This window comes from Oenanthe melanoleuca, chromosome 2 (assembly GCF_029582105.1).
Source record: "Oenanthe melanoleuca isolate GR-GAL-2019-014 chromosome 2, OMel1.0, whole genome shotgun sequence".
Taxonomy (NCBI): domain Eukaryota; kingdom Metazoa; phylum Chordata; class Aves; order Passeriformes; family Muscicapidae; genus Oenanthe; species Oenanthe melanoleuca.
In genome coordinates this window covers 107,111,426-107,182,658 of record NC_079335.1, presented here as the reverse complement: position 1 = coordinate 107,182,658, position 71,233 = coordinate 107,111,426, and the positions used below count along the sequence as shown (strand labels likewise).

Here is a 71,233-nt window from a genome sequence, read left to right as displayed (position 1 = left end):
AAATACACAAAACAAAATTTCAAGGGCCCCAATCAAAATGTCAGGTTGGCAATGGCTTTAAAACACACATGTATATTTAGAAAAAATCAACATATTGCTGCTGGTGGTGGCAGCCACCTCTTCTGATCTTAGAAGCTGCCTTCTGCATGGTTCACCTTCACAAAATACATTCCTGGTACCTGAGAACTGTGGGAAAGGTGGAGGTGCCAGGAGCCGCTTGGGACAATGGCAGGGAGGGAGGGGCTGGTCACACACTCATAGGGACTGGCTGGCTCGAGCAGGCTGTGGTTACTTACCCGGGTGTGAAAAAGGCACATAAGCAGCTCATCAGCAGGCCACCTTTGATAGAGTGCATCTGAGGGGGGTGCAAAGCATGGCCAAAAGGAGTTTAGAAGTGCTGCAGTTGTGTGAAAATATATTAATCTGATTATCAACAGAGATGGGGGGAAAAAAAATCTGTCATGGAGGAATGAGCAAGGAAACATGGCCTAGAGTACAAAAACAAGGCAGAAGTCGATTATCTGAATGAAGCTTTCCCAACTGCTGATCTAATCAGCAATTAAAGCATCGATTCAAATCAACATAGCCAGGTGCTATCCTACCCTCCAAATCTTCGTATCTTTTATTTACACATAACCAATAAACTTCCTATGACATGTCCTGGATTTTAGAGTATATGAGAAGACAGTGGATGGTAAGCAATGAAAATGCTGCACTCTGCTGCTTTTTCTTTTGGGTGCAAACAATAACAGAACTCAGGCTCCATTAATGGGGAAATGGCATCAGAAAAATGTCTCGTTGCTTATTCAGATCTTTAGCTGGGGGAGACTCAGGAGTAGCATTAACATTTGCCAGACTGCAAACCATATCATGCAGATCTCCTGTACCAGGGTGTGAAATCCCAAATTGGTACAAGCTTGTGAAAACAGACCACTTTTACTGTTAGAGAATGAACAGGGAAAAAGAAAGAGAAAAGGAAAAGAAAAAAAAAGGAGAGCAATTGTGGTTTTTCATCAAGTATATTTCATAATTGTCCATTAAAATACATACCTACATCACAAAACACTTTAAAAAAACCAAGTATATTTGAATGTATGTACAATAATGCAAAAATATGCCTAAATATGTATCTAAAGCAAAAAAATAAACCATTTAATAAAATCTCCCTTCAAATGTCCCCTTGATCTTCAACATGTTAAAAAAAAGGACAGAACTCAGTAAACAAACAGGAGTTAAAACACAAACTAACAGATGAGAGCAGTGCAAAGCCGACACCTGAGAATGGAGAGGCATCTGATTGAGCTTCCCATTCCCCAGGATTACACCACAACTATGGTGCAACTTGTCCTGTCAGCAAAATTTCCATTTTAAAAAGTCACCCTGGTGTTCAAGCTCTAAGAGGCTGCCTATGGCACTCATTTTCCATGTGAGCAAAAAAGTTAATGATAATCCAGCTAAGCACCCTTTAAACCCCCTTTAAACAGGGGTGAGTTTTATGCTAGGCAAGTACTTCATGTTCTGTGTACTCTTGCCAAGCACAAAGAGGTCTCATCCAATGAACAATATGGACTAAAGTCTACCTTGACAACTGTGGTGGGAGAGAGACTTCTGTTTCATGGCTACTTGTTTAGTCACTTTTTCTCTTTGTATTCTCTAGGAAACTGCAAAGAGGGCTCTAGCCTTAGAATTTCATTAAGTCAAATATTTTGCATTTGTGGCATTGTAATGTCACTAGTAGTTGGGCTTGTAAACATTTCTGAAGACTAGGTCTGAATGTCTGAATTAAATGAGACCCTTCAGTTTCTAAAGAGAATGCTGGTCTGACTCTTACTTGGATGAGTTTAGGTGATTGATGTGTATCCTTATCTTGCTAGAGTCACTGCCCTCAGAGCACAGCAGGCTGTGTGTGACACACAGCTCATGTTTGCAGAAGCAATCTGAAGAGGTTTCAATATTGCTCCCTACAGGGAAGGTGGCAGGAATTGAAGCACTATTTAAAAAACCTGCTTATAAGGCACTGATGCAGCAAGGTTTGTGATGAACATGGTTTAATCATTCCTATTTTCCAACTGCTTAAAAGTCAGTCTATTAAATCAACAATAATTAGCAATAAAAAGGCATTAGAAAAGTCCCAAAGCAAAGAAATCAATTTAGTATTGAAACCTAATTTATGGCAGTCCCACTTCAGTGCACACACTAGCTCCTGCATGTTTTTTTAAACTCATGGTAGGCACATGCTCACCCTATATACAAAAGTCCCCTGACAAATTCATGATGCATGGAACATCTCCTACAAACAAGGAATTTTTATATGACCTCATATAGTTACATGTTAAACTTACAGATGGTGGACAGGAACATACATTGGCTCACCCACTGTACATATCCATTCAAAGCTTTAACAGAATAAGAATATACACAATATATACACATAATTCACACAGTAAAACAGTCCTTAACATCTGCTATTTTGTAGGGCTATTAAAATTCCACACATGGAACTATCTCTGTGCAGCTCCTCTTCATAAGCAATAGGATCACTTCAAGGTAAATTAGTTCTTCATGTATATGTAACAGAAAGCTCAGCCTCTAGTCATCACTGTCACTCCCAGACTCACTCAACTGCAAGTCATTTCCTACAGAAAACAAAAACCAACAAAACACAACAAGTGAGTAGGTGTTAATTCACATTTCATGGCAATCAAATCAAAGAACAGTCACATTTACACTGGAAGATTTAAGTAAGAATAGCACATTAAATGAATGCAAACATCATCTGTGATTTAATGAAACTGCCCAGGAACATTAAGAGCTGCATGGGGTTAATACACTGCTGGATCCAGGCCAAACCAAGCATCCTTGTCTCCAAAGCCACCAAAGGTGCTCCCTGATGGGACAACAGCCCTCTCCATGCTAGCATCTGCAGAAAGCATTCCACAGCCTCCACCCACCCAAGCTCCCATATATGGCTTTAGGACAAGGCATTGGGGAATTCCTTGGCTTTCTTTACCCTTTAAAAACAATTTTTTTTTGGTTTAAGGCCGTTTGGTTAGCCAAGGCAAGGCCTCCACATGTTAATAAACCAAAAAGACTGTTAAAGCCATCACAACTTAAGGTAGAACTAAGCTGACACATGCTGTGGTGGTGAAGGCTTCCCTCCAAAGTGCAGAGATCAGATGAAAGGCCAGGATATGGATCAAACCTACTGGCTCTGATCCTGTTTTGCAGAACACTTGTGATTTGGTGAGATAGAAGGGAAAAAAAGGGCAAGAATCATGCTTGTTCTGATAACTGAACCTAACTCTTCCAGCATTCTCTCACGGCCTCCCCCTCAAAACAGTTGCAGGGCATCTACGCAACAGCTATGCCCTGGATTTCTTCATCTCCTCTTCCCTTTTACTAGACAAGAACTTGGGTTAGGGGTGATTCTCCCCACAGCAAAAGTATTTTAAACCCAAAGGCAAAAAGCATTGCATGAAGAGAGGAGCTACCCTAGTAGTTCCCAGATTCTCCTGCAGTCAGGTCATTAAACTCATGCAGTATTGTTGTTGTGGGGAAGCAGGGAGGAGGCTGCTCACAACCAGAAACAGGGAAATGGACACAGTCCTAATGCCTTTGTTGAACTCTGGATTTCACTTAGTCCTTCATTACTTGCAGAAAGACTGACAGGCCTCTAAGTTTTCCAGCAGGGCTTTTTGGTGTGGTCTGTACAATATACTTATTTTCTCAAAGCTGGAAACTCTACACATATCTGTATTCAGACTCCACCAGCTCCTATGAATGGGTGCCAAGAGATGTGTGCAAACATCCCTCAGGAGGAATTAAGAACAACTTGTGTAATTGCAAATGCAGTATTTTAACTCCACCAAGTTAGAATACACCTGATGTAGTGTAAGGAAAAGCAACACAGATGTGCATCATGTCCCCAGAGCGAGTCTCGTGGGACAGAACCTTGCTTTAAAAAGGTTTCTGACACTTTTTAAAGGGTGAAGTGAGCTTGTACTGATTCAATGCTTGCAACACCATAGCTGTAATATTTTAACATAATTTAAATTTAAATTTCCCTTCAAAATGTGGTATTTCTGAAAATACAGCTGAGACCAACACAATAAATATGCTGACAAAGCAATACTGAAAACCACAGAGACTGCACTTAGAAACCCAGGACAGCCTTGTGCCATTCACAGTTCTTTACAGACCTTGAACTGACACGTGTGTCAACCCCACTATTTCCATTTAATCTGTGTATCCACATGAAAACAATTCCCATCCTCCTGTGCACCAGATCCTCCCACACCAGTGGCTACTTGGAGGCCTGAATCAAGAGACAAGAGGGCCAATGGGGGCCATTGCACTGATGCCCACAGGCTCTCCACACTTTCAGACAAGTCTCAGCCCTCTGCTCATAAAACCTGCCCATGTATTTCAGCCAGTGCAACTCCCTGGAACTACTACTTGGCAAAAGGCATTTCATGAAGCTAGTCTAACATGCTAAGTAAATGAGTGGTCATAATCAGCTTTCACCAGAGGTAAGACACAAGCATTTACTTACGGAGCGTGTTCATGAGCTGATTGCTTCCTTGTGGCCTGCTGGTGCCATTAGCAACAGCATTCCTGTTGTTATACTGCTGGTGTGGTGGTTGGGAAGGGGAAACATGTGCTGGCTCTTCCCCCTCGCTGCTGGAGCTTTCATCCTCACTCCCAGATGAGCTTTCTGAATCTGATGAGCTGCTTCCACTGCTGCTGCTCATCTGCTCGATAATTTCAACCTCTGCTCTCAGCTCTGAAATAAAAAGGAATTCATCCACTTGATACCATAAACAGGGCCCCATGGAATTTTGGAAAGAAATGTGCAAATGCAATAGTTTTATCTAGTATAGTTTATCACAACAAAATATCTCACATGAAAGAGCAAGGCAGGAAGGGAAACCAAAATATTCTGAAAATTTTTTACTTATTGCTGTAGCTAAATTTAAAGAAACAACAGCATAGGTTAGTATCACAAAACCTTCACTTCCACAATTATTCTTCATATACTTCACACTCCTAAAAGCACTTTCAGGTTCATTATTTTTGACAGGCTATATGGTCTGCATACAAACTAAGCACATTAGCTGATTGAAGAAATCTAAATCTGAATTGTTAGATGCCAGTGACATTTAGGCTTTTGGAAAACATGGTGTGTGGGGGGGTACATGCATGGGCAAATGATCACAACAGAAACTGCCTTGACTTCAGATAATGTATTAAACTGATCAACACAGCTACACAGCCCATTGTAAACAAACTTCAGGAGCAGATGGATGACATCAAATAACTTTGCAGTAGGCCAGATGAGGATAGCTGGGTAGTGGCAAAAATACCATAACCTGCTTACATAGAGCTTACAAGTAGCCAGGAAATAACGAAACCACTCTGAAACTAGGAAGTTATACAACTCAAGATACTGCCCACTTAGGGTTTCCAGTGCAAAGAAACACTGGAACACCATGACAGCACCACAACAGCCTCAACAGCAACAGCTAGTGCTGGCTGAATGACTGGTTACTAAAGAGCTATTAAGGTGTGTCACCTCAAATTATACAATATTGTTAAATTTGTCATAATTATAAGTGGCCTAAACACTACTAGAAGACAACTCTTTTGTATCCACCCACAAGGCTGAGTATCTAATGACTCAGTTCATCTTGGCAGGTTTCCATGGGAGAACAACATCCACACATATATTAAGAACGGGATGTGAATCCCTCAAAATTTAGGCTTTTGTTGTACTAGCAGTTCTATACCCACATGGTTAGAATTCAGTTCTTGCCCTGGAAATTCACAGACTAAAGGGACAAGAATAAAAGAAGGGAGAGATGAGGTATTATCCCTACCTAACAAATGCAGAACTGATGCTGGGACTAATTCATGTTAGGTCAGATGTGTGTCAAGAGTCCCTTTTGTAATAAGATTCATTTTCCTTAGGCTGCCTAAAATAAAGTGTAACAGCTAAGTTTTCAGCCTCCACAATATTTGCTGCAGAGAATTCCTCTAGCTCAGCATGTATTAGTTTGAGAAACTGTGTTTTCTTTTGCCAGATTTAAAATCACTAGTTTTCACTTTCAAGGTTTAGAGCTCAATTTCAAGTGCTATAGTTATACTCCAGCTGGGTATTTGAGGACAGCAGTGTTGCTTCTCCAATTTATTTCCTAAATCTAAATCTCTGCCTATACCATCTGTGCTCTCTGTAGCTTACCAGTATGCCAGGTAAAACCTACTCTTTCAGCTTGAAGACTTCGCATAAGAGACCATTGGAAGAGAAAGAAAATATGATTTAACAGAATCATATATTGATTCAACAGGCCAACAGAAGTTACTACTTTGTACTGTAATATCTTTCTCCCTTATTGCCTCTCAACACAGTCTTGCAGGCTTTAAAAATACATTTCAGGTCTGGAGTCTGATATAAATGAGCACCAGTGAATCACTGTTCTCAGCCTACCCATATCACGGATTTCAAATTATAAATGTTCTCTGTCTTTAAGCCTAAGAAATTAATAGGGGAAAGGTAAAGGAAAGGTAACCAGGAATAAGGATACTTTCTCTTTAAAATGCTCAAGTTTAAACTGTTTTTCACCCCATTTTCACGTAAAATTTCTACATTCTTCTAGCGATCAAGTTGTTAGTTGCAAATTATAGTAATGGTAATACATTGTTAGAATATCCTGGATTGCAGCAAGCATGATCACCTGCCACAGTCCACACTGCAAAAAGATACAGCAGACAAGTCTAATACAGGACAAGTGCCTGAGAATTACACATGTATACCTACAGAGCTGGAGTCTGTGGCTGAAATGGAGGAATATTGGCAGAGGGACTGAGAACATAGAGCCCACGTGTAAAACAGAGTGAAGAAGGTGATGTGATCTTAGGCATTGGTGGTGAGAGGGAAAAGTTAAAACAAAAACACACTGCAGAAAACTAGGAAAACTAAGCAAGAAGTGTGAACTTGATACAGTAGGTGAGGAGATAACTGAAGAAAGTGATGCTGTCTGACCAATGGGAAAGGAAGATTAGCCTGGCCAATTTGAAACAGAATTGGAGATTAGTGTGACAATGAAGAATGGGAAGTTTCTGCTGTGGAAGCAGAAAACTAAGAGCCCATAAAAGAGGTCTGGTTATGAGAAAGGAACAAGAAAATGACCTGGAAGTAGTGCTAAAGCCCACTATGCTGAACAGAGGCAAGAAAAAGCAAAACAGAACCAGTATCACAAGCTTCAAGAACTGTGACGTTAAGGCTGTTATCAATGACAGTGGTCACAGGTAGAAACTTGGTCAAACATCTTCTAGTCAACTTTTCCTCACAGGCTGACAGCTTCCCCTCATATCTCTGTTGTCTCTTGTTCCTTGAGCCCAGAATTCTAAACATCTTAACTGAGCAGATGGGAGAAAAGCAATTATTTTCAGTAATGTTCTGGTGGCTGCTGCACCACTAGAAATCTGCTAAGAGAATTTCAGCAGGACCACTAAGAAATTCTGTTCAAAACACTCTTGTCTCACACTGTCAGTGACTAAGCCAATGATGACAACAAAGCCTTATAGGAAAACACTTTACAATGGTTTGATTTTGTGTTTTCCCATTTGACTGCTTAGTACAGTTACAGGTACTGAAGACGTGGGTTAAACATTTCCTTATGGTGCTTCCAATTAAAACAGTTGTGTGTGTATGTGTACATATATTCTAAGTTGAACAAGGAAAGAATTTGACCTTTCCTAGATCCTTCTGTGCCATAAGATCAAACATCTCATGTTGACGTGCCTTTGCAGTTTAAAAGATGACAAGAGCCAGGATGTGCAGCAGTTACTTTTAAAAAAGCTTTCCATGCAGTACAGTTTTGAACACTTGCCTTAATTGAGTCTACATCATTTGAAAAGGCTGACACTGCTTTGGGAACTTTAACTTCTCTACATTTCGTGTTACAGCTGTAAAATTTCTTTCAAGAAGACAAAATGATTGTTTGACACGGGTAGGCAATGCAGGTTTTAGAGTTAAAGAAAAATAAATTTAAGGTCAGAAATCATTATCCAAACAGAACAGCCTTTCTCAACAGGGCTGTCTTCTATATATATTCAATATCAAACACTATAACAGTGTTTAACTATTCCTACTTCTCTCAATTTCAATAGGTTATGCAGATTTTTTAACTAAAGCCTTAACCTTACACTGCAAGAATACCAAGGACTTCCAGAAAAAAAAGTCATTCAGCTTTAGGGAGGGTGAAGTTTCAATGCCTATAGCAGAGCACTTAGTAACAGAACCCGAGGTGGAGAAATCAATTTGATACTGGCACCCTGAGCATGTGGGGATGGCAGCTAGAAGAGGCAGTATTTTATACTGATGTGCAGAAAATTTGATTGAGGTGTTCCTGGAAGACAAACACAGTGCTATAGCATAATCCTCACACACCACAGCTATATTCCAGGTAAATAAAATCTGCTCAGATTTTTAAGCACGAGTCTTCAAACCTGAAATATGTTTCTGTGGGGTTTTTTCTCAAATGCTGTAATTATGTCAATATTACTGACATATATCAATATGCTGCATGCTGTAATTTTTCAATATTATTGACATATACCAATATGTTGCATGCTGTAATTATGTCAATGCTGTTGAAAACATTTCTGCTGTGGTCAAATATGTCTGATAAATGTCAATTATTTTGTGCAAATAAATGGCTGTGTTGTGATATATGTGTGTAAATATCCATAGCTTAATGAGACATTATCAGATGTAGCTGAGTGTTCAAAAGAACACGCTCCTACCCTCTCCTTTGCTCCCTTCAGGCATGAGGACAATATAGAAGCTTGAAGAGGAAAGGACTCCACTTGTGCAAAACCCTTGACACAGTCACCCAAAAACCTCTGCTCATGAAGGGAGGGACTGGTTCAATTCCCAGATGCTCTGACCCTGTCCTCAGACACTGTTGTTTGGAGAGCTGACCTACCTGAAAGTTCATTTCCAGCTCGTCTGTAAGGGAGCAGTGGAAATGCACAGCTGAGGGTACCAGGGAAAGCAGAAACCTGCACTGAGGTTACCTTAAAACTACAGTGAAAATCATGAGGGCTGTGTGTCTTACCACATCTTAACTAGGGCATACTGGAAGCAAGAGAGTGTCAAAGTGCCAGAGATTCTTTCAAGCACCTCCTCTGGGAATTTTAAGCTCTGTGCTGTGTTCATTAAACAAAACCCACAGAATTTCAGCTTTCTGTTTATCTTTCTTTCATACAGAGGAAGAACTTCAACCAAAAACGAAAGCTCATACTTGAATGGAAAGAACATAGCCTCTTCAGAACTTACAAGTCTGTGATCATAAAAACACACATTAAGGGAAGATAACAGGATTGCAGACTACCTTATAGCTTTTACAGGTCATTGTCTACATTTCATTGTGGAATGATGCCATTTTAATTCTACCTTTTGAAAGAAGGTTTTTATGATATAAATGGTTTAGCAATGCTGACATTCTAGATCATCAATGCTGGAAAAAGTTACAGACTGTAAGCAAAAAGCACCCCTGCCCAGGCTTTTGGCTCATCTGGGGCCTTGTGCAACTCTCCCTATAAAGCACCACATTAAAATCCTATTTTTAGTACAAGTCAGGTGCTCTAATCCTTGATTTTGGAAACAAAACTCCACAGGTTATTTATTTGGAGGTACTTTCATATAAAAGATTATCAGGTGGCAAAAAAAGTATTAGGACAGCTCTGAACAATGTGACATACTTTAGACCACCGGAAAATGATTGTTTAGAATAGATGTCACCACAGACAAATGTAACTATTTTACTGTAATACAACCTTTAAAAATTGCTGTATGTACACAAAATGTGCTCCAACGTTTAGGTAACTTATTGCACTCTACAGAAAAAAGACATTTAAAATCCACAACTGATTTGATTAAAAAATTGATATATCACCTATTATCTTTTTCCTTACCTATTACACAGAAAATAAAAACAACAGCTAAACAGCAGCTAAGGGAACTGTAGTGAACAGAATCTCTCAGACATTGATTCTAGCTGCTGACCAGCATCCAAGTATTGAAAACACTACTGCTGCAGAAAAGTAAGACCAGTCAGCACCTATGCAAACACACAGCTTAGCAGAAAAAATGTCACCTAGTGATTACCATGAACTGAAAAAATACCCTGCTGAGTAATTAATTTCATCAGGGCAATTAATATAGGCTAAGTCTGCAGACAAAAATAGTTATATGGGACAGAGAAAAAAAGAGAAAGAAACCCAGAAAAAAAAAAGCCCAGACAGAAAGAACAAGCTTAAAATAAAATAATTGTGTCTGGTGCTGGTGCCAGAGAACAACCAAAGAAAAAATTAAAGTCTTCCTTATCCTGATGGCATTATCCAGAGCAAAAACAGGTTATCACACCAGTAGGAAAAGAAGGGCATGGGCAAAGAAAGTGCATCCTACCTACAGCAGAACACTAAGACAAAGCTGCTTGAGCAGAAGAGTGAGTTGAGCCAATCATTCCTTTAAGGTACTTTTTAAATAGAAGTTTAGCAGCCATAAGGCAGGTGTGTCAAAGGTGTAAATGAGTGGCTGTGGAAAAGGGTAAGCTGCAGGTTTGTTCACTCTCTCATTCCTCCCTACTAGCACTGCTTGGCATGGTGCAAGCTTGTCTAGTGCTCGGAAGACAGCTGGCTAGCCTTTCCATCTCAGCAACCTTACTCAGTGCAGGGTAACTTTCTCCAAGTGACCTGACTGCATAATGAGACCATGGACCATTAGGCTTTGTTATTGCTGTTGTGGTGGCCTAAGACACACATGCAATTTGGTTCAGCAGTGAGCTACAGGTTTCTGAATTCACATTAATTTTTTTTTTCCTTCTTTTCACAGCAGAGAAATAGTTTGGAAGAGAGAAAATTATCCAGAAAGAGGAAGTTCTCTTGTGCCGGAGAAGACAACAGTGTAAGTATCTATTCCAGTAGAAGAGAATAAATAATCATTTTACTGAGATGAATAAAGAAACAAGATATAAAGAAGACAACACAGCTGTCAAGTACCATCTTTTAATCCCTGAATATTTTTAGAAATTGCACAGCCATAGTTTTCATTATAAAGAAGAAAGAGAAAAATCAACCAAAACTTAGCAAACTACAAACCCTTCTTTACCTCTCTTAATATCATCCAGCTGAGGCTCTGGTGAAGGATTATCTTTCAAAGGAGAAGTTTTAGGTCCAACTGCTGGCTTGGTTGGGGCTCTGAATTGTGAAGGAGGCTGAGATGCTCTGGCAGACTGCTGCTCTATTCGGGCCTGGATCTTACTGCTGCCCTCTGCTCTGAAGAAACAACCAGACACATTCAGTGGTACTGTGCAACTATGTCCAGCTTTTTCAATATCCTTGTGCTAATGCATTATTTGTGACTTCCTTTTGTACAGATCTCTGCTTTGTTTTACAAAGATGAAGAGCGAATTGCAGCTTTCTGTATGCAACACTTACTTCAATAACAAAGAAACATATACAATTACACTGCAACACCCTTACAAAATGCATTTTCAAATCCAGATGTGGTTCAGTGATGCCAAATTCTCTACTTGAACAACGACGAAGGCTTTAATTTAGCAATTAGTATTTGTATTTTTAAAAAAAGAATAATCAATCATAGTAATTTAAAGTAACTACAAATCCATTCTCAACAAAATCCCGCTTAAAACAATCTCAGCAAAAGAAACAATTTTCTCACTTGCAACTAAATTATCTCAAACTGCACTCTCTTAGAGGTCAACTTGACTAGAGTAATCATTCTTACTGCTAAATACAGCATACAAGCATTTAATTCCAGGTTTCTATTCATTTGCTGTTATCCCTTCAAAACAGTTTAAGCTGTTTCCTTAGTGGAAAATAGTCTCCAGAATAACACTATTCCAACCTGTTCAATTCAAACCAAGTATTTCTGCCTTTTACTGAACTACTGATGTGACTGAGATTGCAGAGCAGTCAATATCCTTGTCAGTAAAAGAAACCCAAAAAACCAAGCACAAACCCCAAAACAGGTTCCTTTACAGTACACCATAATAAGGTTAAAGGGTGTGGTGTATTTATTGCATAACACCAAAGCCTTCGGGGTTATGGCTTTATGCAGTGCACCACAGAAGCAGCTTGTGGATATTAGAGCTTCATTTCTCTTCTAGGAGGGTCCCAGCTCAGCAGTGTTACACTTTTTAAACTAGACCATGTTGAACTTCCTGGCAATTCACCTAAACCACCTGTGGTACCACAGCTGGTACATGGAGCATTTACTGGGATATCTCTGTGCCTCAGTGAACTCTAGATTCAGTGACATGCAGCTGTTGGATACTACACTAATGCAGCTTACAGTCTATCTGCAGCAGAAGTGAGGAGCTGGGAAGATACTCACTCTATCAAGTGGAAGGTAAAAGCCAAAGATTTCCAGTATTAATTATGCTCTTGTATGTCACTATCACGCTGGGAGTCACGTATAATAACGACAAAGACTCCTCCAGCTAGATGGCTAAAGAAGCCATTTATTGAACAACCCAACCACATTTATAGTGTGGTTCACAAACTGCAAACAGGACAGCAGTCCATTGGACAACAGAAGAAAACAAAACTTTCTCACAGACCGTGAGAACTGTTTTTCAGTGAACCCCAGGTGCTAATCTTGTTATTAATTCCTTTCCATTTTCCCCAATTGTTATCATCCTGGGAAAGGCTCAGGCTGGAACTGAGAAAACTGTCTCAGGCTGGGAAAGGCTTCCCTAGCATGAGAACGAGAAAAAAGTTCCAAGCATTGCAAATTTCAGCCTGAGGCTTCAATGGTGTCCACACTTGGAACTACAGATGGTTTTATGTGGAGTAAGTTCACTCACTCCCCTGTGAATGTCATCAAGGTGTTAACACTAAAAGCCCTGTTCCCACAGAGTATCAACAGGTCGTTAAAGATCAGAGTACCCATGGAAAATAAAAGGCACTTCTGATCTAGAAAATCAATTACTTTGCAAAGCACTATTCATCAAAACAGGGATTCCCCAAAGTTTTTACTACTCTCCCTCTGCCTGAGAAAAACTGAAGTATTTTTCCCCACACCAGACTCAGAACTCAGTGCAACCAAACATCTCACTGAACTCAGGCTCTCCTGCACCTACTTGCTCCCTTCTGACTTAAGCTTCACCTGGACAAAGCCCAGCAGAACTGAAATTGGAAATTCAAATCTCATCTCTGATGTGCCTATATCTACTGGACAAGATGAAAGCTGCATGGATGAGTTTTCACATCACTGACTCAGAGGAGTGTTACAGTCCATCTACCTTGAACTCAAGGTGCTCTTGGCAAACATCCAGCCAACTACTGATGAGCTGCAACCCACATTTCTAGTAGTTTTAGCAGCTAAGGGTTCTATACTGCAATAAAGTGTTTTTTAATGTAAAACTTCTAAACTTATTTAAGTGTTTCTTCTTCACAAGACATTCAAATGACTGCTTTCTCTTTCTGTTATTCAGTGATGCTGAAAGATCCAGACACTTCAGGTACTTGCAGAGTAGTAGGACCGCTAAAAACATTTCAGCTGCATACTTTGTAGCATTTGTGCAGCAAAGTATGAGTATCGGGTCAGAAAGGATTTCTGGCTTCATCAGCTCTTCGAGGTAAAACACCATAACCATTATTTCTACAGCTCTGCCTGCCTTCACTAGCTAGAGGCTTTGTACTTGTGTTCCACTTAATATATTGCTTATCCAATATGGGAGTCAGTTTTTCTTGTTCCCTAAGATCATGTTATTGAAACATCATGACTCCCACAGGAAGCTGTAGGGAACAAACCCAGAAAGTCTAACTATCTTTTTGGCAGTCTAATATTTTCATGGGTTTTTTTGGCTAACTAGAGATCCCTGAAACCCATCCCACCCTTCAGCCAGCTTCAAAAGCCTCAAATCATCACAGGTGTTTTACTGCAAACTATAATTACACCATTTCAGCAGTGGAGAATTTGTAAATTCTTTATTCTTGGATTCACACTCCTATTTGCATTCTTAGGCATGATAACTGGCCGTGTAAAGCTAAGGCTTAGTAATTAAATGTCACTACAAAATAAGAGAGCTCTGTTTCAAAATCCAGTCTTAATAAGAAACTTCAGCAATAATTAATCTCATCAAGAACTCTGTCCCCAGCTTTACCTCGTTTTCTTGACTTGAATGCTGCTACTAAGTTTTTCCAGCACATACTCCCCAGTGTCATGATTGATAATAAGCACACAGTCCTTCTGATATGGCCTTTTATTTCCTTTAAAGACAGTCATTGGTGGAGTTGAACCCTGGTACAAAGAGAGAGCACATTTGTTTGGTTATATTACCCTGTCCAAAAATTTATGAATACTGAGAGAAAGAATATATGTACTGTTCTGAAAAAGAGGCTAAACACTTAATGTTTAGTTCCTAGAGAAAACACTCATTCATGAAGAGAAAAATACAGACAAAATGTGCAGTAGATCAGACATTTCCACATAGCAATATTATGCCTTTCATCATTTTAAGTGTCTCTGCAGTGACATAACATCTTCTCCATGGCTGCCTTTATTTACAGCTCTCATTCCCAAAATGGCAGCGTAACTAAATTTGCATAGTTGTCCCTGACAAGTATCAGAAATCTTCTTGATGTTTCTGCCCTGGAAATCATGGGTTTGGATAAGAAATAAAGTTCTAATTATTTATGTAGCAGAACTATTGCCCAAGGAAATATGTGGTCAATTGAAAAATAATTTAAACTGCATCATATATTTTACATAAATATATGTGGCAATATTTCCACAGTGGATTACAAGCAACTGTCACTTATAAACTATGTAAGAACAGCTGCCTTCTTCATAGTCAGATTAGCATGCATATGCCTATGCAATTATACTGAAATGTCTTCTTCAAGGCAAAGGGGGTATTTTGATGCCATCCAGAAAGTCCCCAAGTTCACACAATGCTGCATAGAGCCTTAAAAGAATAAAGGCTTAGAATAAGAAGCAATACAGGCAACAAACTCATGTGGTGGTGCACACTGGCTAACTGGTAATGCTGAAATTATGCTCAGCTGTAGTGCATCCATGCACAGGCTGATTCATACACCTGGTTTTGAGGTTACAACCAGCTGAATCCATGGTCTATCGGCATGTAACAGCATGGATATACACCTTGTTACTCAAGGGCTTATGTTCTCAGCTATGAAACATTCTCAGGCTTCTCTGTAATGTATAGATATTGTATAAAATATATATTTTTTAAATAAATGTTTATTCATATGCACCTTTGCACATACTGTAGAAAAGCAACTGAAATCAGGGAGCAAATGAAAAAACCCTGCACTCTCCTATATTTTATTCTGAGTAGCAAAAATGAACAATCACATTTTAACTACTCTGAAAGCAATTCCTATTCTCCATGTTGCTAATAGACAGAATATATTTGAATTTAAAATGGGTTCTGAACAGCAAGTGTGAAAAATCTGAGCTCCTAACAAAGACACAGTAAGAGAGATTCAGAAATACGATTCAGAAAGGATGTCTCAAGAAAGTCTGGTCTTCAAAGGCATGTTACATTTTATTCCTACATTTAAGAGAGGAAAGCAACATTTAAGAGAGTAAAAAGAAAGTTGAAAGTCAAACCCTGCTTGCTGCTGACAACTAAGCCAGGAAACGTACAATGCACAAATGCACTGAAAATTGATCAAAGTTTGTTGGCTACCATTCTGCTACCCAGAATCCTTCTAACACAGCAAATACTGTGATTTTGGCTAAACAATAAATAGAAATGTAAATGCTTAAGCAAATGAAGTACCACCCTTCTACTTAAAACTAAACATTTAGGGTTTATGTTAGTGCCTAAATAACAGTGACTTACAGATTTTACTGATTACAGGACAGAATTGTTTTCACCTATGAGGGTTTTTTGACTGACAAGAGTTCAAGAAGAGCTTGGACAATGCTCTTAGGCACATGGTGTAATTCCTGGGATTGTTCTATGCAGGGTTAGGAGCTGGACTTGGATGATCCTTGTGGGCACTCTTCCAACTCATGATATTCTATGATCTTCTTCTGTAGTACTCTAACAAACAGAAAATTTCCCTTCCCAATCCAGACTGTTTTTCAATTATTAAAGTCACTAAATGTACAAATAGTACTTCAATTTATCCAAGCTGCAAGAGACACCAAAATATTTCCACCAAAAAAATTATCAGAGATATTCTCAGGGATTAGGCAATTTTGAAAAGAAAACCTCAAATCAGAATTTAAATCCTATCCAACTGCTGGACAACTGGGAAGCAAAGCAGCATCCAAGAAATTCAGTGAAACTTGTCAGGTTGGAATGAGGTCAAAACCTCTAATTTTTTTCCAGTATGCCAAGCGTTTTCCAGCTCTCTGTCCAGAACAAAGGCAGTACTGCTTTGGAACAACATACACAGAGTGGCTTGGCTGCCTCAGCCTTTGAGGCACACCATAAGCTCAAGGTTGTTCATACTGAGGGGAAGAGAATCAAATTAAGCTCCTCAGTACAGATATTTGGAAAGGAACATTACAAGTGATGCTGCTTGACACAAAAAATGAATGAGCAACACTTTTCCAACAAATTCATGATGAATGCTGCTGTTAGTTGTGTTGTCACCTCCTCTCCAATAGCATTACCATGCTCATCATTTCTATACAAAAAAAACCAGTGTGTGACCAAAGCCATATAAAGAACAGGAGCAGGGTGAAGCAGGCTACAGGTTTATTCAGTGAGAATTCTCACAGTACCATCACCTACCAATTAAAACCACGGGTGTGCTGGCATGAACAATACCAAAAGGATCTGACACAGGGCTTCCAAACTGACTGGTGCCCCCCTGCAGCTACCAGACCCATTGATGTCTGTGAATTCGAGTTTATTGGCTTGACACATAGCATTAACTCCAGCTAATAAACAAATCCAGTTTCAGCACATGAGCACTTTCTTTTGTTCTGGTAAGGAAACCACTGAATCTTCAATTACAAACAGCTGCACCTATAAACAGATTGATCACTTGTTTCACTGCTGTTTGACCATCATCCTCACACAGTAGATCTTTATGACATCATTAGGGAAGGAAGTAGATGGGAACTCTTCATGGCCACTCACCAGGACTGTCCCCTTGCTTCCACTGATAAAGCCAAAGGCAGTGAACCCTCTATGCCCTATCTGTACATGTCTGAGTAAGGGCAGGAACGTGCTTACAGGTCTGCCTGTGGGTTCTGAACATCCAACCTGAAGACCAAGTTACACTGCCTTTCTTCAGTAAGCCATAGCACTAAAAATGGATGGGAACCAGGTGTACAACTTCAGCTAATAGCAAAAGTCTCCTTGACTTTCAAGGAAGAGTAGGAAGGAAGGAATCAAAAGTAAATAATTTGGCAACCTTACAAATGCAGCCCTTTACAAAGATGCAGCTGTACAGTCCTTTCCTAAGGTAACAAACTACAAGTCTGGCTGCTTAAATATTGAACCCACAGTGTTAATAAAGAAAGTGAAAATAGCATTTCTATTAGACTGTAACAACACTGCAAATTTGTTGGAGAGTAAACAGGGGCACATATATGACAGACTTACTGGAATATGTGGCAAAGTGATGGTAACATCATCTCCTTTACCCACTTGGAGGTCCCCCTCACAAGACGTATCAATCGATGCTGGCTTAAAATCATCTAAAGAAGAAAACAATTGTCATTACATTTGTTGAGAGTCTCCAGAAGTATCAATGTGCCCTGCACAGCCACCATACATCTACTGTGATTACCAGGGTGAAGTAACTCTGTTGTACAGAATGCTTTGTCTCCCAACCAAGGCACATCTGTTTAATGTATTCATTTGAGAACATTTTAAGTTAAAAGTATTTCCCCCTCATTATTCTGTTGGGCTGGTAAGCCATAAAAACCCAGAAATAAACCCATCAGAACCTCTAATATCTTGAGAGAGGATTTAGACAAAAGTGAAATAAAATCACACAGATATAGGCTAGTTTGCTTTGTGTTTGTTTTTAAAAGCCTGCATTCAATTCTAGCATCTCTGCATCTAAAGAGGTGCAATTATATTCACGATCAAGGCTTTTAATTACTGCATTAGTTATGAAACTAATACCTGAGAACAAATTTAAAATACAATTTCACTATGAAAAACACATTTGCAGGAAAAAAACCCCAAAACCTGACTTGTAATAAATTCTCATTAGGAGGATGTTAATGCTTTATTGAGTTTTACCTTGACAGCACAACAAGCAGAATCAGACACACTTGACTTAATCCTCATGCCTTAACTGCCAGATCAAATCATAGCCCTCAATTTCATCTGAGCAATCTGTTTCTAGCTATTGTTTCCCACCTACTTTATGTGCAAGCTTGCTAAATAAAACAAACCAGCTGTACAAGAGCTAGTGTCTTTGCCGAAATGGGATCAAGAGCTTCAACAGCATGGTCACTAACTTAAAAGGAATATCACTATCAGACTTCTTTCTCAGGTATAGCAATATAGTTACTCAAAACAAACACTCAACTAATTGTTTTCATTTTGTTAGCACATGCCTGGCTAATCCTCATGTAGATCAAGAGCACATACTTTGCTCCAAATATACCCACAACTCTTTTCCCAAAAATCAAATGTTTTTAAGATGTGTTTTCCAAGCATAATCCAGTTTCTCAGTATTTCAAAAACATTATGCAAAGGAATGAAGTATTTTAAGAAGGTTGAAACAAATGTAGCCTACAAAATCCTCTCATTGTAGTTTGTGTGAAGAGGATTATGGAAATAATATAATGTTTGGATCCCAGATAAAGCATTCCAGAAGAACAGACGGGGGGAGGGGGGGGGGGAAACCAACAAGGCAATGAAGAAATCTCATTTGAAAGTCACAGATGGAAAATAGAGTATTCAGAAAGATCTTCTGAAATAAAACTGCATTCTTCCAGTTGTCCTCTGAAGAGCTTTGGCTTTGCAATCCCTTAGGAAATAGGTTATTGAAGCACTTTCCACTCTAGAAATCCAGTATTTTTCCACCTGGATATGGCTTGGGTTCAATTCACACAGGATCAGCACCTGGGTGAGCAGTATCACTGAAACTACTATTTGTGGTGTATGAATATGAGCAATGAGACCAGGCCTATATCTGTGTATCATAAACCAAAATATCCTACTGTTGTCTGCATAAATTTCCCACTTTTGTAGAAAGCTACTGATTTGTAAGTTTAGTATTCTTTACATTCTTTCTTGATGGTTTACTAGTCATTTTAGTAAAAAAAACCTGGACTCATTTTGCTCATATTTCTTGCCCACAGAATTCAAGTACGGGAATACAGTGAGTTCCTCTCCAAAACAATCTACCTCGGGATTCATCTTGCATTTATTAGGCATTACTGTACGTGTCCCTTCTGCTTGCTTTCCCGGGATAGATTTATTACAGCTGGCTGGAGTGGGGACAGCCAGGGACAGGTCTGCAGGGATACACATGGCTTCATCAGGAAAGCACCCAGCCCAAAACCAAACTCCGGCCGCTGCAGGCCAGGCCTGCGGTGGGACCTGTCGTGCTCATAGCTGCCACAGAGGCAACGAAACAAAATGGCAAAGCCACCCCTTCCTTACGGGGGAAGCTCCTTATGCTTCCAAGCGACTAACAACAAACTTTCTGAAGCTGCTCCTTCGCCTTGGCCTGCCTGGCTCAAACCTCCTCCCTGCCAGCGTCCACCTTACCCCTTCTCCCCGGGCTGGAGCCCTCTGTGGGGAAAACACTCGTGGAGAGACGGGCGCCGAGGAAAAGGGGGAGACGGGCGTTGGCAGCAGGGAAAGGGGGGGAGCAGGGCGCGGAAGGGGATCGGGGGGAAGGAGGGAGACGGGCGATGAGGGGTCAGGAGAGAGGCGGGTAAGAAGGGCGCTGAGCGCGGACGAAGCCCCCCGAGCGACGGCGGAGCGAGGAGAGCAGCGGGGCGGGCGCGGCAGAAGGCGCAGCGCAGCCGGGGGTCGGGACGGGACGGGACGGGACCGAGCGGGGAGGAAGGGGCGGCCGCGGGGGAGGCGCTCACAGCGGATGGTGTGGAAGGAGGCCTTGGGCCGCCGCTCGAAGCTCTCGCCCAGCTGCAGCGGGTGCTCCTCCTTGTCCAGCAGCGAGTTCGCCGAGCCGTTCATGGCCCCGCTCCCGGCCCGGCCGGTCCCTTCGCTCTGCTCCGTGCGCTGCCGCCCGGCGTCCTCCCGGAAATTCTTGACTTTCCCTTCCGGGAAGCCTCTCCGGGGCTGGCGGCGGTACGGCGGGCGAGGCGGGGGCCCGGGCCGGGCTGGGGCTGCGGCCCCGGGGAGGGTCCCCGGGGAGGTGGGAGCCCGGCGCTCCCCGCCCTCGGCGGGGCAGGGCAGGGCAGGAGGGGCTTTGCTTTCCTTTCCTTTCCCTTCCTTTGCTTCCCTGCCGCGGTGTTGAGCGCCGGCCGCGCTGCGGCGGGAGCTGCCACAGGGTAGCCGGTTCCGAGTGAGGGGATCGCGGGATCACCCAGAGGTGTTACATGTTTGTGGGCTTAGCTCTGGATTAAACACCTGTAAAAGGCTCTTTAGCCTAAGCATGGGCTGTTGTAGCTGAGTTTGTCGTCGCTCTGTCTTCCTTCCCCCGCGGCAGGAGCGTCACTGAGGACTGGCGTGCGTCTGTTTGTTTCCCTCGCTCGTTCTGTGGTGAAACAATGGAGCGTGCCCAGAACAGAGGCGTGTGTAGAAATACGGCAGAAATTTTGCTGGTTAAGTTTTTGTTTGTTTGTTTTGAGGATATGCTCTTCGTCAAGAGACATCCTTTCAAAGGAGCCTCTTCTGCTGTTTTGGGAGGACAAGCGGGTGTGTCTGTGACACTGGACAATTCTGACAGTTCTTTTTTTCATTTGTGTTTGCATCATGACGTGTATATGATGATAGCATCATATGTAGCATATATAACATATACGTATGTATCATAGGATGTATTTTATCATAAGATAAAATACATACATGATTGAAGTTCTACTCTTTTTCGTTTGTTTGTTTTAGGGTATGTATTGTGTTTTCTCATTTCCTTTTTGGTAAATTGACACCAATGCCTGGCTCTGGGCACTGATGTACATGAGTGCTGGGTGTTTGCTGCCTGGCCTTCCCTGGGAATTACTGGCCCATGCAGGATTTAATTTGCATATTCCATCATCCGATATCTGCGTGTTTATGACAAGGCAGGTGTCAGAACCAGTTTAACATCAGAGAAAATAAATTTGAGTCCTTTCCCAGCCTATGCAAAGCACTTTTTTAAAAACTTCTGGAAATAAAACCGCCTGTGATTGTTAAAACCCATGTGAATCCTCAGGAGGAGGCAGTGGGAGGAGTGCTGGCACAGGCTGGCTCTGGACATTCTGGGCACATCACTGGTTTTGTTCTCTTCTTTAGGTGACATGGTGCTATAAATGCTGATGTTTTCAGCAGTGGTTTCTCACAGAGCTGGGAGCAGGAAGGAGAAATGCTAACATGAATACACTTTGTTCATTAATTTTAATGTGACTTTTAAATGTCATCCGTTCTTCAGTTACCTTTTTTTCTGAAGTGTTCTAACGGAGGTTAATGAGAAACAAAGCCCTTGCTTTCCCTCTCAAGTCTCTTTTGGTGAAGAGTTAGAGCTGCACCATCTTTTTCTTTTTGGGTAGCTTTCTAGGATGCAGAGGGAAGACCAGGAGACTCTGAAGTATCTTCTTTAACTTTGACATCAGTGTGATGTTTGCAGTTCTTACAGTTTAGATGAAGGTTTTCTGAAATTAAGAGAAATCTGGTGACATGTAGGTCCATCAGGTAGGACAGATCACTGAAATTGTAGTAAGTGAATACTCTAATTATTTCTTATTTTTAATTCTGCTTCTAGATCCTCGCTTATTTTACCTAAGTTAAGTGATGGAACCACACACTAAGGAACAAAAATCATCCTTGGCTCTTTGGTGTTCATGTTTGTGTGAAAGAATATAGGATGTCCCAAGAAAATGCGTCAGCCAATTGCTTAAATATAGTAACATCTACTGAAGATGGTGCTTTCCCAAAAAAAGGCCATAGTGCTCGAGTCCTTAGCCCAGAAGAAGCAGAAAAACTGGCTAAAGATCAGGTTTTGGTGTCTGAATTCAAACAACTAAAACTGGAGAAAGAGGCACAGAAGAACTGGGATCTATTTTACAAAAGAAACAGCACCAACTTCTTCAAAGACAGGCATTGGACAACCAGAGAGTTTCAAGAGTTAAAGGCATGTCGTGAGGTGAGAGCTGTGCAGTTCTGCTGTAAAAGATGGGATTGATTGTTTCCAATCAGTTGTTTCCAGGGGAGTTAATAATGCTTAGAACAAAGCTATTTGGTTAAGACCTGACATATGTAAAATTTGCAGTGCCCTGTGTATTTTCTTTTAATATCAAAGTTAACCTCTCAGAATCAGATGCATCAGTTCAGTTTCAGTTTATAATTGGCCCTTAGTGGATGGGGATGCTGTTTGTAGCATCCTGGATGCTGAGAATGAAGTCTGGAATATTTGATTTTCGAGTTCTAAAGTAGACAGCTTGTCTCTGTGTGTGCAAGCTGGTGCACTTCAGTACACTGCTTTAAAGAAAAGCACCCAGAATTGCAGGCCAATTGCTGAACACAGTTAAGAGGAATAGCCAGATGCATCTGTTGTTCCTTATAGCTGAATGAAAAACAAGACAGAAATGGCACAAGTCTGTTGATTAATTAAGGGGTAGATGAATGAAGAAATATTAATATGTTCTAAAATTATTTCTAATTTTGCAGAAATCAGGATGTCTGGGTTTGAGTGTCAGATTATGCAGTGGTTGTCTACTTTGGGTTTTTTGAAGAACAGTATTTAAAATTGATTATAGCTTTTAAGATGCTGGTTTAACAGTGCCTCTGCTCATATGATGAGAAAATAAAAATTGTATGTTTTGTCTTGTATTACTTCCTCCCCAGTTTGCAGATCAAAAACTGACCGTTCTGGAAGCAGGCTGTGGGGTTGGGAACTGCTTGTTTCCACTCTTAGAAGAAGATCTGAATATTTTTGCATATGCCTGTGATTTCTCTCCTAGAGCTGTTGATTATGTGAAGGTTGGTGTGATATTTGGAACTTCTTTCAGAGTGTTTTTTAGAAGCTTCTAAAATTACAAATTACTGTAACAACAGACTTCTCTGACTTCCTTTTTGTAAGAAGGGTAGAATATGCTTTGCCAAAAAATTGAGACGGGTGCATTTCATTGGAGATCCTATGCAAGAAGCCATTTGGCTTCTTGAATCATTGCTTAAGACTTGGCTTTTCAGTATCAAATTAGAGCATTATGGTATATTATTTGAATGATTCATGAAGATAGTGCTTTTTGGGAGCACTACTATGTCTCTGCTGACTGTGCAGTACAAGCAAAATTTGTTTGTCATGGAAGCTTGACCTTAATAGAGGGAGCCTTAAGGAGAACTTTGAAAACAAGGCTGGGAAAATTATTGTTAAAGAAATTTGTAACCTGACTAGGAGTAGGTTGCAGTCCAAAGTCAAGCCTTGCAGCAAGGGCTGGTGGGGGCATTGGGCTTTGAAAGTCTTTATTAAGTTTGTAATCACAGATAAATTTCTATATATTTATTAATTGAAAGCATTGTGACCCAGAACCACAAGATGCAGACAGCATTTGTCATGCAAAAGATGGGAAGAAATACCTGTGGCAGATAGAAAAGGACAGCAGCTCCCTGGGATGCTGCACCTCAGGATGAGGCTGGGCTGAGTGTGTATCCTGGGTTTTGGATGACTTAATGGCATCTGCCTCCACAGCTTTGCTGAATTTATTTTTTGCCAAGACCAGGTTTCTTTGTCAGCAACAAAACTGCAGATTATTGTGACAGGAACTCCAGGATTTGCTTTCATCACCCTGTAATACGTAATTCCTTTCAATAGTATTTATGTATTCTTTAAAGAGTAGAAGCAGGGGTAAAACAGAAATAGTATGTTTTCTGAATTGTCTTAATGCACACTCCTCCTCAAATTCATAGGAACAGACTATTCTACAAGTTGTAGTTTCACTATTTCAGTTAGCAGCAAAGAATTTCTGATTGCAGTAGCCGCCTGTTGGAAGTTAATATTCTCTTACCACTGTGGTTTGTGTCTCTCTACTGGTTAATTTCAGGAGATTTTTACTTTATTGTAGCAACAAATGCTGCTATTTTTTTTAGTGAAAGCTTCCTCTTGTTCTTTCCCCAGAAAAATGCCTTATATAGTACTGAAAGATGTAAAGTGTTCCAGTGTGATCTTACCAAAGACGATCTTCTAGACAATATACCAGCAGATTCCGTGGATGTTGTCACACTTATATTTGTGCTTTCTGCCGTTCATCCTGACAAAATGCATCTGGTCCTGAGGAACATTTACAAGGTAAAACCAGCTGATTTTACAGCCTTTAAAGCACTTTCCCTTTTTTTAGCTTGAAAATGCATTTTTTTTTCCTGAGAATATTACTCTCTTGCAATGGTGATTTTTCATATTTTATTCCATGGGTGTATTTCATTAGTTCACCGAGTATGCAGGACTAAAATATGTTTTTAAATGTCCTTTTTTTCTCCTTGTATTATGAGATTGTTTGGTTTGAGGCCTAACTGATTCCATCAGTGTAACAAAAAGATACATAAAATATGGCTTTCATGTACCTGAAAGGGGCCTACAGGAAAGATGGAGAGAGATTTTTACAAGAAAGAGCATGAAGTGACAAGGAAGGGGGGAATGGATTCAAACTGAGAGTGGGTTTAGATCAGGTAGGAGGAAGAAATTCTTTAGGGAGGTGCTGGCACATCCACAACAGAGAAGTTGTGGATGCCTTACTCCTGGAGGTGTTCAAGGCCAGGATAGATGGGGCTTTGAGCAGCCTGATCTGTGGAAGTTGTCCCTTCCCATGGGAGGGGGGTTTGGAACCAGGTGATCTTTCAGGCCTCTTCTATCCCAGGTCACTCTATGATTTTAAAGCTGTGACTTGGGTTGTATGCTATGAATAATGTTTATATATTGCAAAGGTCTGTGTTGATAAGGTGTGAATGATAGTGAGCCAAAATTAAGTTTCAGAGATCCAGTGACCTGCAGTTAGTCTGTTGCTGATATTATTAAACATATGTGATCTATGGTGATTTAAAAGTGGAATGTTCAGAAGTAAATGTTAATCTAGAGACACTCGCCCCCCCCTAAGCCATCTTTGTTAGTTGATAGACTAGGATAGGCCCATCCAAATGGTGGTTTAAACAACCTGAATTGGGATTGTTCTGAATTTTCCTGAGATGTCATATATTCATGCAGAGGAAAACAGTCAACATATTTTTGTGCTTTTGCATATGTGTGTATTAAGGGTCTTGTATTTTCTGATATTATTTGGCTTATTATCAGTAGTTTGAAAATGGAATACTAGGTTTGTTTTTTATGTATCTCCAGCTGTTTTCCAAAATCAGGATTGGTTCTTAACACATATAAATATTTAGATATTTAGATATCTAACTAAAATCAGCATGGGCAATGACCATGTACTTATAAATTTTTAACTCCATTAAACTCTTTGTAGCTTACTTTCTTTACCAAAAAGCAATTTAAAAAAAAATCCATGATGCATTTTCCTAAAATGGTTTCTTATTTATTTCTCAACATACTGCAACATTTTTCTTTCCCCTGTGAAAAAAGAATTGTCACAATATTCTGAATTATATTTTTAACCATTTAACAAAATCAAATGCTAAACAGGATACTAGCCAACAGAAAAATGCCCTGATGGGAATTTTTCTTAAACTATTTTTTCTTCTTTCCCCTCTGTTTGAAGAGTGTTGCTAATTTAGCTGATCAGCACCCAAATATGTAAAAACTCATTGTAGTCTTTTATTCATGGGGAAACATTTTTAACAGTCAATCCAGTTTTTGCACAACCATTTTGTTGCACAGGGAATTAATTGTATCTGTATCTATCCATATCTATCTACATCTATATATAGATGTAGATATAGATATATATAGATAGATATAGATATCTACCTCACTATTGTATTGACTATGTTAGTCTACCTTGTCTTAGTTACCTATGTCTGTATGTGTACACAAATAAATATACCTATATATGACTACTTCTGTTTAGCTTATTAAAGCATGTGTGTATTATGTGACAGGTATTAAAACCAGGCAAGTGTGTCCTGTTCCGAGACTATGGCCTGTATGATCATGCAATGCTCAGGTTTAAATCTGGCAGCAAACTTGGGGAAAACTTTTATGTCAGACAAGATGGGACAAGATCGTATTTTTTTACTGAAGGTAAGATATATTGTAGAGTGCTTTCTTTTCTGTGAATCTTCTGTTTAAACTTTCTCCAGGGAACTGCCAACATGCCCATGGGTGTTTTATTTTGTGTGGATGAACTGTTAAATTGTGGTTTATTTAATTTACTATGCTTTTTGAGAAGAAGCAGTTATTTAGACTACCAGAACTTTGTGGAGCATTTTCTTGTTTACAAGCTTATATGTGCCATGATTCTCCAAGAACAGCAGTTTCTGAATTTGCTGAGTTCCGTTCATATTTGTTACCTAAGGGGAAAAGACCTGTGTTCAGTAAGAGAACTCATCATCTTCATGAAGCAAGTAAGCAATTCTTTTAGCATCATTATTTGTGCAGGGCTATTTCTGGTGAGCAGGATGAGGTCTATTGACTTCTGAAAGCAGAACCACGACTGCAGCACTGAGAAACTTGTGAACAAATCCTGCTGGGATAGCACTGACTAGCTGTGGTCACTCTGTATTCCAGGGTTTGTTTTTCAGTGAAGACAATGCAAAAAACCATTTCCATGTGATACAGTATTTATGTTTTGTTCAGGTCTCATAATGGTTTAGGATGGAGGGTAGTTATTGCAGTTTACTGGTGGAGAATTTGAAGTACAGAGACGTGAAGGAATGTGCTTAGACTCTCAAAATGAATTTGGATTATAGCTTGTCTATAGCTTCTAACTCCCAATTTCTCATGTTAAACTCATTATACCCCCCTATCACTTGTAGAGCATTGTGTAATAAGAGCTCTGAATTTATTTCTGTGCTGCTCTTTGTTCTTAGTCTGAACCAAAATACAGCCACTGAAGAGACCTATTTGGAGCCAAGTAAATGTTATTCATATTTTGTGCCATAACATATTATCTAATGGCTTCTGATATATAAAAACCATTAATCTTGTCTGAGCTCCCCCTATTCTTCATAGGACAATGATGAAATCTAAGATAATGCAGGCTGTGCTACAGCTTCATTGAAGCATTTCTAGAACTGTTATTTATCGAGTGATTTTTAGTTCTGTTTAAACATTTAGCTCTTACAAAGAGAATGGATGCTAAAGGGAATAAATAAGAGACTGACCTAGCTGTGGAATTTTAAATCTCATTTTTGTTGTGTTTTGGAATAGTTTCTGAATGAGAAGTTCCTTGCTAGTATGCATGTTTCCCTTGAGAGAAGAATTGAGGTAGGGACGAGGAAGAGGAAGGAAGGAGAAAAGAGAATTTATTTTATACTGCTCATGTCAGCAATTGTTTTTCCTTGGGCTTTTCTGTGATTGTCTCACAGATCACCTCTACTCCCATTTTCAGTCATTATGATCTCATTAATTTCACAGATTTTCATATAAACATTGCTTAATGCTTGAGAATTCTTTTGTTACTGGGGAGACGACTCCCATAATTTCCTCAAAGGTTGCAACCCTTGCTATTTTTCATCTCTTTAGCACTACATTGGTACACTGAGTAATTGCTGCGTGGGGTGATTTGGATGAAACTTATTTATAATATGTCTGGCCTCAGATGACAACACAACTTCTTCCATGGAAAAAAATCCATTCTTCTACTGTTTGAAATAATACTAAATTTGTGGAGAAGTGTGTGGTTGTATTTTTGTGTTATGAAATATGAGCAACTTCCTCACAATGAGATTTCAATAGGCTCACAATTGAGTGCTGTTTATTTATGTTTTATTGGTGTGGGTCCCCCATTTTACACACACACACAGTGTTTACAGCCATGGTGGGCTTGGGTTGATGTAAACCTGCAGTGCCCAAAGTGGGTGGTCTCATCTTCCTCAGCACTCCATCTCTTGTGGTGCTTCCTGTACCCACATGATCACTGTTTCATTCAGTTAATCCCCCTGAGCAGTGAAAAATGGAATGTCTTTGTTTTCTGTCAAGTAACACAAATTTAGAACTGTTTAAATTTACTGTGAAATTGCTGCCTGAGTAAGTGAATTGAGGTGCAGGAAAGGAAAAATGATAATTTTTAATTAACATGACAAGTCAATAGCATGAGCAGACCTTCCTGCTGCACAGTTCACCCTGTTTGGAGGTGTTTCTACCTTCCTTAAGGGAGATATGCTTTGAGTAAAATTTTTTTGTTTATGGAAAATACTTCAGTTCAACTTAGTCTTGCTACCAGCATATCCTCTTTCCCATTTTGTGAGTTTTTCTGTTGAGCAATTGCATGTAACATAGGATGTTATTCTTCCCTGAGCAGAGGTGCATCTGCACAGCTGGATTAGCTTTGAAATATTTCTGGTAAGTGATGTATTCAGCTAGTGAAGGTCAGCTGCAGAAAGGGAAAATGCCCTGGTGTCAGTCACAATGAGAATGACAAGGCTTAAATAACAGATGTGGCAATTTTTGGAAATTCATCTGAATAACTAGCTTAAGCCCCAGTTTTACAAGCTGTTTTGCTTAGTTTGATGTTTCTAAAGGAGATCTTTGTTGATTTTTATTCAGCAGTCTGCCCACATAGAACAGCTTGAAATCTGAAGCCCTGTGTGATTTTCATGCTGCAACACATAAGAACATATGCTTATATAAATGCTGTCTGGTGTTTTAAAAATAGCTTAAACATAATATTTCATCTTTTATTTTTATTATTTTGAATTCTCTTCCAGAGTTCTTATCTCAGCTTTTCAAGGCTGAGGGATATGAGCAAGTGGTCAGTGAATATGTGCAGCGAGAAACTGTGAATAGGAAAGAAGACCTGCGTGTTCCAAGAGTTTTTCTTCAAAGCAAATTTCAAAAGCCTTTCAGTGAGACATAAGTTCTTGCTGATTAGCAACAGCATTGCTTGTTTGAAATGGAAGCTAGCACATGAGCTGTGTGCTTCTCTTTCTGGTGAGCCAAAAATGATGGTATCCAATACTTCGTGTTGGTTTCCATCCTAGGATGCAAAATATGAATGTTATTTCTAACTGAATTTTAAGATGGTTTAGTGATGCAGGCAACCTGTTGAGCATCTGTATTCCTGCTTCTAAAATAAAACCTGTGCAACATTGTTGGAGGATCAGGTAAAGCATATAAATAAACTTCCATTTTTATTAAAAACTATTTTAAAATAAATATCCTGTGTTTCCTGTCACTTGTGATTTTTGGGCCTTGTTAAAGTTAGAATATTTCATTTACTTTCAGTACTTTTAGGACTTCTGAGTGTACTTTCTCAGATAGAGGAATGAAACAGACTCAGCCATATAGTGTATGCTGCCTTAACATTATAATAATGGTATCTTTTAATTTGCTTAGCATTTAGATGTGTAAACAAATGTTTATATTCTAAGTAAGATCCTAATTTATCTAATTTCATGCTTGAAGAAGCATGTTAGTGAATCAGGTTGCATTTATCTCTAATTAATTTAAGATGTTCTTCATTTAGTGTGCAGAAATATTTGAAGTTTTGAAAGTCAGTTTCCTGTTTGAAACTGAAATCAGCAAGTCAGGATTACTTTCTTTGATCTGAAGTGTGGTCAGCTGCTTCTTTCCTGGGCAGAGGTCTCAGTTCTTTTCCATCACTCTCAGGAAAGCTGTGTTGGTCTATGCTCTTCCTGCCACTAAAATCCACTGTATTGTTGCTGCTGCAGATGTAACTTCTTGAAGGAACTTCTTCCTTTCCTTACAGCTCTTTGCACTGTGGCACTTTGCACTGCAGGACTGTGTTTTTGGATGATGTAGTTTCAGAATCATGCCTGGGTCTTTAACCTGTGTTTTGAACAGCTGCACTGCAGCAGAGGAAGCCCAGAAGCATCCGGTGACTTGTGCAATGGTCTGAGCTGATCCTGGATAATGTACACTGTTTGCAACAGGGGAAATTCCAGTGAAATACTAAGGGGAGATCAAATACTTGGGCAGGGCCCAGACAAGTTGTGGAGCCTTCATTCTTGGGAATACTTGGAATACGACCTGCCAAGGCCTTGAGCATCCTGTGACTTTGAGGGTGGCCCTGTTCTGAGTAGGGATTTCATCTCTGGTTGTATATATGAGGATGTGATTGCTTGACTCAAGCTGTCATTCCACTTGTATGTTGTTAGATGACCCAGTCATATACATCTGATGTGGATCAGAGGTGACTTTTTCCCTCTGTTTATGACATAAGTTACAATAATGATTTTTTTTCCCCGGCTCTTAACACTGAGTGTATGTGCACGAAAGGAAAGAAGTTCTAATTTTGCAGCCTGAAGCTTAATGTTACAAAGTTAACCAGTCTTTTTTTTTTAAACAAATTGGACCTGCCAAAGGTCTTATTCAGTTGAGATGTTTAGAAATAAATTTGCAACAGATCACAAATCTTTGGCTTCAGCGGAAAAAATGTTTAAATGACTCACAATTCTCCTAATGACTCTTTGAGGAGGGTTATTACATGTCATCTCCTTTTTTTATGGAGAGTATTATCCCAGAAATTTATGCCTTGCTGGCCCCTGCTGTGCAACCCTTTAGCTCTTTCTGCTATGCTAGTAATAAATATCTAGTAACATTTATAGTAAATGAAAAGCTATGCTAAAAAGTGATAGAACAATGACAGCACTATTCTAATCCAAGCTATCATTTGGTGAATGATGAGCACATGTTCATCTTCTGCACCTCAGTTTTGCAATGACTACATGTAGTCTGAGCTCTGCTGATATTTAGTGGTGTTTGCAGCCTGTAATTCCAAGTGCCTTTCAGGACTGGAGGCTTGGTCCTTTTGGAGTATACAGCACATAAATGAAGCTGAAGGAATGCCTTGAGTGGTGCCTTATCATGGTGCTGTGTGCTTGTCATCATATGCAAAGGCAAGTGCAATGAACTCTTCATCCCCAAAAGAAATGAGATGTAGGCAAGATTCAAAAATGTTAATCAGAAGGCTTGAGTCAGCCCAATAGGCTTAGCTGCAGACAGCCACTGAGTTCCTTTTTACACTGAACTAACAATTGCCAGAACAATATGTTTTTGTGTGTGGCTATAGCTTCATTATTTCTGTGTACATTTCTTTGTGTAGCAGCATGTTAAAGGGAGGGCAATATTTCTAACTTTTTTATTATATCTCGTTCAGTCTCATTTCCAGTCAGACCTGCTAAATAAAGTAGCATACATTAATGCCCCTGCCAGAAAGATCTTCTGCTATAGTTCTCATAAAGCAGATGTTATTTTGAGATGAATGGTCAAAAAGGTTAATTTGGTTTCTATGACTCTGCTTCTGTGGACTTTAAATCTTGGCAATTTTTTTGTAACTGGTAAGTTTGAGGAAGTTGAGTCAGCTTTAAGAAATCCTCGCCTCATCATGTGAGAAACAGTTAACTCATGGGGTGCATGTGGTTGCTGCAGTGCTGAGTAAAGTGGATCTACTCCTCCCAATTCTCCAGCCTTCCCAAGCTCAAGTAAGCTCACCAGCAGCACATTCCAATACCTGTACCTTGTATCTTTACTTGAACAGTGATGGGACAAGAAATTACTGGTTCAGACTGAAAGAGGGGCAATTTAGGTGTAGGCATATGGAAGAAATTCTTTGCTGTGAGGATGGTGAAGCACCAGAAGAGGTTGCCCAGAGAAGCTGGGGAAGCTCCATCCCTGGCAGTGTTCAAGGCCAGGCTGGATGGGGCTCTAAGCAGCCATGGCTGGGGGATTGGAATTGGATGATCTTCAAGGTCCTTTTCAACCCAAACCATTCTGTGTAGAACTGTCCTCAGGGAGACATAGTAATCAGGGATAATGGTGTTAAAAAGACTTGAAAAAAGCATGTATCACTGAATCATGCTCACCTTTCACAAGCAAGCTACTATGCCGTGATTATAATAAATGTCCTGATTGTTCTTTGATTTAAGTTGTCTGCGATCAATGGAGGCTGCTGAGATGACTCAGTTGTCTGTAGAAGACCTACTTTTTGTTCCCCATAAGATGAACTAGCTGCTCTGTTTGGCAAGCATAAGTTCCTTTATGCTATCACCCTGTTCTGAGCAATATTTAGGATAGAAGTAAATAATTGTTGAAATAATGGGACTAAGAAAACCCTATTTTTTAAAAAAATTATTTAGTGCCCTGTGCTTACATTCTCTGATGTTTAATAAAGTATGATCTTGGATTAAGGCTTCTCCTGAATCATGGAATCCTAAATGCTACTTTTCAATGTGGGATTCTCTGGTGTCTCCTCCTGGAATTGGACTGCATGTATTAAGGAATGATGTTAATGAGCAGTGCTTCAGTGAGGACATGGGTAAGGTCTGAGTGTCGTTTATTTTCATCAAATTTACAGAAGTATGAAGTCTTTGAGTTATCTGCCATTATGTGTCCTTTCTGTCAAAAGACAGCTTCTGTCAAACTTGGTTGATGTTGTCTGATGTCTGACAACAAGTTATGACTGGACAGAAATCCACACAGATATTGTGTCTATACTATGTGGATGGGTGAGCTTGCTTTCTTTAGAAATATGCACTATTGAGAAAAAACAACATTTGAACTTTAAGGTGATAGTATCACAGCAGGTTTCATGTGGTTCATTTGGTAGCTTAAAAAGCTATTTCAGGTGCATCTTTCAGGTAGCTGAAAGCTCCTTGGGTTCCAAAGGCAGAATATTTAAGTAATGTAATATTAAGTAATATAATACTAGGGCTATGGTTGATTGTGCATCACTTCTATGAAACCAAGTGCTATAAGAGTGGGACCTGAAACTCCAGCAGCTGTAAGCATCAGCAGTCAACTGTAAAACATACAGTTGTGGTCTCCTAGGAGAAAACTGGTATATGAAATTGAAAAAGGTCATTTATATGCTCATCTCTTATAATTTTTTTTGCCTGATCTGTTGAACAGTTCATACATTTGGATATACTGAGAGATACAAATTACAAATTAGCAAGTGCTTTATGGAAGAGTTAGAGTTGAAAGATATGTATATGTATATATTTGGAGAGGATATCAGTGTTGAGCATCAATGTGTGAAGGAAAAACGGTAAGATTATGTCTAAGTTCCTAAGGAAAAAAAATCCTGAGTTTCACAGACTAGGAATGACATATAATTAAATAAGCTGTTTATCTAAAAAGTGAAATTTTGGAAGTGGAAGCCTGCAGGTTCCAAAATTAGACTGATGTTACAGGGAGGCAGGAAGGTGGCATCAGATTGTGTGTGATATTAGTAATACATACAAGACTCTGTGGGAAGCAGAATTTTATATTGGAAAGATACTGCTGAGATACAATTAGTGAAAATAGATAAGTATTTTTTAAGGAGCTTTACCTTACTGTAATATAGCTGTGATGAATTTTTCACTGGTTATGATTGTTATTAGGAAAGATTGGGAGCCATTTCAAACATTTGGGAGCAAACATTTGCTAGTTATACATACTGCAAAAGCATCTGACCCTTGGGTGCAGTAGACTCAGGATATGAGTATGTTTGTGTTCTGTGTTTGTAATGTGAGTTCATTTATTAGAGCAAAGGCAGATGGTGAGCCTGCACGGTGGGGAGGCACACAGAGGCATTGCTTGCAAAGATAGAAGCTATTAGCCAGGTAAGATGTTCCATTAGAGATTCTTTTTCATTCCCACTTCCTAGGCTGATGTGCACCATTCATTGTGTTTGCAGCAGGGCGCTGTGAAATCAGGGAAGACAAGGGCACAAGAAAAAGACTACATGATGCTTCCAAATGAATGGTGATTTTTGTGTATTTCTGCTTAAATGATTCTGTTTGTGGCCATTTTACCCTCTTTCCCAGCAAATTTTAGGTCTCATCCTTGAAAAATTTGATTGCTCTTGAAGGTTTTTGTAAAAGACTAGGGCTTAATTTGCATGCTTGAAAAATATATGATGTGAAATATTTAGAAAGGCAGCTGTGTGACTGGAAATACAAATCCAGCTCTGTTTTCCTCCACTGACTTGTAAGAAGCTTTATACTTCACTGTCACTTCAGTGGTTTTTCACAGTTCCCACTTCGAGGTGCTGTGCTGCCTTAGCTTAGATGGCATCAATCAACTGCAGCTCTGGTTTGTGATGCCTGCAGCATCCAGAGAACTTTATTATGGAAATAAATGAGGGTAGTTACAGGGAAAGGTCAGAAAGTAGGTAAATTACAAGGAGACAATCCTGCCTACTGTCTAGGCCCCACTCAGTATTTTTCCACAGCCCATTTCTCTGGTCTGGACCCTTGGATTGCTGTAAACTTGGTACAGCAGAGAAGCTGCTGTTCAATGGGATAATGATACCTTCATACATATGGGATGGTTGTGCATTTGAAATTTAAATATATTTATATGTTTTTTTGGGTGTGGGGTTTCCCAAACTTTGGCTTCAAACTTTTGTGTGAAATAGGACACTTAATTGGAATTTTTATCATCTAATAAAAGTATTTTTCATTAAAATATGACAGAACTGTTGCTATTTTGCTAAAACCAGAGTATTCAAAAGTAGGATGGAAGAAGCTAAGGAGAGAGGAAAGGAGGCTTGTTTTCATTACAGAACTAAAATTTCAAGAGAGGAGCTTGAATATGCCTGACATGTTCCAACAGCATTCAATTAAGACTGTACTTGCAACAGTGGTATAATTAATATTTAAATGCCAAACAAAGCTGAAGATGTGCAATGCCAAACTGCTCCAGTGACACTGAAATGGTTTTGCAACATAGGTAGCAGTTTAACTCTGTTACTGTCATGATATGGTTCTTGTTTCATGTAGCCATGTAGAGAGTTGTGAATATGTTACTGCTGATTACATTCATAAATATGAGTAAAGTATGAGGCATAAATATAAGCAAAGTATGAGAAATTTTCTTTTGTGGCTTAATTTGACAATTTTTGAAACCTTTCATATTATATATCCTTATTTTAGCTAATTTTATATGGCTATTGATTTTTATGGTGTGTGTCTTAAATATTACAAAAGAAATATAAAGAAATATAAATTAATGGAATTGTAGATTGTACACTATGACAGGAGAGTCTCAGGAACCAAGGTGAATGGAGCCCAAATGCCAAGTTTAACTTATGCTATTTTCCAACAAAGATTCTATTGAACAAACCCCTTTAAAAATGTTCACTACATGTTGTAGTGATGTCTGGGAGCTCTGGAATGGGACAGCATTTTTCTAGGTGCTGTGGACTCAGAGAGTAAGAGACAATCCCTCTCCTAAAAATTGCAACCATTCAGTTTTGCAGGATGGGTAAGAAGAGGAAGAAAGGACATCCCCCTTGTGGTAAGACACAGAGATTGATGTTTTCCCTGCTTCAAATTTAAGTTAATATGAAAATGGGACTGAAGAAATTATCTCCTATATCTTGCTTCAGTATCTGACCAGCAAGCCATCTTGATGCAGAGCAGATGCTTTATTATTTATTATTTATTTATTGGCTCTGCTGATGGAAAACCTGGGTCCTGAATGACTTGTCACTGCAATTTGAATGACAAGTACCGTTCCTAGCCCTGCTGTTGATTTCCTGGGTGACTTCAAGCCTTCACTCTCACTTTCTGACTTGTAGGGAAAAGGAAAGGATCTTGGAATGGAAAACTGAAGAATCATAAAATTGTTTAGGTTGAAAAAACCTCTTAAGATCATTCAGTCCAAATATTAATCCAGCACTGTCAAGTCTACCACTAAATCACATCCTTAAGTGTCTACAGGTCTCCAAAGTATTTCTAGGCATGGTGAATCCACTACTTTCCTGAGCAGCCTGCTCTAGTGCTTGACAACAATGTCTTTTGGTGAAGACATTTTTTCCTCATATCCAAACATCCCCTGGTGCAACTTGAGGCCAATTCCTCTAGTACTATCACTTTTTACTTGGGAGAAGGGACTGATCCTCACCTGGCTGCAGCCTGCTTTCAGGCAGTTGTAGAGAGTGACAAAGTGTCCCCTGAACCTCCTTTTCTCCAGGCTGAACACCCACAGCTACTCCTCATACTCCAGAGCTCCAGAGCTTCACAGCTTTGCTGCCCTTCTCTGGACATACTCCAGCACCTCAGTGTCTTTCTTGGGGGCCCAAACTGAGCCTTAAAACAGGTTTTAAGATGTGGCCTCATGGGTGCTGAGTAGAGGGGGATGATCACTTGCCTAGTTCTGCTGGCTCCACAGGTGTAGTGGGTCACTGACAATTTGCCCATGGATTATAGGGTCTTCATTCTGCTCCCTGTCCCTGTCTTCCACTTCAGCAGGTACCTGGAGACCAACTTAATGATAGTCTTAAAGACTGAAGCAAAGACAGCATCAGCCTTCTTTTTATCCTTTGTCACTGTTTCCTCCTGCATCCAGTAAAGAATGAAGATTCTCTTTAACTCTCCTTTTGTTGCTAATGTTTTTATAGGAACATTTTGATTGCCATTTACAGTAGTGTCCAGAATAAGTTCTCCTTGAGCTTTGACCCTTCTAATTGTCTCCCTGTATAACTTCAAGATAGCCTTGTAGTCTGCCTGAGAGGCTTACCCCTTCTTCCATAGCTCATAAACCCTCCTTTCCCTCCTTTGCAGCCAAAGCTCTCTGTTCAGCCAGGCTTCCCTTCTTCCACTCCAGCTTTTCTTTAGGCATGTGGGGACAGCCTGCACCTGCAACTTTATGATTTTCTTCTTGAAGCATGACCAACCTTCCTGGACTCCTCTGCCCTTCAGGACTGCTTCCCAAGAGACTCTTATCAACAGTCTCCTAAACAGGCCAAAGGCTGCCCTCTGGAAATCCAAGTTAGTCATTCTGCTGATCCCCATCCCTCTCTAAGAATAGAAAATTTTACCATTTTTTGTGATCACTGTACTTAAAATGGACTCCATCATATCACCCAGCCCTCCCTCTCTGTTCACAAACAACAGGTCCACGCCTTCCCTAGCTGGCTCCCTCACCAGCTGTGTTGGGAAGTTACCTTCCACACACTCCATGAACTTCCTGCACTTCTTCCTATCCTCTGTGTTGTCTTTCCAGCAGCCATCTGGTAAGTTGAAGTTCCCTACAAGAAACCAGGAGCTACATTTGGTGTGAGTTCTAAATTTTATTTTCCTACTGCTCTAAACATCAAGTCTTTAAAGTGTAGGAGATATAAAGTTAACCATAATACAACATTGAAATGGAAAGGATTGGGTAAAAGGACAAAACTGGAAGTACTTTCCCAAATTAGAAATGGGCACAGTAAAAGGCTCCTTCTGTCAAAGTTGAGGGGAAAATTAATCTGCCTTCCTTGTAGAGCTGCTTGTGCCTCTAGGATGGCAAAGAGGCTTGCACTTTAGGATGGGAGGTCTAATGTATCCCCCTACTTGCCAAACCTTGATGTTGGGAAAAGAGGAACTACTGATATGGACTGTACTGTAAAATATTTATCTTCTTTCTAGACTGACTCTATTTTGTCAAGCTTTTGTCTGGCCTGATTGGAGGCTTAGTCTCATGTTTTATCCCTAAATATGGGGATCTTATAATAAAGTTACTTGTGCAAAAGTGGGATTTTATTTTTTTACTCTGCTGCATAAGTAGTTTGGTAAAAAGGGTGAAGGAAGGGTGTTTGGGATTTTGTTCACAAGGTGGCACTAGCCACTAACCAGTGCTACCTTCCTTTTAGTCCCAGCACTGAATTGTCTAAATCTTCATCAGGGTGGTAGGAAGAGCTGGTAATGATTACTATAGACCAGACAATTAAGAGTGTTTTCTTACATGCAGTCAAGTTCTCTTTTTTGTCTACTTAAATAGCCCTTGAATATCAAAGAAAGAAATAACTTATTTTTTTTTAAGAAGATACAGTTGCATCTCAGCAATACTTGTTATTTAGAGGGAGTGTTCTTAGTACAATGTGAGGGAGAGGAAGGTGAAATACCAATACTGTTAATGGCAGCTGGGATTCTAATTGTCTCTACCCACCAGGCAATAATTTGTTACATTTGTTACAAGGTGCTGTTTGTTTCCATTTCATTTGTGTCCTACTATATTGATACCTTAGAGGCTGCAGTGCTTTATACAAATTTCAAAATGCAGTCCTGTAATACAATATTTCTTTAATTCTACAAAAAAATATTAGACAAATCTCTGTTTATATTAACTGCTCCCATCCCATTTTTCTGCACTTCTTTTGTTTTATAGATGAGCTGCTCTCCAGTTGAGCAGCTATTCAAGCAGAGATGCATAGGATGCACATGACTGGAGAGGCAGCATCTCTCTCATTAATTACTGTGTGAAGTCAGCTGCAGTTTAGTTTGCCATTTTACAGTTTCTCCTACTTTAGTAATCCCCATTTTGTCTCTGGCAAGCCCTTCTCATTTCAAGGGAAAGAGAAAGAACAGAATAAAATTACATTTACATATTGCTGGCTTTATATCTCACTTTAAGCATGGTGTGTTCAGTATAATCCATTACTGCTAATAAGCTACATGTTAAATTGCCTTAACTGCATTTTATGCAACGGTAATTCTTTTAGATATTAAATATCTGAATTAGTGTAAATGCTAATTAGCTGTCACTGCAGAAACTGATTTGTAAGAACATAGCTCCTCTCCTTGCCTTTCTTACACCTTCCCTTCTCTTTATTTAGAGCAGGCTTCTCCTTACCTTTTGCACAAGTGAGTGGGATCTGCCACCCCTAAAATAAGTGACTTAATGGAAAGGCTTCTATGAATGAAACCTACCACCAAGTGAAGTGCAGAGGCTGTATCCAAATGGCTCTTTCCCAGCAACTGGATGATAGGCAGAAACAGAACACACTGAGAGCTGCTTTTTCCTGCATCCCAAGACAGTGGTGAGTGGCACTAGCAGGTATGCTCAGCCCAGGAGAAACTCTTCAGGCACAGTTCTTTCCTGGCCCCTCTCCAAGCATTATGCCTATCTACTAATGCATCTGGTGGGCTTTCTTGCTCAGAGCCATCTTACTTGTTATCAAGGGCCTGATCCTACAAAATGCTGAGTTGTGCCATCAGTTTCTACTGAATTTCATGGAGGGACAACACCATACCATGGATTTGGGCCTTGAGATGTTTCAAGGAAAAGTTACTTTGATTGGGAATTACAGTAGAGGTTAATGAGTAGTTGACTCCTGGCACATTATGTTATTCTTCCTTCCCTTTCCACCAAACTTGTCCTGATTTCCACCATGTAAAAGTAGCATCTGGCCTACCACTTCCTCTCTAAATACCCAGTGATCAGAAAGAAGATGTGTCATTGTCATATCAAACATTGATTTTTCTGTACAGGCTGAGAGAGCGGCATACCCAGAGAGAGCAGCAGCGCAGAGTGTACTCATGTACTTGGGCAGGATTAAAGTTTTCCCTCCTTGGTTAACACAGGCTGATGGGATATCACAGCTGTGGGACTGTGAGGTTTCCCTAGCATTGTGTTCAGCCTTGGCATCTTTTTTCACTAGACATTGTACAGAGGTGGAGCAGGGGTGCTGAGTGTTACCCTGTGGCGTTTCTCTTGCCACGTTGGTCAGTGTCACTGCCAGTGGATTCGAGGAGCCATGGCCAGCTCACAAGGGAAAAGGATGACACTGAATTTCCTGCCATACAATAGGCTGGCCTGGCACATGAACAAACTATGCTGCTGCTAGCATTAACAAAACAGTCTTGCTCCTTCATCAGTCATTCACAGGTAACCTTTTTTGCATTCTGCAGTGCTGGCACCAAGGTGTTCAGAGCCAACACCTGTACAGCCTGCAGAGAGATACTAAAAGTGGCATCTGCCCTTTGTTCAACAGGTTGGATGATCCTGGCTCACATTATTGAGGCTGCATCTAATACAAAGCTAGGGTCAACACTATAGCCCCAGCCTTCCTGTTCCCCAGCCCTCCAGCACTCTTTAGCACCAGGCAGGACAGTATAATCACTCGGAAATTTGCATCCAGGATGTGCAGTGCTTTCCCCAGCTCCCAGTCTCTTCCTTTCTGCCCTGCTCTCAGTGTGAAGCTGGGAACAAGGGGCACCTGGAGGCCTGCAGCGTGGCTGCTCCCTCCTGCCTCCACGGCAGGGGATGGCAGCACGACTGTTCCGTGTCAGAACTAATCAGTGCTCACAGCTGTCTCTGAGGCTGTGCTGGATTGTTGTACCCCCAGAAACCGTGGCACGAGCAGTTGGAGTGGGATGCTGTGCTATGTGGAGGCTCATCTTGTGCCAGGCTAAGCCATTAGGGCTCGTCCACTGAATAAAGCAGACCGTGATCAGGCTTCTTGGCACTGTGTGACTACTGTATGGCAGATGGTACACGGGGTATAATGGACTAAGAAAATATTCTGAGTGGGGGAAATGTCACAGCTAAAAATGGCACCACAGCTGACGTTGCTCTGGAAAAGCAGAGGCCAACTGAAAAAGCCCTTTATGCAGACAGTGGGCACCAGCAAAAGATGAAGACAGTCATAAGACTTTTTTTTTCCTCTCATTCTGAATCAGTCAATATGTCTCAGACTTTTGAATTGTGACCAAGTAAAGAAAAGAGGTGAAGAGTGCATTTTCTTGTTCTATTTTTAATATGTGAATACAAATTGAAAATGCAAACAAAGACACCAGCTTTGTCCATCGAGGGAGTTAACATGGTCCCTGATGAATTGCCATGCACTGAGTGGGGTCTGAAACAAAGCCATCAGAGAACACTATTACTAGAAAATGCAAAACTGATCAGTTATATCAATCAATTATAATTTGCAAGGCAGAGGGAAACCCCCAGGCTAGTTTAGGAAATTTAAGACAGTTGAACAACTATCCAGTACTGTGAAGGTACTAGAAAATGAAATCTAAAAACTACAAGAAATACAGAAAGGCATGCCAGAACTCAAAATGTGCTGATGTAGAGATTTTGGCAAACATTGTGAGCCAAGACAATGCAGCATTTAAAAAAGGATACGAAAACACCCACAGCTTAAATTATTTGCTAGTGGAATGCAAAAAGTATAGGTTGGACTGGAGGATAGTGAGCTTCAGGAAGAAAGGAAAAGTGGATACTGCTTCAGCTGAAGCAAATCCCTCCTAAACCACATAGTTACGTTAGCAAAGTGTTAGCCAGTGAGTCACAAGATGATATGAACCACAAATACAGGAATATCAACATAGACACAGTGCTGATATAACTGAAGAGAAACAGATAAAGCTTAAGTGATGATGGTAAGGGATATAAATTGACAATCTTGGTAAGTTGTGAGTGGGCTCCATTAGTTTGCTGGGTGCAGACATGAGGAGGATATTAATTGTTAATTGTTAATCTGGGGTTTACCTACTTGTTGACCTCCTCAGGTGAATGTGCCATTAGAGAGGAAGGAGGCAAAAAAAAATTAAAATTGAGAGTGTGTGTTCACAGATCAGCAGTATTGGTAACAACACCAAACAGAGACAGCCTCACTGTCCCATTCCATTAGTATAGCTCTCCTTGCCCTGAGGCAGAAGTCTGGGGAGAGACAGGCAAATTGATTACACTGTGAATCACAAAATCAATAGGGGAGTTAACAGCATAGATACCCATTTGCTCATTGTTCTCAGAGAAGGCAGAAATCCAGAATTATCCACTTTGTATATGAACCCAGAGAAATTTAATAATCATTTAGAAAGGGAGCCTTTTTCCATGACCTGGAAGAAAAATGCTTGAAGAATTCAAACTTTTTTTAAAGCTTGGTGCACCAGCGAAGTTCTGAAAGGCTAAAAAGAGTACACATGTGCATTTAAACCTTGTGCATTGCTGGGACACTGCTTTCTCAGATAAACTGTGGGACTTGCACCTGCAGCATGGCTCCCAAATAACTGAATGTTGGGATAGGCTTGTTTGTGTTTGTTTCCCCTTCTCTCTCTTGAAGTCCTTGTTTTCACTAAAAAACAGGATAGCTGTGCAGGTAGGAAGAAAGCCAGAAGAGTCTTCATGGGTACTCCCTTGCATTATGGAGTATACTCATCCTGATGTCCTTAAGATGCTACTTGGGATTTCTCGAAAAATTTCTGAGAAATTTCACTGGAAAATGCAAAGAACAGTAAATAGTAAGGGGAGCAAATGTTTCTACAGGGCGGTGCTTTGGCAGCCTGGGTCACTGCCTGGGTCTCCTCCTCTCAGAGACAGTGGTGAGATTGTTGGGGCTTGAGTGTTTTTTCTATTGCTGTGTCAGTTTAAAGAATTTTTCCCATTATCATGAACCCAAACGGTGAGCGAGGAGCTGCCCGCTCCAGCCGCTCCCACCCGAGATCGGCGTGGCCGCTGCCGCCCCTTCCCTCCTCCGCTCCCGCCGAGAGAGAGCGTGCTCACAGTGTCCTTCAAACCAGGACAGAGATAGACATTCTACTGAGTGAATATTCTACAAGCTCTGGGTGATCAGGCCTGTGCAGTGTGTGGATGCTGAGCAGCACCTGGCTGTGCATGGTTGGGAAGGGAGCAGTGCTGCGCTTTTTGGGAGGTTCCTCTGCAGAGTCCCACATTGCACGGGTGTACATGGTTGTAGCCAGCAGATTGCACAGGGCAGACCTTTGCACCTGCTTGGCTCAGGTTGATTGCTGAGCCAGAAAATCAAGCCCATCAACAAGTCATCTCCTATCCAGCCTTTTTCCCATTTTTCCATAATGTCCTTCTTTATTATCCTCCTACCCTTAAATAACTTGACTTGCTTGGCTTTCTCCCTTCAGTGATGCAAGCTACCATGTAACTAACACTTACCTGTATGTGATAAACATTTTTATCTTTAGACTGCAAATATTTGAGGGCAGGTTTGATTTCCTGTATGTTTACGTGGTACTTAGAACAGCAGAATTCAAATTTGGGCTGAAACTGCCTGGATTTAGTTACTCTTACTTATCACTTATAAAAGATAAGTTCTAGTGGTAAATGCTCTGTAAAAAGCACTGCTTCCTCCACTAGCCTTGGCTTCTGCTGTGCCTCATTTGTATTGAGGATGTGTTGGAGAAAATTGCTTTACACACAACATGGAGTTAATTTCACTTTATTCAACCCTTATTCAACATCTCTCTTTTATTTTTTGCTTTTAATTTCTCCTTTTTCTGTTAAGCCCTCACAAATATGTAGACAATTCACATTATTTTTCGTATATGAGCACTAAGAGCCTTCTCTGTCATCTTGTTCTGCTGACTAATGAGTTCAAACAGTTTCATATCACTCTTCACTTACAGCTCAGCAGAGTATGTCATCCAGCCTCTTCCCTTTAGACATTTGCTCTCATCTCAGCAAGTTCTTAGTCTAAAAAAAATCCTAAATTGCATTAATTGGTCTGTGAGCCAACATATAATGCTGCCTGGTTTGTTTGGCTGCACAGAAAGAGGGGAAACCTCTTCACTGTAAACTAATGTTCTAATTTCTTTTAACCAAGTGGTGCTTACAGGTATTTGTGCAAAGAAAGCTCCTGTGCTCTGTAGATCCAGTCCCAGTGCTTATTTCCTAATTTTGGGTCATGTTCCCTTCAGAAAGCAGGCGTGAGAGGAAGAGCAGCCCAGCTGAAGAGAAGAAGTGAAAGATTTGAGAAGAGGAAAATTTTGTTTTAATTAGTCTGTGACATGTATGAGAAAAAACAGAGTAATTTCTGTGGGCTTTCTGCTTTGGTTCCAAAAAACAAAAACCATGGAATCTTTGACCAGCAGAGAAGCACAGGCAGAGTAAATCATTGCCCAGAGAGTTGATTTGGTTGAGGATCTTTACTATGACATGGACATAAAGGTCAAGAGTGGTGCAAGAGAACTTGAGTGCTTCTGCTATCTGTTCTCCAAACAGTTTGCTTTGTTCTTTAGCATTACCTGAACAGCACAGGATTTCCATAAAGCTGGCTAGGAAATGCATGGTAGTGTCTTACACACCGAAAATCTGTTTGGAGAAATTTAAACTGCAGGTCCTATCCTCAGTTTCTTGAGGTGGATGAGGATTAAGCAGTAGAGAGTGATGGACAGGCTAACTAGTGGATTTTTATCACTGAGCTTAGATGCTGAGACCAGCTAGGGCTGAATGGCTGCAAGGCCATAGGCAGAGAAGAAAATGCTGAGTTAAGCAGCTCTGGATGTATCTTGGTCAATTTTGCAGTCTGTTTAGGATATGAAAAGAGGACCAGAGGGAGGTAGGCTCTGGTTTTCCTTGAGGCTGGAGTTTTTTGGCTGTGTTTGCTCTGTTCTCTGTGCTCTCAGGCAGAGCGTAGCCTGCATGTGAGACTCGGCTGAGAGCTTCAGGCAGTCAGACGTGACTCCCTTCTTCTTGGTTTTCCCAAGCATCTCTGTCTGACTCCAGGCTCTTGATATAACATACAGTAGCATGAGGCTCAAACTTCTAATCAGTATGAATAGTAGGGATTGCTCTCTTGGCATGACTTAGCTTTAGCTCTCAAGAAAGCTTTCATTGTCTTGCTTCAAGTTCCTCAAGTCCCTACAAAAAAAAGTTGCTCAGTTGGCCTTAAAGTAGGGAACACATGCAGTAGAAGGACCAAAACTCAGTTTGGACTCCAGTAGAAGAGAAAGTAAGCGAGGAGTGTGGAAATGAGGATTTGTGTGCAATGTCAACTCTCTGTGCTGTCTTCCCAATGTGCAGCCCATTTTCATTGTTTTGTTTTCCTTCTTGGAGTCCTGTTTCAGGCTGTTATATTACAGACTCAGTTCTCATTACCAGAAATACAACCTCAGTTCCTAATCCTCTGAATTGCAGAGCTTGAAGCAATGGCATAATAGTAAGACCCCCAAATGGAGAGTCTCCTGTTAATCTATTTTAAACCATTTTGGGAGAAGGAGGAGGGTTTGACAGGAGAAGGGTATTTGGTTATATTATGCAGAAGCTGCAGAATTCTCTTCCTTTTTTTTCCCCACTTACAGTTCTTGTAGATGAAGAGGTGGGAGATTACCTGGAATTGATGGGGAAAACCTAACTAGGTTTTCTTGATTTAAAAACTGCTGGACTTTTTGTATTGTCACAGAAATACTTAACAAAACTCTGTTGTGTTTCATGTGCTTGTAATTTTAAAAGATGTCCTAGATATAACATAGAGTAGATAGATAAAATAGATGTAGATGTAGATGTAGATGTAGATGTAGATATAGATATAGATATAGATATAGATATAGATATAGATATAGATATAGATATAGATATAGATATAGATAGATATAAAATTTTGGATACTGCAGACAAGAATGTAATGATTGTTAGGATTTGCAGGATAGGAATCTAAGTCAATAGGTGTGTTGGAAATACTAAGAAGAGAGGTCTGCTCCTCTGAGAAATCCCACAGAACTGCAGACTCAAAAGCAAAATGTGTGGCAGGTAAAAGCAACCAGTGTCTTTTGAACTTCTCAATGATTTTTTTTATTGCTTGTACATCTGTGTATAAGATAGCTGTGGGACCATTTTAATGCATCTTTTGGAAAGAAGGTCAGTCTTACACCTGAAGTTTTCTTTCTTGCTTGCATTTATTTTTCCCCTTCAGGGCATACAGGTGTTCCTTTGCTGTCTCTGTGCCTGCTCATACTGCAACCTTCCACAGCAGAGCTTGGGGCAGGGGTGGCAGCAGCAGCAGCAGCCATGTGGATTTGTGAAACTAGAAATTTAAAGTGCCTGGCTGAAAAACATTGTTTAGTAGAGAAGTATTTCAGTGTTCTTACTGCATTATGTCAATGTAAAGAATTCTGGCAGTTCTTCCTTTACATAGCTTAAAAAAAACCCTCTAGTCTTTATTTTCTACTTTTTTTTTTTTTTTTTCCCAGGCAGTTCCTAATTTAAACTATGGAATGCAGCTTTCAAGAGAAACTGTTTCTATTTTTCTACTGACTAGAACAATCAATGTTCTTTGTTGTGAGACAAGACTCTAAATATGTAACTCCTGAAAGCTTAAAGTTTATTTCTTACATGAAAAAGCGAGTTCAGTTCAAGAGTCCAAATTTCAAAGTTTTCTTTACCCTAAATTTTAAAGATTAGGATTGTGGAGAAGTAGGAGAATATGAACTAACAACATTTCAGAGGAGACTTTTGAACTCTGAATTTGGCATTCATTGCCCCTGTCCAAATGCCTATTTTTTTTTTTTCTTAATTTTAAACCATTTATTTATTTAGTAATTGAATTACCATAACATTAGGAAGCACATTAGTCACACATCTGTTATCAGAGTGGTTCTATCAAAGTCTGATTACAGTAATTTTTAAAATCAGAGCTTGTAAGTGAAGTCTGTAGTATCTGTTTTCATCTGGATAAAAAGCAGCACTCTTTTTTGAAGAGAAATTGATCTGACTGCACACTTGGATACCAATTAGTCAGAAATTCTCACTGCAAAAGCACAAGAAAGAGTGGGCGGAAGGTTGTACATCACTTTAAAAAAACCTGTAATGATACCCTTTTTACAGTCATGGTAATCTTGCCATTTGAATCAGAGAATATCTGAAGAGAAATGTCTGAACACAGGCTTTTGGGTGTGGGGAAGGAGCACCAGAAAACAAGCCATAATTGATGAAAGGGTGCTCTGCTCTGCTCTAGCAGTAAGATACTGTTAGCTGTTAATGCAATGCATTTGTTACAGGTGAAGGTGTGATATGCAGAGGTTTTGTACCCATTTATGGTTTTTTGGTAGAGAGCCTGTTTCCTTCTAAAACAGCTGAATCTACTGTAACCCTGGGTAAAAGGTATCATTAGTTTAAAAGGAGCTTAGAATGATGCTGCTGCTTCCTCTATGGGTGTAAAGTCAGATCCATCTTGCACATCCTGCATGAGACTTAGATATTTGAGTCTCAGGTGTGCTCTGCTGTGCTGCCTTCATCTCCAGCCCTGTGTGTGACTGCAGTGCAGGAGAGGTCACAGTGTTATGGTGCAGCTTTGGAGCTGTGTTAGGAGTTATGTTAGGCTTTGGAGCCAAGGAATCTCTTGCTAGATGGTGATTTTCTCTCAGTCTGTGGGCATACTCCTGTCCTTGGGGACATATAGGGGTATTCAAGCTAACTTTATCCTTCTTCCAGGTTTTGTTGTTTTGGGGGGTTTTATTGTCTGTACAAAGAGAGCTGTACTACATTACCTCATGATTTTTGCATATATGCAAGTCTTCTTTGCCATAAGTGACCTGGAGAAGGTTGCTGTGCACCCTCACTCTTTGGGGCTCTTCCAGCTTCTGTTTCCCAATCTTTGACATGTTGCACTGGCCCTTCAGCTAGGAAAGGGGCACAGCTCCCTTGAACTCAGGATAACTCTACTAACCTGGGCAAATGGCAGATGTGATCCATTACTGTTAGTGTTCCCAGATGGTGAAATGTGTCCAGAAGCTCTTACTGTAAGCAGGGAAGAAGAAGACACAGTTTTGTCCTTAATCTGTATCTTTGTAATGCTGTGGAAGGGGGAAAAGGTGAAGAAGCATCTGGCCTCCTCTCACTTCTGCTAGTATTTACTCATGGATATGACAAGCTGTCATTTTCTAGTTTGTGTGAAAAGTGACACGTTCCCTTTCCCCCTTTGCAACCTTGCCAGTGTATTTGCTACATGCAGATATAGATTTGTGTTCATTTCCCTAGCAGATGTCACAGTGATTCAATGCAAAAATCTGCTTGGGGACATGATGATAATTGAACTGTCCTCCAGGAAGGGGAGATGAATGCATGGGTATTTTCTGCTTCCGTTACAATAGTAGAGCTTTATATTTCAAATCCTCAATTCAGTGCTTTAATTTTCCTTTTTCCCAAGCAGTCCAGTCTGAGTGAGATGTTCTGACATCCAAGATGATGTTTGAACTGTACATTACATAACCTGTTTAAGAACTGACTTTATTTGCAATACCATTGTGAAGTGACAGTGCTTGATATTCAGATACAAGAAAGCATCTATTAGTGGAATGTAAATACTACTGTAATTTAAAGTCTAATTAAGTGCTGGCTCCTGATAACTCAAAATGTACTGAGAACATTTATCCTTTTTTCACTCCTGCATCCAATTTACATGTAAAAATCATCCACTGCCAAGGAAGTGACTCAAGAAGGTTTGGTGTTCTTGTTATGACAACCCAAGGGTTCCACTTCCCTCTTCAGAGTACAAGTTGATTACATAGCTGCAGCAAAATAATACAGGAGCCAAATTAAAAAAGAGCGAAAAGCAGTAACTACCTGCTCACATTGCTGCTGCTATGCAATTGTTTGATAGCTGTATAATTGATGTGTGGCTGTGATATGCAGTCTCCAGTTTGTGTGCATGCTTGGTGCCTGTAAATTCTTCCAGGAGTTCCCGACTGCCTGCTATTTTCTGTTGTTATGAGTAGATGTTTACATGCAGTGCATCTCCAGCTGGCTCTTGACCAAGCCTTCTCAGAGCTCATGGAAATACCCCTCCTTTAATAAAGTTAATGTCAGTGGAGATTGCCATCTTCAACCATTTTGATATCCTTGGCACAAAGGAAATGCTGTTTCCTCCCTCTGGAGGATTAGACAGCATTAAAGCTGCTCCATCTGTGAAGATTAACACACTGCTGGGTGGCTGTTTCATCCCCCCTTCCCCCCCTGAAAGAGTTACTGCTCCAAAGGAGTGCCTGCAAGAGGAGAGCTCTACTGTAGACTGCCTGACATCTGTTTTGTTCCTTTTGCTCTGTCTGCAGAATGCCTGCACCTGAAAATCAGTCTCATGTCCCACTGGTATCCCACTGCTCATCCCAGCACTGTGCAATGGCACTGGGAATAGTCAGTCTGCCCCTGCTGTTATACTGGGGTGCCATAATTTGCATTATTGACAGTTTTCCCAATTTGCCTGGAAAATCTGACAGACACCTTGTGGGTCCCCTGGGTGTTGAGCACACCAAAACCTCTTGTGACCAAGGAGGCAGATCCCTCTCCTTTCTGGTAGGTTGGTTGTTGAGAGATTGATAAGCCAAACATCTTCTCAGCTTATTTTGCAGTGTGTGTTTCCTTCTCCAAACTGGGGCTGGATGATCCTCACACACCCATCAAATGCAAATCCCTTGAACTACTTTTCTAAGTCCGTTTGCTGAAATGGTCCTGACAGCAAATCACGTAGGCAGCTTTTCCTATTCAAGACCTGAACACCTTTTTCACAAAAAGTAATGTGAAAAACTTTGACAAATGAAGGTACCCTTTTTTTGAACATATTAAATCGTATTTTGGACAGATAAAATCCTGCTATCCTACCCAGAATCTACCCCAGGTATTCAGCACACCTGCCACTTTCAGGGGTTCAGGTACTTTGCATCACAGGAGATGTGTTTGTGCCTTGTGTGGGTGCAGGGGTGTACGTGGGGCTTCTGGTGTGAACAGCTCACTTGAAAGGAGTTACCCTGTGGGAGGGTAGGAAATAAAAGGGTGGGGGGAAATTGGAGGAAAGACAAAGGAGCTGAAAAGGAGGCTCAGGGGTCACATTTAGATCAGAGGAACACAGTCCCCAGTGTGGAGTGATTTGTGTTCATCTGCATCTTAATAAAGGACAATCTGTCAGGCTCGACATGATCCTTTCGGGCAGGATTTTCCAAAGGGCTGAAGTGTGTTCCCTTATCTCTTCCTGCTGTTCTTGAACTTGCTCCTAAGATACATAGTGGCTGTTACATCTAGGAAATGAAATATACCTGCAATTTGAGCTGGAAAAGTGCTGTTCTGATACAGTCACTGGAAGACAATAAAGGAATTGCCATCTCACCTTCTTGTGTCAACAGAACAAGGAAAACAAAAGAATGAATGCCCTTTTAGACAAAAGGGAGTGGTTTTTAAACCAAAGTGAGTCCCACTCTTGAGGTCTAGAGGGTATCTAAAAAACCCCCAAAATTCTGACCACTGGGGGAGTTGCAGGGGCTTTCAAAGTAAAATGTTTCATTTCTATCCCTATGACTTCTTATTCACTGGGATTGCAAAACTGCCCTCACATTGGAGAGACTTTGGTGGAGAGGAATTTGCAGCTAGGCTTGAATATGCTTCCTGTGGCAAAAGAGGCTGCTCTGCTCTGGGGAAGATCAACATATTCCAAATGGTAGTACAAAGGTTTTTCAGTCTGCAACAGATGAGCAAACCCAGCCCCAAAGTGGGAGGTGAAATGATGAAGCTGCATAATTTTGACTGGTTGTCTTGAACCATAGCTAAGGGAACTACTATGTAACAGTTTATACATAAAAGAAGGGAAAAGGAGAAATGAAGGATAAAGACAAACTAAGGAAGAAAGGAAGGAAACAATGGGTTAAACGATATTGCAGTGGTAGAAAGAAGGGGAAGGTATTGAGACTGGGGAATAAACAAGGCTGAGCTGGATGGTGAGGGAGAAATAGACAGATTTGAGGAGTGGGGAGCAGAGGTGAGATCTGCAATCCAAGGTGTTTGTTGAGCTCTAGGAGATGAGAGGCATTTGGTCAGGTACTGCTGCAGCATGGTCGTGCCAGGGAGGCTTCAAAACCTGCCCTGAGTGACTGACTTTGGTTCCACAGCCCTGGTGCTGCTGCTGCAGGCTGCTCTTGGGCACCAAGATGGAAATGCTCTGCAGCAGCCACAGGTAACCATGTGCATGCAGGTTATGGCATGGGAGCAGGCAGGAGAGGGATCACAGTTAATCACTGCTTCTTCTCCTGGCATATAAAGCTGGGTGCTAAAACAGACTCTGCTTCACTCCTACACACAATGTGCTCAAATCATTCCATTTTTAATGTAACAGGAAGCACTGAAAAGTATGATTCTGCCAGGGCAGAAAATCTAGCTATTAATGCTGGGAGAGGGAAAAAAGGGGCTTTGTACAGAGGAAACATTTCACTTGTACAGATCTCAGACAGAGAGTTTTAATTCTAGTATTTTAAAGGTTTGAATTTCCAATACATATGGAAGGGCACACTTGAAGTGTAGACACTTAGGATCTTGCAGAGATCAAATTCAAATTTGTTAAACTGACAATTTTTTTCTGCATCTAGATACTTCATAAGCTCATATTTTCTGGCACAAGGTAAAATAGGCTATAACCATCCTGTAAAGGAAACTAAAGAGGAGAGTATAAAAAACATTTCCTATTTCTCCTGTCACTGCCTATAGACAGTCAAATGTGGTTAGGAAGCAAACAGACAATGCAAATACCATTCTTAATATCTTGCTAATGAGACTTGGCTGTGGAAGGGCCTGTCCCCATCTCTGGGCTTCCCAGCTGTCTCCCTCTTGGCTGCCAGTCTGCCTTCACAACTCAGAGGCAGGAGTTCCCCTTTGGTTGCCCATAACCACCCCCTCTTTTGCTTTTTTTTTTTTTTTTTTTTTTCTTTAGAGTTAGACCATGATTCTGCCTTTTCTCTTTGCACTTGAGCTATTTATGATGATAATGGGATCCCAAAGCTACCGGGTCTACTCAGCCCTGTCTGGAAGTTCATTTTGAATAGGTATTTATTTCCCTCATCCTCTGGGCCATGCTTTTACTTGAAATGTCTATGCTGTTTCCCTCTGTTAATCCATTGGTGATTAATAGAGGGAAGAACTTCTAAGAAATGGGATTTGTGCTGGAAACCAAAGGGAAAGGTTCTCCAGATAGCTGATGCTTGAAGGAATGCTCTGAGATCTCTGACAGAAGCTCAAGATTTTAATGTTGAGTGTTCAGCAGCTTAAAATAGGGTCTGAGTGAATTTCCTGCCTGATAACAGATTAGCAAGAAGCAAAGTCTGTGGTCAGAGAGCCTTCAGCAGTCACCTGGTTGCCTTTGCACAGAGCTGTGCTCCAGCCTGTGCTCACCAGGTACCTTTGCTCTGCAGGAGATGACTCACTGCAGGGAGTGGGTGTCACAAAGCTCTGCCAGGAGCATTGCCTGGGACCACGAGGCACATGGAGACCCTCTCCTGGTGAGCTGGAATGTGCCAAGTTCGCAGAGTAGCCATGCTGCTTGAGGAAAGGGTTGTGGAAATTACTGGCTTTAAGCAGCCCTTCATGGCTCTCTCACAGAAAGTGCACCAGACATGTGAATATCCTGAACCAGACCCACAGGAACTTCACTACCTGGAGTTTCTTCTTTGTCCTTGCATTTTCATAGGGACTCCTGCCTTCATCTGTCAGTGTTGCATTTGGTATCATGAGCAGCACAGGCTGATGGCAAAAAAAACTGTGAATGGATTTTATCCTTTAATTTACCAGTGAGAAATCTACTGATACAGTTAAAGAGCCACAAATATGGAACCAGTCTGAACATTAAGCACACTACTGAAAAAATGAGATGTATACTTCCACGTGGCTGACATTATTTGAGAGTCAGAGGTGGTTCTTTAAATAAATGCTTTAAATGTGGTTTGCATAGATGTCTAAGTATAGAGAATAAAAGATGAGGGTGGGTGTTTTTGTACTGAACAGCAATGGTGTATCCACACTGCTGCAAAGCATTAGTGAATTGTGTTGGGTGGAGGAGAATGGCACTTGCATCATGTTTTGGCTCTCATGAGCCAATACCTCGTGTCCAAGGCCTCATTTTGAATACAGACTAACACCTTTGCATTTGATCCTGCTGCCATTGAAACTGATGTGAGGCTGCTTATCAAGGAAAGCAGATAGCAGGACTGGGAACCCAGGTGGATACATTCAACTTTAAAGTGTGCAAGTTCAAGTTCAAGTATGAAGCACTGTAAAAGGAATCTTCCTTATCGTTCAGCAGCAGATCTGAGGAAGAGGCTCATGTTACTGTTATTTTCTAGATCTGCAAAAGCAGCACACTCTGTATTTTGGTCAGAGGAGCAGCAGGATTGCTGCAAGTGTAGTGTCATTGCATGGATGGTTTTTCCAGTGGGAAATTCTACCACCATCAGCCTTGCCAAAAGACAGCTTGGAGGAGGAGAAAATTTCCTGTGATGATGGTGGTTCTTTCCCAATGAAATAATAACAAGCAGGGAAATCCATCAAGCTGTTAGTCATGTGTTTTTTACACATATATATAGCACAGTGCATGTGAGTGTGTCTATGTGTGTGTACAAAAAACTATATTGAACTCACACTGACTGTATGAAGCATCATCAATTTCAGGCTTTAAAATAATAAGAAAAGTAGCTCAGGATATGATGAGAGATAAATGTATATGCAATAGAAAATGGCCCAGCAGATAATTTTGCTAATAATCTTTGTATTTAGTTTTTATGGAACACACTAAAATTAGTGTGGCTTGAAAATAGGTTGTACATCTTTTAAATGAGCCTTCTTTCTTTGTAGCCCTGTGAAGCCTGGAGGTTATTTTTAATTTTAAACGGTGCTTGTTAAAGAGAAGTGAAATCAAAGGGTATTTTGGAATGTAGCCTTTTCTTTAAATACATTTCTTGTAGGTGGGGAAATCTACAAGTTTTTTGTACCACAGATACTCAAGCTCCTTTAGTATGTCTTTGTGTGCAAGTTCATAAGGCGATACCATCTCAAAAACTGGCATAGGAGAGATAATTGATTTTTAGTGCTTTCTAAAATGCAGAGCACAAACATGTCACAACCATTGTGAGTACAGATGCATGAAAATTTGCTTGAGAAATAAGCCAGGGGAAGTTTTGATTCTGACCACTTTGTGTTTAATATGCTGCATATGCATCCAAGAAATTTCAAATCTTCAATAAATGCAGTGCATATCTTCCATAAAAATTTTGTGCTTAGCTTCCTATAAAAGATTAAGTGGCAGAGGCCCAGATCTTCAAATGTACTGTGACTGTGGCTGAGATCCCACTTAATGTTTAAAAATGTTTCCAGCAGGTGCAGTAGACTTCTGAAAACCAGGAAAGTATACAGGATTTGAACACTGACAGAGCAATGTCTTTGCTGCAGCTTGGAAGACAGAGATGGTGGCTCTGTGTTTAAATGAGACATTCCCTGAGTTAAACTAATTTCTGATGTAACATTGCAAAAGTCAGTGTAGTAAACTGGTCTTCAGGGTTAGTTCAGCTAAGAAGCTACATGGTAGATTTTATGCTCATAAATGTATTTTGGGGATCATGTTTGTTACTCCTTAGAATTGGACTGTTTGTACTTCCACGTCTGTTTGTTGGTAAATTATTTAAAACCAAATTGCAACAGCACTTCAACATTTGAAGCCAATTGGAAGTTAGCCTCTAGCACCATCATCAACAGAAGCAGAAGAATTTTTCAGAGCAGAGCTGTTTCTCCAGTCCCCTTGAGGAAAAGGGCAGTATTCTGTAGAAAGGCTCTGTCTCTCAGGCTGTCTTCTCCTTGAACATTTCCATGAGCTGAAATGTGTCTTCAGTAACCAAATGCACATTAATTAGTCCTGAACTCTGCTTAGTTTGCTATCAGTGTTCAAAAACAGAAGCTACATGTTTATGAGGAAGGAAATGCAACTTTTGATTTGTATTTTAGGCTCTTGCCTCTAGTGCTGAGGCAGAAGCAAGCTTTGAGGGCAAGTATGAGCAGAAATTTGAATGTAAGATGAGATTTGGAAAAAACCCAACTCTTCCTTAAAATCCATTCAGAATCTACCATTACCAAATATATGTAAAATTACACTATCCATTCCCTTTGAATTTTATCCCTAAATTAACTATAGTCATTAGGATGTTTCCTCAGGCGATTCTTCACTGATGCATACTTCTTCCCAGCTGATTTTATTTAAAATGCAACTTCTAGTTCCCCAATGGCTATTCAACAATGTAATACCAAATCTACAAACCATCTTCCAGAATGAGGAAGAGAATTCTTTTCTGTATTCCTTCCTCAAACTACAGACATTTCAATCTTTCCCTTGCCAAATCTTTCCCTGTACACTGAGGATTTCTGTGGGACCGGATAATATGGTTATATAAGTAGCAACTTCCCCCAGAAGTAGAGCTGTAGCAGTTCTCTCAGCCAGAACATCACCCTTGCCTCGGGATTTCTGTGCTCCAGGGCATGATGTTATAATGATAAGGCTTGTATCCTAAATGCCTGCTGTCATGGCACAAGACAGAGGTGCTGCCTGCTACACTTAAATTGGTTGCTGAAGAACCTTGGATCTTGGCTTTTTCCTGCACCAGAATCTCTGCTTGTGCTTTTTAGTTGAGCTGTACCCTCTTCAGCACAGCTCATGTTAACTTGCAGCCCAGCCTGACAGGTCTGGACTAATTCTCTGCTGTGGCCAGTCTGGAATCCCATTAACGAAAGAGCAAGCAGTTTCTTCCTGCCTTGACTTCAGAGTGCTTTGTTCAAATATTGAATACTTGGGACTAGGGCTTTGAAATATTGATACAGGAGAAAGTACAGACTGTCTGGGTCAGCCTCGTGTAAGCTTTGCTCAGACGCCTTGGCACACGTGGGGACTGTGGGGAAGTGAAAAGGTCAGCAGGACTGGCTTTCTGGGGTGGGGTGGGGCTGGGGGACAGCCTGGCTTTAACACACTCTGTGTGCAGGAGGGATTTGCTGGGATGAGATCACTCATGGCTTGGCAAAAATAATGCCCAAATGTCATCTACCGCAGTTCATTTCTTGCACGGTATTGACCTAGGCAGAGCACAGAATCCTAGAATGGTTGAGGCTGGAAGGGACCTGAAAGATCATCCAGCTCCATCCCCCTGCAATGGGCAGCAATGTCTTCCATTAGACCAGGGTGCACAAAGCTCCATCCAGCTTGGCCTTGAACACTGGCAGGGATGGGGCATCCATAACTTCTCCGGGCAACCTGTGCCAGTGCCTCACTAGCCCCACAGGAAAGAACTCCATCTGCTATGCCATTCCAGGTGGGGTCTCACCAGAGTGGATCAGAGAATCACCTCCCTTCACCCTGCCACTTGATGCAGCCCAGGATGTGGTTGGCTTTCTAGGCTGCAAGCACACATTCCTGAGTCCTGCTGAACTTCTTGCCAACCAACACTCTCAAGTCCTCTTCAGGGCTGCTTTCAGTACATTCTCCACCCAGCCATATTTGTGCTTGGGATGCCCCAACCCAGGTGCAGCAGCTTTTTGAACTTCTGAGGTTGGCCCAGACCCACCTCTCACACCTGCCAAAGTCCCAATAGATGATGTCCCTTCCCTCCAACCTGTCACTCTCGCCACACAGCTTGGTGTCACCAGGAGCCTGTGGAGAGCGTGCTCATGTGTGAGACCTGCCTGTGTGACACACAGGTTTGTTCCTTGGGTACTTCTTGGCCATGGCATGGGGCAGCAGTTTCAGCAAAAACCATTCCATGGTGAAGAGAAGAAGATGAAATGTAAATAATAATCTTGAGTCTTCTATTGATCTTTATGTGCACTGAATTGTCTCCCTTTCCCTGCTCTGTCAAATCTTTTCCTTAGGCCACTTTCCTGTTAATGCTTTAGTGATGTCTGCAGTAATGACAGATGTGCATTCCTCACTGACTTTATTACATGTAGATCTCCCAACGTATCAGTTTGATATAAAATTATCTCAATGGCCTCAGGGCTCTATGAGAGATTTCAGATTCGTGGGAAAAGGGGCTTGTGTATCCACACCACCTCTTGCACAGTGCTAAGCTCTGCAGACAGCTCTCCCAGCTTTCTAAATCCACTGTGCAGCTGAGGAAAGACAGCTTGCTCTGCCTTGATGGTAGCAGATTGATGAGTTTGGCTGGAGGTTTTCAGGCTGCAACAAGCACAGGGATTGTCACAGTAGTAATGGAAGAACAGGGCTCTTTGTGCAAACGTAACAAACCCCTTGGGAAAGCATGTGCATGCAGGAGCACTTCTGTACCCCGAGCAGTGGGCAGTGCTTTTTGTGACATGGCCGTGGGTCAGCCTGTGTAGGTTTTGGAGGAACATGGCATAGCTGCAGTAAATTTTTTACATAGCCTTGGTTTTTTAGAAATAAAAGTGATAACAGCAGGACTGTCCACATTAAACCTTCCATGTGCAGCTTTGTGTTTTCTGTGCTGTTTTAGGATGATGAGAATGTTGGACATTTGACTACTACAGTCTTGGCATGATCCACAGCACACCAGGGAAGAGGAAAGTCAAGGCGCTGGGAATGACTGGCTGTGTGGACACATTGTATTCCCATAATGGATCGCAGTAAGAGTAAACACTTGGTTTTGGCTGATTTGGTTTTTGGTTTGTTTTTATTTCCTCCCCCCACCTCCGATTTCTTCTGCTGTGAGCAGGGAAGATGTTGCAAACAACCCATCTGCGTTTTTGCAACACCTCCTCTGTTCCTTGATTATTTTAGTTTGTTGGTGTCACTTTGCATGTTTATACTATTTTCAAATGTTTGTGTCACTCTCTTCCTATATTTTGTTTTTTCCCCCAGTTACTTTATAGCATTTGGAAGAGCTTGACTGCTTTTCTTTTGCCTCCTTTTTTTACCTTAGTTACCTTAGCAATGTTAATTTCTGTCTTCTTATTTTCTTTCCCTCTTATTTTTATCTTATAAAGAGATATGAGATTTTTTTTACCTGCAGTCTCACAAAAGGAAGCTTCTTTTTTCACCACATCAAAACTTTCCATTTTTATTACCTTTTGATGAATTTTCTAACAAAGCATGGGGTTCAATTAACAGTGATACTTTAAAGGTGGAAATATACTCCTCATCTGTTCAAAATTACTTGTTATCCACCCCTGTGATTAGGCAGACACTTATCTGAACTGCTCTGCTAGACATGGGCCATGCTTCTTGTACGAAATTCTATTTTACTGACAACAAAAGGATGTGTCTTCAGTATGTCTTTTTCTACTGCATGCAGCAGGCACAATAGTTGCCTGCTTAGCTGCCACACAATAGAAATCTGTGTTTCATTTGAATTTTCAAGGTTGTTGAAAGCGCCTTTAGTATTTTCCTCTTCTCCCGTCCTTTAATTTTGTTTTTCCTCTCCATACGCATGCCAGCCTCCAGCAGAGCCTGAAAACGAGGAAAGAAGAAAAGAAAGGGCGCGGAAAAAGAAAAGACAGCAAGGTGTCCTTAGCATTTCCCTGCACCTGGAATACTCATCCTGGTTTCACGCAGCGCCGTTGCGGGGTGGGGAGGACCCAGGAACGAGCACACCAGGAAAACGGGGCGGGACGCAGGGCTTATTAAAAAAAAAAAAAAAAAAAAAAAAAAAAAAAAAAAAAAAAAGGAAACCCCGCGATTCCGCGCTGTGCTGCGCGAAGGCACAAAGAGAAGGGGGGGGCGCTGTGGGGAGGGAAGGAGGGAAGGAGGGAAGGAGGGGTTCCCCGGAGGCGGGGCCGGCGGAGCGGCAGCGGGAGCAGCAGCAGCGGGAGCGGCAGCGGGAGCAGCGGGAGCCGCCATGGAGCCGCCGCGGCCCGAGGACGAGGAGGTGGATCCCCGCATCCAGGTGAGGGCCGGCCTTGCCTTCCGAGGGGCGGCTGCGCTTCTTAAGTGCATTGTCGTGCGCATGTTGCGGCTGCGTGTGATAATGGTCGCCTCTTATTTCATTGCTTTTGCTGCGTATGTGCATACATGCATATATATGTATACATACATATATATGTATACATGCATACACACACACATATACATATATATATATATATATAAAAATTTATTTTTTTATTTTTGCTCCCCGGAGCAGCCGCGGGTGTCCCGGCGCCCGCGGGGAGCGAAGGAAGCGCCCCCGGAGCGCCCCAGCCCTTTGTTACCCCGGGCATCGCTCTGCTTGGCTTCCCTCCTTCTCCTTTTCCTCCCCAAATTCCCCACCCTCCCCTTTTCAGTTTTGACCATGACAGCGTGACCTTGCTCGTGCCGCGGGGCTGCTGCTTAGAAATTCATCAAACGTTTTAAATTTTGCTTCGTTATTCCCGTCTTTATATTTTTTTGTTTCTTGTAAAAAGGAGATTTATGGTGCTTCCTCTCTGTGAATGCCTTCTGCAATGCTTTTTATTCTTGCGTGGTTTCTAAACAAAGCTTTTCTCCCCAAAATCACGTCTCGACCAATAGCTTGGTGCAAACTTGAAGCTCTGTAATGAAATGTATTTTTAGGTCTCTGCAGATTTATGGCTTTTGCCTCCAGCGTTGCTGGGACTGTTTGTCATGAATGAATATAACACGTGTGTACATTGCTGAGAGGATCCTTGGCATAGGTCCCTGCTCGCTGTAATTGTCATTCTTTTCTCCATCGTGAGCATTTCGTTTTCCACGGCTGTGCAAAGCAATGGCAAAATTCTCAAAACATGGTTACACAGAGCGAGGCCCTCAGCCAAAAAAAAGCTGGCCTGGTACTGCCCTGATTTTAAGAGCTTGCTTGGTGTCTATTGATCTAATTTTGGTCTTAGGTTCTTCAGCTTGCAACGCGTTTCCACATATACAATTTCTGAATTGTTGGCAAAACAATTGTTTTTGTTAAGTTTTCTTGTTTGGTTTGAAAAACAGGCTGCTGTGTCTGCTTCCGTGAGAGCCATCAGGTTTTGAGCCTTACAGTAAGAGACAATTAGATAATTTTTGGATGAGTGTTTGTTTCAGACAACATGGATACCCAAATAGTTATTCTCCAAATCCTTGGAGTAAGAAATGAAATCTGACCACTGAGGATAAGAGAGCTAAACTGTTGTAATTAATTCCTTTCTGGTTGTAACCAGAGTCATTCTTGTAGTCTAGTGGGAAGCAGCTCAAGTGACAATCAATTTACAACATTCAGCTTGTACAGCAAAACATTTCGAGGTGTATTCTGTTACACTCACTGACAATTAAATAACAATTAAATTGGAGAACACTCCTGTTAGAAATCTTATAGTCTCACATGAAGGAACATGTTGCTCAGATAAAGAAAGCTATCAGATCTGCTCCTGAGGGTTGCTTTTTGTGGTAAGGAGGTAAGAATGAGCTTTATTTTTACAGTAACTTCATTCATACCTCCACTAGTACATATTTATCCAAGGGATTTAACGCCTTTGTTTCTGCTGTTAGAGTATCAAAATGTTGGCAGGAAGGCAAATTATATAAACATAATGGTATGTCCCATTGACTGATTGTGTTGTGAAATGGTTTGCCAGAATCCAGTATAAAATGCCTCTCGTGCGGCAAGATGTGTTTCTTATCAATTCTGTCCTTTCACTGCGTGGCTCCTGTGATAGTACAAACTTTATCCTAATCTTTCAGAGTGGGTGTGTCTGTCTGCCTAGTACCTTCCTGATACTGACTATACTGATTAACAAGACAGAGCTTACTGTGCCTTGTGTTTGTTTGTAATAGTGAAGAAGTAGCCAGAATAGGAAATGTGTTGCCTAAACATAAAACTGTAGAGCTTCTCTGATTATTTTTTCTTTTAAGTAGCAAAGTAGAAGACCAGTGGCAAAGTTAAGCTAAACATGTCAAGTTTTCCTCTTTTCACTAAATTTGTTAGCCAAAGCCCTTGTGAGCTTTCGGTGGGGATGCTGAATGAGCCTTCTCAGACATTTTTTTCCCTGATTTCTTATTATGCATCTGACTTTCTTTCCTTCTAGGGGGAGCTAGAAAAACTGAATCAATCCACAGATGATATCAATCGCAGAGAGACGGAGCTGGAGGTACAGAATTTATCCTTACATTTTTCTTTTGTGTGTGTTGGATTCTGTGGACTAAAGGACAGTGTTTTTGAGCAGGTTTCCTCCTGAATTTGTGCATCCTGAATGGTAATTTTGCAGCAAGAATCTGGTGGTGAGTTTTTTTAAAAAGTATGAATTGACCTAAGAGCTGAAAAGAAAGGGAAAAGGTAGAGGTGTGCTGACAGTGTGAAAAAACCCTGTGAGGAGAACCTCACACACAACCACTGCCAGAACTTAGTTTTAGGTTTTGACAGTAAGCTTAGACAAGTTTTACTTTTACAGGTCACTGTTATGTGTTTGATTATAGACTGGGAAGGTTTATTTGGTTAAGAGGTTTTTGCCATACAATTATCTGGCAGGATCTTCTCTTTGGTGGCTGTTAAGAGTTTTTTTAGCTTGTTATCTTTGCTTTTTTTTTGTCATCACTTCCTGAGCAAGGAAAGTGATGAAGGAAAGTTGGAAGGAAAGACTTCCTGGTTATGCAGAGAGGTTTTTGTGGATACATAGAAATCTAATAGCAAGTTCTGAAGAAATTGTTTCTAATTCTCAAATTTGAGCTTCTTGGTAATTATTATGGAAGGCTCGACATTATTGATCTGACAGTGAAGCAAAAACAAACTGTACAATTTCCGTGTCTAAATTTTCTTTTGTTTGCAAAACAAAGAAGATAAACACAGTGGAGGTATAACATGAATATGCTGCTAAAGAGAAGTTGGCATACAATATGAACTTGCATCCTAAAGAATTTTGATATCATTACAAGGTTTTGAATACTGTATCAAAACATGCTGAGATTGCAGTGAGGAACATACTATAAAAGTACATCTGTAGATTTCTGTCTGTACCTTCAAATGTCAGTGTCTGGTTAGTTTGTTTTTTAATTTTTAACTTTGTGTGTGTCTTTTCATGAGATGGATACCTCAAGCATGGAGTGGTTCTTGGTAGAATTTTAAAATACTGGAGTATCTACTGGGAGCACTGAACAGAAAATGGGTTATGATCTTTGGAAACAAAGCAGTTTTGTCTTGTAGCTTTTTTCTTCTCCCCACTTGTTTGCATTTTCTGTAATTTGTGGCATGTAAACCACAAATTTCTTGATAAATCAACTTAGTTAAATGTGTGGCTATTTGCTATGCAAAATTAAACTGTATTTTTACTGTGAAAACTGCTCCATGTCACTAGCATGATTTAAATTTTATGAGTGAACTTTAAAAATCAGTATTCTAGTCTGCAACAGTAGCAATTAAATGGACTTCAGGAATCTTTATATAGATATATTGAAAAAAACCCATTATATGTATCTTTGCAGTCTCCTTATTTCATGCTGAGGTACTGAAATTGAAAGATGGTGTTATGGATAGTTGCCTGGATTTCATTAATTTTGTCATAACCTTGCACTGAGGACATATTATGAAGCAGATGGAATAGTAATAATAATGCAAAGGCATCCTCATGAAATAAATCCCAGTGACTTTAAGATGGGATTTTGCTGCTTGATTAAAATTATTCATGTGATCAAGTGTTTGTGGAGCCTGCAGATTTGTAGCCACTGTGTGTGTGACACGTGCTAAGCTGTAGAGGCTGAAAGGCTCCTGGAAATATAACTGTAAATAAAAGAGGAGAATTCCCACATTAGCTTGGTCTTACATTGTTCCTTACTCAGCCTAGTAAATACCAGGTGTTAGGTAGAAATCTTATAATCATTCTCTGCACTTTGCCATTAGGTGTTTACTGCAGATCTGCCTGTAGTGCTTACTTTAAGCAGTTTTTGATGGAATTAAGGTGAAATACCACCAAGAGTATGCTTTCTTGAATGTTTCCTCTTCACTTTTCATCCAAAAATCTTACTGGGTGGATACCAGTTTGTGGTATCATGCAACTGCATAATTTTTAATCCATGAAGATTTTCATTGCATTTGATCTGCTTAAATATTGAGGGCAAATGCAGCTGGATGATGTAAGCAAGGCTTGATTTATATACAGGTTGATAAATGCATTTTAAATGGACTTAAAACCTTTCTAGGGAAAGGAATAAAAAAAATCCCACAGTACCCAGTGCTTGTGGTTAGCAGAAAATCTCTGCATTCATACTCTGGACAATAAAAGAAAGATTTGCCAAGCAGCCTCACAGGATAAATCTGGAGTTTGGAAGGAGGAGTTTGGAATTGGTATCATTCTGCTTCAAAGGCTTCCAAAATCCATGAATGCTGTTGGAAATGTGGGCTTCTGGGAGAGCCATGCTGAGTTTCCCTTTGAAGATTTACACTTTTGGCTCTTATTAGCTGCTTTGAGTCCCTCTTGCTACCCCTGCCTAATTTGTGGTGTTCCTGCTATATTTCATTGGAAGAAAGATGTGTGGGGTTGTTTTTTAACCAGACAATGGAGTTATATTTATCCTGTTTTGCTAGTATCATTTTCTTCATCTTTTCAATATCTTTAATGGGAGCATAGATGTATTATTACAGTATTTAGACCACAAGTTGCTGACTGCCAGCTTCCTGTAGCATTACTTTGTGGTCCATGCATTCCCACTGTTGATTTTTTTCCCAGAATCTGGAAAAGCAATGGGAGTGTTTGAGTAGAAGGTATATTTTTTTGATTGAAGTTCAGAAAAAGACACCCATGTTTTTGTGACTTGATGTACTTTCTGATAAGCAGGAAGGGTAACCTTGTGGCATCTGATTTCTGCAAGGCTGTTCTGGGCTTCCTGTATGTAGCTTTGTGTGAGTAGCTCTGAGTGGGACTGCTGGCTCTCTCCAGTTCCCATTAACTGGGTAAAAAGGCTTGTTAAATCCTTCTAAACCCAAGCTTCTGTTCTTGCTGTGCCTCAGGTCTGCATCTGCAGAATGGAAGTAATAATGCTGTGTTACCCAGAGGAAAGTGTTACAGGACTGAATTCAGTAGAGGCTTCTAGAATTTTGAGACTGCTCTGGCTTGGTGTAGCCACAGGAATGTCCATGTTTGAGCAATGTAGAAAATAGCAGTGTCTGCTGCTTACAGAGGTGTTAAAATGGGGAATTCTGTTTTAAGTTGCCCAGCCTGCCGTTTCTTTTAAGTTCTGCACTGAAACTGCCATATGATCTGTTTTTAAGCTAAATAGCCTGGGGTTTTCTAATCTTTTAAAAGAAGTTCTGCACCCATACCACCTGTGAGAGCACTGGATATACATGCATGGCATGGCTTGGACAGATGTGTTGAAGTTGGCTACATCTATTTTTCACTTGTAAGAATTACTCATTTTTTGCTCTTTTGACCTATGCTATTAAACCCTGAAGAAATCTCCTGACCTGCTGACACTGTTGAGGAGTTGCTGAGCTGCTGAAGGGCACTGAGTGGCTGGTGGTTATATGTTGCGTTAATGTATTGCCTGTTAATGAATCTTTGATTAGACTTGATTTAAAATCCATAATGCTGCTGGTACTAAGTGCAACACTGACACAGCAGAAGGATGATAAGGGTTCTCTGGGGCATTTAACACTTGGCTTCTCTAATGTCCCTGTTTATGTTTGAAGTGTCTGTGAAGAGCTGGGGGAAACATCTTGCAGGGGAGATACAAGCGTGTTTTGGCCAAATGCAAGAGGTTTTTCCTGTTTATTGGAAATGCATCTCCATCTGAACTCGCACCAGGAGCTGTGAATGCACTTAACAAATGTGCAGGATTTGCCTGTCCAGCCAGCTCATGCAGGGCTTGGACTGGCTCTGAAAGTACAACTCAGCTGTAACAAATTAACCCGGGGACCCTCTGGCAGCATTGCGGGGAGGGGAAATGCAGCACATACCATTCAAGTTACCACTGGAATCCCAGCTATCCCAAATGTGGTTTTTGTTAGAGAGAGTTTTTTGTGTTGCTGGAGCTACGAGCTCTCCAGTATTTGTTCATGGGAGATACTGCACAGGAAGACTGGAGCTGAACAGTGCTGCATTCAGCTGTGCTCATTTTTAGAGGGCCTGGTTGGGATCCTTCTTGTGTGCTTGCCTGGATCCTCTAGTCCTGATCTGCAAGACTTTGTGTTACTGTTGGTCCTGGGTTTATCATAAAGGTCACCCTGGCTTGTTGTAGGAAATAAGGAAAGGGGTTTTTTAGCTGTGGCACTCTTTCGCTTGTGAGCCTTGTCAGCAGCAAAAGCTACACACACAAGCAAAGCAAAACAAGGAATTAATTCACTGCTTCCACTGGCAGGCAGATATTCACCAGTTATTTAGAATTGCATACTACTTCTTCACTAAAATGCTTGGTTTTAGGAAAAAAAACTTGAGCTGTTGACTCTGTTACACATAAAATGTATTTATACACATTTTTAAAAACCTAAATCTTCCATCTTTCAGGTTTTAGAAAAATGACCTCTCAGTGTCTGGAATCTCATTCTGAGCACGCCTGCTTGGTTTCAGGAAACATCTATCTGTGGAAACATCCGCCACCTTATCAGTATCCCTGTGCAGCATTTTCCAGTGTCCACAAAAGAATGCAGAGATAAGGGCAGAGCAGCTCACTGGCTGGTGTTCCTGCTGGCTTTTGGAGGAGGATGTACATGCGTGATGGATTTGTCCTGCACTATCAGGATGTGGAAATCTTTCCACATATCTTTATGATCTACTTGCTTCCATAGGAAATGGCTCTTGTGTGTGTGAATTGCTTGTTGTTTTGCCTTCTGCTTTCATCCAAGGATGAGTAAGGGAAGGCTTCTTCCTCTGCTGTGGCTCTGGAAAGATTTTGTCAACCAAGTGAGTCAAAGGGCTTTACTTCATTCACGTTTTTGAAGAAGAGATGGTTTGCCTAAGAGACGAGAGGTTAGGTGGAAAAATCTTGCTTTGGAAGGAGCACCCAGTAGCCTCCCATGCTTTTCTGCTTTCTTCTTCTAAGAAAATTAAAAACATTTGTAGTAAAAAGTATTGGTAGTCTCAGTTTGTAACTATCTGCAAGCAGGAGGTTAGAGCAACTTTCAGGTACTGATTTTTAAATTGTTCTTAGATGGCAAATTAGTAGCTGCCTAAAAAAAAAGATGAACCATAGACTTTTCTTATCCCTTAAAACTTGAGATACTACTTTTCCCCTTCCTTGCTCATTGTTTTTGAGGTTTGGCTTACTTGAATTGCTCGGGTACCAAAGAGATGCTAAAAGTGTCTTTAACTGGTTGGATGCTTGAGGATAAATTTCTGAGCACACCTTGTTTGGTGTGGATGTGTGATACTGATGCTGGTTTAGCTTGGAGATGAGCTTTTGCAGCTGATAAGTCTTTGTAGAGAGAAGATGGCTATGGATACTGTCAGCCTCTTGGAAATAGATGAAGGCTGAGATGAAGCCTGTCTCTCAGTCAGCAGTTCCACTTCCAATGCACCTCTCATGCTTGCCAGAGGTTCTGCACACCAGGCTGGCAGAACAGTCATGGGACAGCCTTTCTAAACAAAATTTAAATGTGCTTGGTACAAAGATGATTCAGACATGATTGATACATAAAGCTCATTTTAAAAATATAGTTGTTTGAAAATACATGTTTCATTTGATGGGCAGAAATAGTTATTTTCTTGTCATCTGGCGTCTAACACCAGCTCATCACCATCATGAGCTCATCACTCATGAGTGAGGAAAACAAGCATGCTTTTTTTCTCTGACAGGTGCAGTACAGGTTGAAAATTGTATTTTAGTTTTTTCCCCACATCTGGGAATGGATCTTCAAAATGCAGCTGTAATGATGACCTGTCCTTAAGTGTGGTCCTTCTTTCTGGTGCAGTATCAAAAAGCTGCCCAACAGCAAGTCACTGGAAACAAAGCCTGCTTTAAATAATGAACTATTGCAGCAAAACCATGTATGGGGTAGAGGTCTGGCATGCTCCCTAAGACAGTGCTAGTGAAATCTCTTCCGGAAGAAGAGTGCTAAGGATTTCTAGGGAGAAGGTTGATGAGCGTGGAGCTCTTTCAGCCATGGAACAAGATGTTGAAGATGTTGAAACGTAAACTGCAGCTATCCATGTGCTACACTAAGTGCTCTGCCTGCTAGCTAGTGAGAGCCTACTTAGTAAGGCTGTAATTTAAGTGAGAAAGTGAGAAGCTGCTCCCTTCTCCTGCTACCTCTTTTTTTTTTTTACCTTGCAACACACATTGAGGATAAAGTGCATTAATCGGCTTTTGTCCAGCTTGGAAAAGGTTTATCATCATCTCATTTGAGCAAGTAGGAGTGGAAAAACATTGAAAGCTGACTGGCTGACATTTTCAATGTCACCTTTCTATTTTGAAAATCAGAAGCAATGATTTCTTAAAAATGATCACAGAAGATTAGGAGTGACTAGTGGGGGAAAACATGTTTTAAAAATGTCAGAGTGTTTGAGATGTTTCATGTCAGTTGCATTGCTTCTGTTAGAGTCTGTGTGTGTATTCAGTGCAGTGATGAGAAAAACAGAATGTGTTTTTAAAAAACAAAAAACCCAAAACATAAAAACCCACCCATAAATGGTGAGTGTGACTCGCATATTACCTAAGGTTGCTGTTATCAATGAATAGCATTTCTGCTGGAATGAATTATCTTTCAAGAAGCTGAAATACAGAAATTAGAGATTGAGGACTGTGCTGGAAAATTTCTATGGCATATATTCCACTGTCTTGGTTTTGCTCACTACAAGAAGTTGCAGGAATTGACATATTCTCCTTTCTGTTATCCATGTGTGCTAGATAAAGATCTAAAAGAAGCAAGACACTGGCAGTTAAATATTAAGACTTGTATGGAGGGGCAAGTCATGCCAGAGGATTTGTTAAGTAGCTTGAAAGTGTTGTGGTTGTCTTTCTGACATGGATATAGGACTTAACCCTGTGCTGGCCCTGCAGAAGGTGTTGGAGCTTGCAGGCTTGTGTTCTGGCAGTCAGGAGCCTGAGAATAAATGCCACCTAAAATAAGTTGTGATGGATGACACAAAGTTCTGGGGTGTTTTGGTTTTCATTTTTGTTCTTCACTGCAAGAATGAGGTTGGTCAGACCTAAATTAAACCTGAAAAGAAGAAACAGTCATCTTTGGAGGAAAATGATAAACTGGAATTTTACACCAGTGTGTTTTTCAGCTGAAGCTTCCTATTCTGTGTAACTAACTATTGTGTGGAGTTGTGCTCATGGGCAAATGTGTATTTCACTTTTTGTGCAAGACCTGTGCTTCAGGCAACAGCTAGAGGAGCACCTGGAGTTCAGTAATTTGTATCTGCTTTAACTCATCAGAGTTAAAGGGAAATGAATGGGTACAGAAGTTGCTGTTAATTTGACTGCTTTGTTCTTAGTGTCTCTTGGTTTTTGTTTTGTTTTGTTTTTTTTAAACTCCAAGTGGGGACTTGCCATCTTTTTCCTATTGGATAAGACTGTATATAATTATTACATGAATAAATTTGGGGTAGGTCTCCAAGCACAAGTTTGTAATGATGATTTCTTTGTTCCAAGTGCTTATCTTACAAACATGGGAACTGAACTTTCTGATGAGTCACTGCATAGGGCTTTTTTTACTTAAACTATTTGCTTTGTGTAACTAATATCCTTATATGCAGCTTTCAGAAAGAGAGTGAAAAGAAATCTTCTAGCTCACTCATTTAGAAATGATCTTTTAATTCTGTTCCTACACCTGCAAAGAATTTTTCTCTTTGTTAAATATACTTCAGTACTTAATATTTTTTTTGCAATATAGTCATCATGCATGGAGTCTTTTTTTCAGTTACTTATGAAACTCATTTTGAGCAGTGAACCAAGGATGGTCCAGTAATTTAATTTGAAATATTCAAATTCTTCTCACTGAGAAATTCATTGACTCGATAAATATTGTTTAAATGATACATTTCAGGTGTTCACTGAGAAATGAGATTATTGACTGGATTTGAGTTAATGAAATAATAAGTTAATGCCAATTTAATTCTCCATTTTTTACCTTGTTACCCATTTGAGTAATTTCTTAGAATAAAATGGAGTACCAAAGCTATTTGCCCTGGACTAAAATAATGCTGATGCTGGTTCAGGTTTTACATAACACTAAAAAGGAAGCAAAGAAGCTTTTACAGAAGCGTGTTGCTTTTTCTGTAAAAACTGATGAATTGTTGCATTTTTTTTTCCACTTTTGAGAGCATAGTGGCAGCTTGCAATGTATTTTAAATCTTCCAGTGAATAAGCAGTTTTGCATTCTAGAAATCCTCAACAATAATGACAAAACCCTCCTGAATTAGGACCCTTCTTCAAGCCAGCTGCTTCCTGATTACCAACATGTCACTCCAGCAGTCTGCATAAATGCTGCACTCTAATTAGAGTTACAAGCCTTGTTGAGAGCTCTCATGGCCCTTCCTTTTCATCTCTTTAAATCCTGGGCCAGGTCCCAGCCTGAATTTGCATCAATATGCAATAATTTCATATATTTTGAGTCTGTGATGGATTCTGAGATGGAAATCAGAATCACTTTGTTTACATGTGTGGAAATTTCGGTGGAGCACAGAAAATATTTTAATTGCTTTAGCTAATCGTTTAAGGAGCACAACTCATCCCATTTGGAAGTAGCTGGACTTTTTAAATATAGAAAATATTAACAGTGAAGTGGAATGTAGGTGCCCTTCTCCATTGATAGAAACCATAGCTGAAAAGATGAGCTTTCTGTGCCAGTTCCAGCTGATTTGCCAGGCTGCTGTGGGGATTTGGCTTGCCAGCTTAGCAGCATTCTAACATTATCTATATGAGACATCTTTGCCATTGGAGTCCCTCTCAGAACTTGTTACACTGCTGTTTGCCTCCTCAATGATTAAGTAATTTACAAGCAATTCCTCTCTGAGAAACCTTGCCAGAGGTAACATCTAGAAAAGGCTGTTGTGGGCTTTATATAAAAGCAGTCCCTGAAAGACAAATTTGATGTCCAGCATGCCGGCTTTAGGCTTTGACTCTGGGTTCCAGGGTTCCTCTGCTGAAAAATTCTGTCTTAGTCCAAATTCCAGTAACTTTTGAATGTGTCAGCTCTTGTATGGAACTGAAGAGGAACCTGAAACAGGTAGAAATAATTTTTAAAGCTCTAATCTGCCTTTGTCCTTTCTTTCCTTTTGGAACATTTTGAAGGATGCACGCCAGAAGTTCCGCTCTGTGCTGGTCGAGGCAACTGTAAAACTGGATGAGCTGGTGAAGAAGATTGGAAAAGCTGTAGAAGACTCTAAACCTTACTGGGAAGCTCGAAGGGTGGCCAGGCAGGTAAGAACTTTCTGCCTTCTAAGCTTTTGATGGTAGTTGGAGGGCAAACACTGATGGTGTTGCTTTCCTGCTGTTGATAACATCCTAAGCATGTGCACTTGGCTGGCACTGGTCTGTGTCTTCAGTTGCCTGTCAGCCATGGGAATTCATGGCAAAATGGATTTCTTCACAGCCACAGCTGCGCATGTTCTTCAAACTCAGAACAGCTACAGCAGAAACAATAGCAAAAGACTAGTTCTCTTCTCCCATTATAAATGGCCTTTCAGAGCTTTGCTCTTTCCTATCAGTAGTTGTATTTATTTTGAAAATACAGTGTAGACTTTGTGTATCTGGTTTTTCTTCTTAAAGCAAAATGCTGAGCAGCTAAATGGCTTCAGCTGGAAGCTGCAGGGAGAAAGGCTGGAGCAGGGCAGACTTGAGGAAACCCACAGGTTTTGGTGCTGGTTGGGTTGTGATGAAGTAGGAATGTGCTAATGGCTCTGAAGTGTCTTGGTTTGGGGACAAACTGAGCTTGGCTTGATTATTGATAGGCCTGTGTAGCTTGGGGAGGGATGAGGTGTGGAAGGAATAGTGTGACCTGCTGGATGAGGAGAAAGCCAGAAAGCTTGTGATGTGTCAGGCAGTATCTCATTTTAGAGAAAAAGCTGCTGAGAGTTGAGTGTGTGGTGGCTTAGGCAGTGCTTCTGCTGGGTGTTTGTGGTGGGGCTTGCTGGTGTGTGAGGCTTTTTATTTTTTTTCCCCAAGGGAATCATGTTCCTGGTTGCTATTTTTGTTTTCTCTTGAGGCAGGAAGAGTCAGGAAGAGCTGCCTAGAGCTGCTACTTTGGTGCTTGTCTGGAAGGATGTGTGGGGTGGCATCTGTGGCTGGGTAGCTGAGATATGATAGAGATGAGGTGGCATGTGTGAAATACATGAAAACTGCAGAAGGATTTTGTTCATGAAAGTAGGTAGAGGGATGAGAAAAGTAGAGTAGCTGTGTGCCAGGAGGCAGAGAGTAACTCTCAGGGTAAGAGAAGGGGGGAGGGAAGAGAATGCATCCTCACAACAGCACACAGACAAGGGAGGAATGAACAAACTTCATTCCCTTGAAAGCTGATGAAGCAGGAACTGGATTGATGGGATGTGTCACACAAGATAATATTGACTATGTTGATGCTTTAAATTGCACAGCATTGTTTTGGAGGCATTGTCTCAAATGATGGGGATGAGGTGTAGGGGCTATTAGGTTTAATCCTGCAGACTAGAAGCAGTGTGGCAAGTAGGTAACTCTGCCCTGCTTTGCTTGGAAATATTTACCTCTCATCTGTAACTGCTCTGAATCCCTGCTCAGGAGGGCTATGGTGTGTGCTAGAGATAAACCAGTGGTGAGTTACAGAAGTTGTAAAGCTACTAAAAACCAGTTGTGAGCTACATACTGTGTAAACTAGTATGTGCATTTTGGAAAAGCAATCCCTGCAGCCCTGCCTTGAGCATGATCTTATACTTCTATTACTGTGAA

The 71,233-nt window shown here is 40.6% G+C and overlaps 2 protein-coding genes and 1 long non-coding RNA gene across 6 annotated transcripts; 2 read left to right on the top strand and 1 right to left on the bottom strand.

Annotated features, from left to right (window-relative positions):
• Nucleotides 1-1,207: 1,207 nt before the first annotated feature.
• EAF1 (ELL associated factor 1) lies at nt 1,208-20,269 on the bottom strand. The gene is made up of 6 exons (XM_056484414.1): nt 20,084-20,269; nt 17,625-17,719; nt 14,196-14,332; nt 11,174-11,340; nt 4,553-4,783; nt 1,208-2,636 (listed from the first exon to the last, which is right to left on the bottom strand). Exons 1-6 carry the CDS (start codon nt 20,184-20,186, stop codon nt 2,590-2,592), a joined length of 780 nt encoding a protein of 259 aa, XP_056340389.1. The 5' UTR covers nt 20,187-20,269; the 3' UTR covers nt 1,208-2,589.
• Nucleotides 19,878-29,414, top strand: METTL6 (methyltransferase 6, tRNA N3-cytidine). Of its 4 annotated transcripts, XM_056484412.1 has the most exons (7): nt 20,415-20,544; nt 20,662-20,776; nt 21,913-22,293; nt 22,995-23,129; nt 24,265-24,435; nt 26,196-26,337; nt 28,965-29,414. In XM_056484412.1, exons 3-7 carry the CDS (start codon nt 22,015-22,017, stop codon nt 29,111-29,113), a joined length of 876 nt encoding a protein of 291 aa, XP_056340387.1. In that variant the 5' UTR covers nt 20,415-20,544; nt 20,662-20,776; nt 21,913-22,014; the 3' UTR covers nt 29,114-29,414. The 4 variants fall into 4 exon arrangements, with proteins under 4 accessions (XP_056340388.1, XP_056340385.1, XP_056340386.1 ...); XM_056484413.1 differs by lacking the exons at nt 20,415-20,544; nt 20,662-20,776 and adding an exon at nt 19,878-19,923; XM_056484410.1 differs by lacking the exons at nt 20,415-20,544; nt 20,662-20,776 and adding an exon at nt 20,209-20,300.
• Nucleotides 29,415-36,837: 7,423 nt separating this feature from the next.
• On the top strand, nt 36,838-58,084 carry LOC130249739 (uncharacterized). Its single transcript, XR_008839846.1, has 4 exons — nt 36,838-36,977; nt 38,804-39,007; nt 56,979-57,108; nt 57,919-58,084. It is a non-coding gene; the product is annotated as an uncharacterized LOC130249739 (long non-coding RNA).
• The last annotated feature ends 13,149 nt before the right edge of the window (nt 58,085-71,233 follow it).

What these genes read in the sequence shown, in the direction of transcription:
- EAF1 (XM_056484414.1), bottom strand. Translation starts at nt 20,186, where the DNA reads ATGAACGGCTCGGCGAACTCGCTGCTGGACAAGGAGGAGCACCCGCTG. An exon ending in CTCCTTCCACACCATCCGCT is followed by an intron (nt 17,720 to 20,083) that starts GTGAGCGCCTCC and finishes TTTCTTCTTTAG; the next exon opens with ATGATTTTAAGCCAGCATCG. An exon ending in GCTGGATGATATTAAGAGAG is followed by an intron (nt 4,784 to 11,173) that starts GTAAAGAAGGGT and finishes TTTTTATTTCAG; the next exon opens with AGCTGAGAGCAGAGGTTGAA.
- METTL6 (XM_056484413.1), top strand. Translation starts at nt 22,015, where the DNA reads ATGTCCCAAGAAAATGCGTCAGCCAATTGCTTAAATATAGTAACATCT. An exon ending in TCCTGAGGAACATTTACAAG is followed by an intron (nt 24,436 to 26,195) that starts GTAAAACCAGCT and finishes ATTATGTGACAG; the next exon opens with GTATTAAAACCAGGCAAGTG. An exon ending in ATCGTATTTTTTTACTGAAG is followed by an intron (nt 26,338 to 28,964) that starts GTAAGATATATT and finishes ATTCTCTTCCAG; the next exon opens with AGTTCTTATCTCAGCTTTTC.